This window comes from Triticum urartu, chromosome 6A (assembly GCF_056163025.1).
Source record: "Triticum urartu cultivar PI428250 chromosome 6A, HENAU_Tu73, whole genome shotgun sequence".
In the NCBI taxonomy this organism is placed as follows: domain Eukaryota; kingdom Viridiplantae; phylum Streptophyta; class Magnoliopsida; order Poales; family Poaceae; genus Triticum; species Triticum urartu.
Window position 1 is genome coordinate 96004356 of NC_141878.1, and position 72089 is coordinate 96076444.

A 72089-nucleotide genomic window follows, 5' to 3' on the forward strand; every position below is an offset into this window, starting at 1 on the left:
CGTGACGTCCGAGATCTCATCCGGGACTCCGAACAACTTTCAAGTTACCGCATACTAATATCTCTACAACCCTAGCATCACCGAACCTTAAGTGTGTAGACCCTACGGGTTCGGGAACCATGCAGACATGACCGAGACAACTCTCTGGCCAATAACCAACAGCGGGATCTGGATACCCATGTTGGCTCCCACATATTCCACGATGATCTCATCGGATGAACCACGATGTCAAGGATTCAATCAATCCCGTATTCAATTCCCTTTGTCAATCGGTACGTTACTTGCCCGAGATTCGATCGTCGGTATCCCAATACCTCGTTCAATCTCGTTACCGGCAAGTCACTTTACTCGTGCCGTAATGCATGATCCCGTGACCAACTACTTAGTCACACTGAGCTCATTATGATGATGCATTATCGAGTGGGCCCAGAGATACCTCTCCGTCATACGGAGTGACAAATCCCAGTCTCGATTCATGCCAACCCAACAGACACTTTCGGAGATACCTGTAGTGCACCTTTATAGTCACCCAGTTACGTTGTGACGTTTGGTACACCCAAAGCACTCCTATGATATCCGGGAGTTGCACAATCTCATGGTCTAAGGAAATGATACTTGACATTCAGAAAAGCTCTAGCAGACGAACTACACGATCTTGTGCTATGCTTAGGATTAGGTCTTGTCCATCACATCATTCTCCTAATGATGTGATCTCGTTATCAATGACATCCAATGTCCATGGTCAGGAAACCGTAACCATCTATTGATCAACAAGATAGTCAACTAGAGGCTTACTAGGGACATGTTGTGGTCTATGTATTCACACATGTATTACGATTTCCGGGTAACAAAATTATAGCATGAACAATAGACAATTATCATGAACAAGGAAATATAATAATAACCATTTTATTATTGCCTCTAGGGCATATTTCCAACATTCACTACATCCATCTCCCTCCCCCCTCTCTCCTCGGCGTAGAACCCTAGCGGCGGATCTCCAGAGACGGCTAAATCGCAGACCAAAAAGGCACACAACACACGAAGAGCTAAATTATACTCGGAAGCAAGACCCACCGCCTTGAGATTGCCATGCCTGAAAAGGCAAAGCGCGGAAGTGGTGACACAGCTGGAGTTGACCGCCAAATTGACACCGCCGGTGAGCACGGTGGCGCCAATCTTTGTGGCATTCCGACAAGCACCCTGCCCACGCTGCCAAGTGCGTACTTCTCCTCCTCCTCGACATTCACCATAGCTCGGACAACCCCGACCTCCCTCCCCACCGTTGCATTCTCCCGCTCAACACCTCCTACCACATGACCGCTTCCGTCGTGGTCTTCCATCTCCAGTGTTGTTGGCGGGCTGCAGAAGAGATCGGGTTTCGGGCCTCCGCCATCACCGCCATCGCCTTGGAGAGAGGGCGGGGTGCATCAGCGGCGGCGTTGGGATGTACCACGGTGAAGCACGACGCGGTGGTGGAGATAGGGAGGGGGGAGATGGGCGATGGCGGCGGCCGTAGCGGCCGTGGTGGACGGAGTGGTTTGGGCTTGCGAGAGGGAGCGAGGAGGTGGAGAACGTGTGGGTTCTTTGGGCGAGGGGTCGGGGGAGATTGGATCGTGGGACGGGTGTTCGTGGGGTCATGGTTGTTTTATTTTTCCTTTTTTTTGCTCGCTGCTTTTTCTGACATGGGGTGGAAAGGAGCGATCGAGGCGGGGGAGCGAACGAGGTCGAACCATCACGACGTTCGATCCCCTTTTAATAATAGAGATTATACATATAATAAAATAACTTATCTAAAAAATATTCAATTAATTCTTAGAAATATGCACGTATTTTAAAAAAATCCTATAAATAAAATAGTATTTCTGATTATAAAAATGTTTGTGTAATTTAGAATAATATAAATCTCTACTATTAAAGGGCAATCTACCGTCGCCGTGATGGTTCGACCGCAATCCCCACCCTCGACTGCATCCCGTCGCTAACTCGGCCCATGAACGAGATCCATCGCCAACTCAGCCCACGATCACGCACCAGCCGAAGAAAAACAATTAGGACTCAATCCACGAACGACGTCCACTCCATGCATTGACCAAAAAACAAACCACGTCCATGTCAAACCAAAAACAAAACGCCCGAGCCAAACCAAACCAAAAAAACAAGTGCGAGAGCTGCATCGAGCCCTGAACGCACGTCGCCACAAACGCCAGTTACTCCTCTCGCTGGACCCATAGTCGCCATCCGGCCACATCCGCCGGAACCAGTCCGGCCACATCGTTCTCACGGCAGGAACCAGTCCGGACACATCATACTCACGGCAGGTGTGTTAGGTGTGCGAGCTGCAGCCTTTGCTGTCACCGGACCAGCAACCTCTGCTCCCGTCTCATCCGCAGCCTCTGCTGCCGCCGCCAGAACCAGCACCTTTGCTCCCGTCTTATGGTGTTGCTCGCCAGGGCCGCCGGCACCAGCCACCTCCGCACGCCGGCTGTTGCTGCACCCATCTCCTGACGTCGCAGGTACATCCTCCTGCCACCATCTTCACAGTTCCCTAGGTTAACCATCGTCAGCTGGTTCCTACAAATAAAATGCATAACTCAACCTTAAAGGACTGAACAAAGCATGCAGGATTTTAAGCTATGTACCAGCTACCTGAAAACCATAAATTTCAATGAAGAAGAATAGGCCCATTAAGTTCTGGGAATTAACCTGAAAATCATAAATTTCAATGAAGAATAGGCCCATTAAGTTCTGGGAATTAATATGTTTCATAATCAAGGACGAATAGGCTCAAGTTCTGGTGTCTTTCCAGCAAGTACACCCAATGCAAAGAACTTAATGGGCCTATTCTTCACTGAAATTTATGATTTTCAGGTTAATTCCCAGAACTTAATGGGCCTATTCTTCATTGAATATCGCAGGGTGATATCTTCAAGTACTCCCTCCGTTTTTATTTACTCCGCATATTAGAGTTGACTGAAGTCAAACTTCGTAAAGTTTGACCAAGTTTATAGAAAATAATATAAACATTTACCATAACAAATTTATACTATGTGAAAGTACATTCAATAATAAATCTAATGATGTTGATTTGTTATCGTATATGTTAATATTTTTGTTTATAAAATTGGTCAAAGTTTACAAAGCTTGACTTTGACCAAAGCTAATACGTGAACTAAATAAAAACGGAGGGAGTACCATTTGGCTTGGGTGCCAATTATTTTTGTATTATTTTGTGCATACTTATGTCCAAAAGTTCGGAGAACAAAATAATCTTAGGACTCAAGCATGAAGTCTGAAAAAAAGGCTCACTTGGCATACATTTCATAAAGCTCCACTTTACATATAAAACACCTAACAGTGAGAAAGAAGGACATCTCTAACAAATTATGAATAGTAACATGTATGGTTCAAAAGTTGTTCACCTCTTGAGGGGATGGGATTGTCTTTTGACTACACCATAAAGATTATATTGGTTCACCTCGCTTGCAGCATGTTTTAATTTTCTTCAGATACTTTGTCGGCATGACAAAACAAAGATCTGCACAAACAACATGAGATCGAGTGAGTTAATTTTAGCCCAAATATATTGGTATTACGGCTCAAATCGAAACAAATAGTAATATGAAAGGTAAAAGAATAAGGTTCACATATCCACCTTACTGAAGGTCATCAGATCATTGCTTACCAGGACTATCCTTACAGCCAATCACAGCTAGCAGCTATAAACATCCGGACACTGCAGCCCATTAAGTACTTTTGAATCTTGTTAATTAGGCTGCTCCTCCCCAGTCCTTCCTAATCTCAAAGTAGTACCTCATGTCCAGGTACACCTTGTCATCATCATCAACAAACTGCAAACAAAATTCAGACATATACATAGTCTGGCATAAGATAGATTCACCAGAACATTAACTACACATGATCTCGTACAATTTTTTTCATGTTTTGTGGGTGGCCATATTAACTTTAATTTAGAAGAATAGGAACCCATATACCACTTGAGGTGGTATCTTCTTAAGCCTTTTAGGCGTAAGGCACCTGCTGAGGGCTGAATGTCCTGAGAATCGCCTTCTAGATGAAGCGAAAAAGAGGAACATGTTCTAATCATTTTCTAATGCAAAAGAATCAGATATGTCACAGGACAAAGGGCATCTGTATGATAAAGGGAAAAGAGTTATGTGTATGCCACTCACATGTGTCGACATAAGGTCTTCAATAAGCTTTCAGAACTTAGCCTACCTTCATTTTATCAGTTGCTGATTATGGGAGGAGACCAAGATCACAACCCACCAATACACCCCGGCCACCATCTGGTTTCTTCATACGCGAACAAACGGACACCACTAACTACAGTGTTTCGTCTTCCGATGATGATGACAATGTGCGCACACATGTGGCTATGATGGTTCCCATAGCCGGCAATCTCACAGCCTTTCAGCCAGTACAGCATGTGCAAACGTCAATCGGTATCGACCTTACACATGAAATTTTGTCCAGCTTGCATTTATACATTTGTTAACCTAAGTGGTCCACAAAATGGTTCTTCAGGAAATCACTCTCGTGAAGCCACTTACTATGATCACCGTGTATCACTTCAAGAAACACAAAGCAGCATTGAGCATAATATTGGTTCAGATATAGATATAGCGGTTCGACACAACACCTCACACACTGGTCCTGAACACATTGCTTCAAATGCAATCATTACATCGAACAAAAAACAGAAAAGGCAAGAACAATATATAGCACGGCGGGATAGATTAACACCTGAAGAGAAGGAGAAAATCAATGCATGCCGCAGAGCAGCTAGGAAGAAGAAAACAGACGAGGAGAGGAATGCCCGTCAAAGAGAAGCCAGGCAACGGATGACACCAGAGGAGAAGCAACAAAGCAACACCCTTAGAAGGGCGGACTACCAAAATATGATGGTCGAGGACAAGCAAGAGAGGAACAGCTGCAGAAGGGCATCCTACCAAAATATGTCGGTCGAGAAGAAGCAAGAGACAAACGCCGCCGAAGAGCACGTGCGCAGAACATACCACCCAAGGAGAAACAGAAGATGCTAGCTCAACGCAACGCAATACTCGCGGCTAGGCGCAACATCCCTTGCGCTGAATCCATCGCAATGCCGCGCCCAGATGCAGCTACCTTAGCTACGCCCAACCTGATGTCGACCACTCATGCCAGAGGCCCCGCCGCTTCAGCTCCTTCCCCCCAGTTAGCGAGTAAGGCTGGTTACAACTTCGAATCCGACGGTAATCCTCCCATCTTTACTCTACTTGTTATGTCCATGTGCGTTGGACCAGTATTTACCGGCTCCTCAACCATGCAGGCGAGTACCTTAGTCGTACCCTGGACGATAATGAGGCCCCCGGTGAACTCATAAATGCCTCACGGCAAACCAATGATCAGCGAATACACGACAACCAAAATCAAGCCCATGAGCAGAGCCAGGAGACCAGAGCACAACGTAGGGCTCGCGAGCGAGCTCACAAACGAGGTATGGCGGTAAAGAACATTCAAGGGAGTGCCGCAAAACAAAGAGCGCACAAGAAAAGCATAGCAGAAGGTGAGAGGTCAGCGTTGCTAGATCGTCGTAATGCAAGATTTGCAGCTAAGCGGAGGTCTCCACACCCAAGTACCTTACATGTGAACAGAGCAGCAACAAGCTCAGAAACACCGCCCACAGGAGCTGCTTCACCGGCTTCGTCCCCTTCAACGAGCACGCCGTCTTACACCATCGGGACCGATGGTAACCCTCTCATCTTTTACTCCCCTCCCAGTGACCACTCAGACTAAACCATTACTTACCGGCTCAACAATGTTGCAGCTCAAATGGACGCCTTCCTTAATGGCATTATGGACGATAATGGACTTTCTGGTGACCTCATGGATGATGAGTACTACCTATTTGCCAGTCAAGGTACTCCCAAGCGCCTTTCGCTGCTCATCCCTCTATACTATTGATTTATGTTGTGTATCCTATCGTGACATGTTATGTCTTGACAATGCTTGCAGGATCCGACGCTGATAGCACTGACATCGATGAGCCTGTAGACTCCTCCAACACGGGATCTATCGAGCTTGATCCTTTCGACTATGTGTACTCGTACATCCCAGACAGCACGCACATCCTGAAGCACGCGGCAAACTGCGACCATTGCAAGGCCAAGAAGTTCCAGTACGAGACTGACGGCTTCTGCTGTCAGAACGGGGAGATTAAGCTGGCTGAACCGGAGCCTATCCCGGAGCTGATGAGGTTATGGTCTAGCGCAGATGGAGACCTCGGCATTTCTGGGAGAGCATTCGGTTCTTCAACGGGCACTTCTCCTTCACTACCCTTGGCGTCAACCTAGACAACAACTACACAAACATGAAGTCAGGGGTGTACACGTTCCGGGCACATGGCACTATATACCACAAGGTGCACTCGTTCGGTCCAACATCTCGTCCTGAACATCTGCAATTGTACTTCTACGATGACGACCCCAACTTAAGCCATCGCAAGGAGGCCACCAAGCAATTGGACCAGCACGTTGTCAGCAAGTTAGTGGACATGCTCAGGGAAACCCCCTACTCCGAACAGTTTAAGAGTTTGGGTGCCCACAAGGAAAACCTCGAGGAGTACCGGATAGACCTCAACATTGACCAGAAGCTAGACCAATGGAGATATAACAGACCGGTGTCATCTGAGGTGGCTGCGATTTGGGTCGAGGGAAGCGATCTAGCAAACAGGTTCAACCACAACATTACACTCTATGGGGACAACAACGAGAAGCATAGTATACATGCCACAGAAGGCTGCTATGACCCGCTGTCGTATCCCCTCTTTTTCCCAAGAGGGGAGCTTGGTTGGCATCCAAATATCCCTAAGCACAATGTCCCTTGGGAACTTGCACAACAACCAAGAGGAGACCGCGATAATGATTCAGGTTCGCCTGTTTGGTATGCTTATATGCAAGAAATAACATTGTCTATCCTTCCCATATGGTACTTAACCTTCTTATTTCACGTCTTTCCACAGAGGGGAACAGCCGGTTGTGTGTCTCTGTTAGGGACTACTACTGTTACCGGCTATAGACGCGCCCTGCGATATTGAACCCCATACTTCACGGAGCACGCCTGTTCCAGCAATGGGGTGTCGACATGTTCATCAAGATTGAGGGTTGTAGGCTCAAGTGGATCAGGGACCACCAGCCGCAGATACGTGCCGATCTATACCAAGGCCTTGTGGATAGCATCGCAGTTGGGGAGATGCGAGCGAGCGCCGTTGGCAAGAGGATCGTGCTCCCAGGGACACATCAGGGGTGCAACCGAGACATGAAGCGGAGGCATATGGACGCCATGGCATTGGTGCAGACGTATGGAAAGCCTGACATCTTTTTGACTATGACATGCAACCCTAGCTGGGAGGAGATACTGAATGAGCTGCTTCCTGGCCAGACTCCCCAGGACCGACCAGATCTTGTCGCACGCGTGTTCAGGGCCAAGCTGGAGACCATGAAAGAGATGTTGTTCAAGAAGCACATCCTTGGTGTTGTGGTAGCGCATGTGTATGTCGTCGAGTTCCAGAAGAGGGGCCTCCCCCATGTGCACTTCCTGTTGATCATGAATTCAAATTATAAACTTGTGGTGCCAGAGCAGTATGACCGCCTCATATCTGCAGAGCTCCCGGACAAGCATAAGTATCCAAAGCTCTATGCCATGGTCGTGAAGCATATGATGCACGGTCCATGCGGTAATCTAAATCCCAAAAATGTGTGCATGCAAGACTTGAAGTGCAAGAGCAAGTACCCACGGCCGTTCAACCAGAACACCTTACAGGGGAAGGATTCATACCCGGTTTATCGACGAGGGGACGATGGTCGTAGTGCTAAGGTCCGCCGTCAACTGCTAGATAACAGATGGGTGGTGCCTTACAACCCTTATTTGTTGCAGATGTTCAACTGCCACATTAATGTTGAGGTGTGCTCGAGCATCAAGGCCGTCAAATACCTTTACAAATACGTATACAAGGGCCATGATCGAGCTTCAATCAGCATCGACCAGCCTGACAGCAATGGGGTTGTAGACGAGATTAAAAGGTACATTGATGCGAGATGGGTTACTCCACCGGAGGCGATGTGGAGGATATTCGGCTTCAACCTTTCTGAGAGTTTCCCATCGGTCCTACAGTTTCCGCTTCATCTCCCTAATATGCATAGTGTCACGTTCAAAGCGCAAGAGGACCTGACCGATGTCGTCGCCTGTGATAATGCATCTAAGACAATGCTGACTGAGTATTTCCTCGCTAATCAGAAGCATGAGTGGGCTCGGGATATCCTGTACAAGGACTTCCCGGGAAGTTTCACATGGCAGAGACAAAAGTACTGGAGGCGGAGAGAAAAGCAGCACCAAGTAGGTCAAATCGTGTCAGCCCATCCAGCCGAGGGGGAGCGGTACTTTTTGCGAGTGCTGCTCAACCACGTACCAGGCAAGACATCATTCGAGGACCTGCGGACCGTGCACGGTGTGCTCTGTGATAGCTTTCGTCAGGCTGCCGAGAGATTGGGCCTCATTGAGGCTGCTGACAACACGCTTGACGAGTGTCTTACAGAGTCAACAGAGTTCGCGATGCCAGCCTCACTCAGGAGGCTCTTTGCAACAATCTTGGTATTCTGCGAGCCAGGTGACATGCGCGGTCTATGGCATAGGCACCTAGAGGCGATGTCTGATGACTACCGCCGATCACACACGTGCTCAAAGGCAGTGGAGGAGATGGTGTTGCTTGACATCAGGGGCATGCTACAGTCCATGGGCAAAGGCATCGCATTGTTCCCTCTTCCGGGCATCGATGAGACCTATGACACTACTGGAGATGAGGCTAGAGAAGTCAACGAGGAGTCCACAATCGAGGTTGATGCGAACGACGCTGCTTTAGCATCCTCGCTGAACCCTGAGCAGAGACTTGCATACGACGAGATACTGTCAACAGTCGATGCCGGTGATGGGGGTGTATTCTTTGTCGATGGACCGGGAGGTACCGGGAAGACCTTCCTATACAAGGCACTGCTTGCAAAGGTTCGAGGCGAGGGCAAGATCGCGGTGGCTACAGCGACATCTGGAGTCGCAGCTTCCATCATGCCTGGAGGAAGGACAGCCCACTCAAGGTTCAAGATCCCACTCACCATTGAAGATGGGGCGTCGTGCAACTTCACCAAGCAAAGTGGGACAGCCAAGCTCATGCGCATGGCTTCACTCATCCTATGGGATGAGGCCACGATGACGAAGCGGCAAGCGGTTGAGGCACTGGACAATAGCATGAGGGACATCATGGGATGACGGGACCGACCTTTAGGGGGGAAAATTGTCATGTTTGGTGGGGACTTCAGGCAGGTGCTTCCGGTCGTCAGGAAGGGGTCACGGGGTCAGATAACCGATTCAACTCTGCGGAGTTCATACCTTTGGAAGGGCATGCGCCAGCTAAGGCTCGTCACCAACATGAGGGCACATAACAACTCGTGGTTCACAGATTACTTGCTAAGGGTAGGCAATGGCACCAAGGAAACCGACGAGGAAGGCAACATAAGGCTCCCTGAAGATATTTGCATGCCGCCAACAGGAGATGGCGTTGACCTAGAGAAGCTAATCGACCATGTATTTCCAGCTCTAGACGACAACATGGCTGATCCAAATTACATGACATCTCGAGCAATCCTCTCCACCAAGAACGACAACGTTGATAAGATAAACACGTGCATGATAGAGCGCTTCCAGGGCGAAGAGAAGATCTACCACAATTTTGATAGTGCAGAGGATGATCCACACGGCTACTATGCCCTCGAGTTCCTCAACAACCTGACTCCCAATGGCCTGCCTCCTCATGCGCTCAAACTAAAGATAAATTGCCCAGTTATACTGTTGAGAAATATTGATCCAGCTAATGGGTTGTGTAACGGCACAAGGCTTGTGGTCCAGGGTTTCCAGAGGAACGCCATCTATTGGGGAACGTTGCAAAAAACAAAAATTTTCCTATGGTTTCACCAAGATCCATCTATGAGTTCATCTAGCAACGAGTGATCGGATTGCATCTACATACCTTTGCAGATCACGCGCGGAAGCGTTCAAAGAATGAGGATGAGGAAGTCGTACTCGACGTGATCCAAATCACCGGAGATCCTAGCACCGAACGGACGGCACCTCCGCGTTCAACACACGTACGGTCAGCATAACGTCTCCTCCTTCTTGATCCAGCAAGGGGGAAGGAGAGGTTGAGGAAGATGGCTCCAGCAGCAGCACGACGGCGTGGTGGTGATGGAGCTGCAGTACTCCGGCAGGGCTTCGCCAAGCTCTATGGAGGAGGAGGATGTGTTGGAGAGGGAGAGGGAGGCACCAAAGGCAAAGGTAAGAAGTCCTCCTTCCCCCCCACTATATATAGGAGGGCCTAGGGGGGGGCGCCGGCCCTAGGAGATGCAATCTCCTAGGGGGGCGGCGGCCAAGGGGTGGGGGGCTTGCCCCCCAAGCAAGGGGGCGCCCCCCCTTTAGGGTTTCCCCCACCCTAGGCGCATGGGCCCTAGGGGAAGTGGCGCCCCAGCCCACTTTGGGCTGGATCCCTTCCCACTTCAGCCCATGGGGCCCTCCGGGATAGGTGGACCCACCCGGTGGACCCCCGGGACCCTTCCGGTGGTCCCGGTACAATACCGGTGACCCCGAAACTTGTCCCGATGGCCGAAATAGCACTTCCTATACATAATTCTTTACCTCCGGACCATTCCGGAACTCCTCGTGACGTCCGGGATCTCATCCGGGACTCCGAACAACATTCGGGTTACTGCATATACATATCCCTACAACCCTAGCGTCACCGAACCTTAAATGTGTAGACCCTACGGGTTCGGGAGACATGTAGACATGACCGAGATCGCTCTCCGGTCAATAACCAACAGCGGGATCTGGATACCCATGTTGGCTCCCACATGCTCCTCGATGATCTCATCGGATGAACCACGATGTCGAGGATTCAAGCAACCCCGTATACAATTCCCTTCGTCAATCGGTATGTTACTTGCCCGAGATTCGATCGTCGGTATCCTAATACCTCGTTCAATCTCGTTACCGGCAAGTCACTTTACTCGTACCGTAATGCATGATCCCGTGACCAGACACTTGGTCACTTTGAGCTCATTATGATGATGCATTACCGAGTGGGCCCAGTGATACCTCTCTGTCATACGGAATGACAAATCCCAGTCTTGATCCGTGTCAACCCAACAGACACTTTCGGAGATACCCGTAGTATACCTTTATAGTCACCCAGTTATGTTGTGACGTTTGGTACACCCAAAGCACTCCTACGGTATCCGGGAGTTACACGATCTCATGGTCTAAGGAAAAGATACTTGACATTGGAAAACTCTAGCAAACGAACTATACGATCTTGTGCTATGTTTAGGATTGGGTCTTGTCTATCACATCATTCTCCTAATGATGTGATCTCGTTATCAATGACATCCAATGTCCATAGTCAGGAAACCATGACTATCTGTTGATCAACGAGCTAGTCAACTAGAGGCTTACTAGGGACATGTTGGTGTCTATTATTCACACATGTATTACGATTTCCGGATAACACAATTATAGCATGAATAAAGACAATTATCATGAACAAGGAAATATAATAATAATGCTTTTATTATTGCCTCTAGGGCATATTTTCAACAGTCTCCCACTTGCACTAGAGTCAATAATCTAGTTACATTGTGATGAATCGAACACCCATGGAATTCTGGTGTTGATCATGTTTTGCTCTAGGGAGAGGTTTAGTCAACGGATCTGCTACATTCAGGTCCGTATGTACTTTACAAATATCTATGTCTCCATTTTGAACATTTTCACGAATGGAGTTGAAGCGACGCTTGATGTGCCTGGTCTTCTTGTGAAACCTGGGCTCCTTGGCAAGTGCAATAGCTCCAGTGTTGTCACAGAAGAGTTTGATTGGCCCCGACGCATTGGGTATGACTCCTAGGTCGGTGATGAACTCCTTCACCCAAATTGCTTCATGCGCTGCCTCCGAGGCTGCCATGTACTCCGCTTCACATGTAGATCCCGCCACGACGCTCTGCTTGCAACTGCACCAGCTTACTGCCCCACCATTCAAAATATACACGTATCCGGTTTGTGACTTGGAGTCATCCAGATCTGTGTCGAAGCTAGCGTCGACATAACCTTTTACGACGAGCTCTTCGTCACCTCCATAAACGAGAAACATTTCCTTAGTCCTTTTCAGGTACTTCAGGATATTCTTGACCGCTGTCCAGTGTTCCTTGCCGGGATTACTTTGGTACCTACCTACCAAACTTACGGCAAGGTTTACATCAGGTCTGGTACACAGCATGGCATACATAATAGAACCTATGGCTGAGGCATAGGGGATGACACTCATCTCTTCCATATCTTCTGCCGTGGTCGGACATTGAGCTGAGCTCAATTTCACACCTTGCAACACAGGCAAGAACCCCTTCTTAGACTGGTCCATATTGAACTTCTTCAATATCTTATCAAGGTATGTGCTTTGTGAAAGACCTATGAGGCGTCTTGATCTATCTCTATAGATCTTGATGCCTAATATATAAGAAGCTTCTCCAAGGTCCTTCATTGAAAAACTCTTATTCAAGTAGGCCTTAATGCTGTCCAAAAGTTCTATATCATTTCCCATCAAAAGTATGTCATCTACATATAATATGAGAAATGTTACAGAGCTCCCACTCACTTTCTTGTAAACGCAGGCTTCTCCATAAGTCTGCGTAAACCCAAACGCTTTGATCATCTCATCAAAGCGAATGTTCCAACTCCGAGATGCTTGCACCAGCCCATAAATCGAGCGTTGGAGCTTGCATACCTTGTCAGCATACTTAGGATCGACAAAACCCTCCGGCTGCATCATATACAATTCTTCCTTAAGGAAACCATTAAGGAATGCCGTTTTGACGTCCATTTGCCATATTTCACAATCATAGAATGCGGCAATTGCTAACATGATTCGGACGGACTTCATCTTCGCTACTGGTGAGAAAGTCTCATCGTAGTCAACCCCTTGAACTTGTCGATAACCCTTAGCGACAAGCCGAGCTTTATAGATGGTCACATTACCATCCGCGTATGTCTTCTTCTTAAAGATCCATTTATTTTCTATGGCTCGCCGCTCTACGGGCAAGTCAGTCAAAGTCCATACTTCGTTTTCATACATGGATCCTATCTCGGATTTCATGGCTTCCAGCCATTTGTCGGAATCCGGGCCCGCCATCGCTTCTTCATAGTTCGAAGGTTCACCGTTGTCTAACAACATGATTTCCAAGACAGGGTTGCCGTACCAATCTGGTGCGGAACGTGTCCTTGTGGACCTTCGAATTTCAGTAGGAGCTTGATCAGAAGTATCTTGATCATCATCATTAACTTCCTCTCTAGTCGGTGCAGGCACCTCAGGAACATTTTCTTGAGTTGCGCCATTTTCCGGTTCAAGAGGTAATACTTCATCAAGTTCTACTTTCCTCCCACTTACTTCTTTCAAGAGAAACTCCTTCTCTAGAAAGGATCCATTCTTGGCAACAAAGATCTTGCCTTCGGATCTGAGGTAGAAGGTATACCCAATAGTTTCTTTAGGGTATCCTATGAAGACGCATTTTTCCGACTTGGGTTCGAGCTTTTCAGGTTGAAGTTTCTTGACATAAGCATCACATCCCCAAACTTTTAGAAACGACAGCTTAGGTTTCTTCCCAAACCATAATTCATACGGTGTCGTCTCAACGGATTTTGACGGAGCCCTATTTAAAGTGAATGCGGCAGTCTCTAAAGCATAGCCCCAAAAAGATAGCGGTAAATCGGTAAGAGACATCATAGATCGCACCATATCTAATAGAGTGCGATTACGACGTTCGGACACACCATTACACTGAGGTGTTCCAGGCGGCGTGAGTTGTGAAACTATTCCACATTTTCTTAAGTGTGTGCCAAACTCGTGACTCAAGTATTCTCCTCCACGATCTGATCGCAGGAACTTGATTTTCCTGTCAAGTTGATTCTCAACCTCACTCTGAAATTCCTTGAACTTTTCAAAGGTCTCAGACTTGTGTTTCATTAAGTAGACATACCCATATCTACTCAAGTCATCAGTGAGGGTGAGAACATAACGATAGCCACCGCGAGCCTCAACACTCATTGGACCGCACACATCAGTATGTATGATTTCCAATAAGTTGGTTGCTCGCTCCATTGTTCCGGAGAACGGAGTCTTGGTCATTTTACCCATGAGGCATGGTTCGCACGTGTCAAATGATTCATAATCAAGAGACTCTAAAAGTCCATCAGCATGGAGCTTCTTCATGCGTTTGACACCTATGTGACCAAGGCGGCAGTGCCACAAGTATGTGGGACTATCATTATCAATCTTCCATCTTTTGGTACTCACACTATGAACATGTGTAGCATTACGCTCGAGATTCATTAAGAATAAACCATTCACCATCGGAGCATGACCATAAAACATATCTCTCATATAAATAGAACAACCATTATTCTCGGATTTAAATGAGTAGCCATCTCGAATTAAACGAGATCCTGATACAAGGTTCATGCTCAAAGCTGGCACTAAATAACAATTATTAAGGTTTAAAACTAATCCCGAAGGTAAATGTAGAGGTAGCGTGCCGACGGCGATCACATTGACCTTGGAACCATTCCCGACGCGCATCGTCACCTCGTCCTTCGCCAGTCTCCGCTTATTCCGCAGCTCCTGTTTTGAGTTACAAATGTGAGCAACCGCACCGGTATCAAATACCCAGGAGCTACTACGAGTACTGGTAAGATACACATCAATTACATGTATATCACATATACCTTTCGCGATGCCGGCCTTCTTGTCCGCTAAGTATTTGGGGTAGTTCCGCTTCCAGTGACCACTTCCCTTGCAATAAAAGCACTCAGTCTCGGGCTTGGGTCCATTCTTTGGCTTCTTCCCGGCAGCTTGCTTGCCGGGCGCGGCAACTCCCTTGCCGTCCTTCTTGAAAGTTTTCTTTCCCTTGCCCTTCTTGAACTTAGTGGTTTTATTCACCATCAACACTTGATGTTCCTTTTTGACTTCTACCTCTGCTGATTTCAGCATTGCAAATACTTCAGGAATGGTCTTTTCCATCCCCTGCATATTGAAGTTCATCAGAAAGCTCTTATAGCTCGGTGGAAGTGACTGAAGGATTCTGTCAATGACCGCGTCATCCGGAAGATTAACTCCCAGCTGAGTCAAGCGGTTATGCAACCCAGACATAGTGAGTATGTGCTCACCTACAGAACTGTTTTCCTCCATCTTACAGCTGAAGAACTTGTCGGAGACTTGATATCTCTCGACCCAGGCATGAGCTTGGAAAACCATTTTCAGCTCTTCGAACATCTCATATGCTCCGTGTCTCTCAAAACGCTTTTGGAGCCCCGGCTCTAAGCTGTAAAGCATGCCGCACTGAACGAGGGAGTAGTCATCGGTACGTGCCTGCCAAGCGTTCATAACGTCTTGTTCTGCAGGGAGAACAGGTGCGTCACCTAGCGGTGCTTGTAGGACATAATCTTTCTTGGCAGCTATGAGGATGATCCTCAGGTTCCGGACCCAGTCCGTGTAGTTGCTGCCATCGTCTTTCAACTTGGTTTTCTCTAGGAACGCGTTGAAGTTGAGGACTACGTTGGCCATTTGATCTACAAGACATATTGTAAAAAATTTAGACTAAGTTCATGATAATTAAGTTCATCTAATCAAATTATTCAATGAACTCCCACTTAGATAGACATCCCTCCAGTAATCTAAGTATAACATGATCCGAGTTAACTAGGCCGTGTCCGATCATCACGTGAGACGGACTAGTCAACATCGGTGAACATCTTCATGTTGATCGTATCTTCTATACGACTCATGCTCGACCTTTCGGTCTTCTGTGTTCCGAGGCCATGTATGCACATGCTAGGCTCGTCAAGTCAACCTAAGTGTTTGCATGTGTAAATCTGTCTTACACCCGTTGTATGTGAACGTTGGAATCTAACACCCGATCATCACGTGGTGCTTCGAAACAACGAACTGTCGCAACGGTGCACAGTTAGGGGGAACACTTTCTTGAAATTATCATGAGGGATCATCTTATTTACTACCGTCGTTCTAAGTAAACAAGATGCAGAAACATGATAAACATCACATGCAATCAAATAATAATAGTGACATGATATGGCCAATATCACATAGCTCCTTTGATCTCCATCTTGGGGCTCCATGATCATCTTGTCACCGGCATGACACCATGATCTCCATCATCATGATCTCCATCATCGTCTCTCCATGAAGTTGCTCACCAATTATTACTTCTACTACTATGGCTAACACGTTTAGCAATAAAGTAAAGTAATTTACATGGCGTTTCTCAATGACACGCAGGTCATACAAAAATATAAAGACAACTCCTATGGCTCCTGCCGGTTGTCATACTCATCGACATGCAAGTCGTGATTCCTATTACAATAGCATGAACATCTCATACATCACATATATATCATTCATCATTCATCACAACTTTGGCCATATCACATCACAGAACACTTGCTGCAAAAACAAGTTAGACGTCCTCTAATTGTTGTTGCAAGTTTTACGTGGCTGCAATAGGGTTCTAGCAAGAACGTTTTCTTACCTACGTTAAAGCCACAACATGATTTTTCAACTTCTATTTACCCTTCATAAGGACCCTTTTCATCGAATCCGCTCCAAGTAAAGTGGGAGAGACAGACACCCGCCAGCCACCTTATGCAACTTGTGCATGTTAATCGGTGGAACCGGTCTCACGTAAGCGTACGTGTAAGGTTGGTCCGGGCCGCTTCATCCCACAATACCGTTGAAGCAAGATAAGACTAGTAGCGGCAAGAAAGTTGACAACATCTACGCCCACAACAAATTGTGTTCTACTCGTGCAAAAGAACTACGCATAGACCTAGCTCATGATGCCACTATTGGGGAACGTTGCAAAAAACAAAAAATTTCCTACGGTTTCACCAAGATCCATCTATGAGTTCATCTAGCAACGAGTGATCGGATTGCATCTACATACCTTTGTAGATCACGCGCGGAAGCGTTCAAAGAACGGGGATGAGGAAGTCGTACTCGACGTGATCCAAATCACCGGAGATCCTAGCGTCGAACGGACGGCACCTCCGCGTTCAACACACGTACGGTCAGCGTAACGTCTCCTCCTTCTTGATCCAGCAAGGGGGAAGGAGAGGTTGAGGAAGATGGCTCCAGAAGCAGCACGACGGCGTGGTGGTGATGGAGCTGCAGTACTCCGGCAGGGCTTCGCCAAGCTCTATGGAGGAGGAGGATGTGTTGGAGAGGGAGAGGGAGGCACCAAAGGCAAAGGTAAGAAGTCCTCCTTCCCCCCACTATATATAGGAGGGCCTAGGGGGGGGCGCCGGCCCTAGGAGATGCAATCTCCTAGGGGGGCGGCGGCCAAGGGGTGGGGGGCTTGCCCCCCAAGCAAGGGGGCGCCCCCCCCTTTAGGGTTTCCCCCACCCTAGGCGCATGGGCCCTAGGGGAAGTGGCGCCCCAGCCCACTTTGGGCTGGATCCCTTCCCACTTCAGCCCATGGGGCCCTCCGGGATAGGTGGCCCCACCCGGTGGACCCCCGGGACCCTTCCGGTGGTCCCGGTACAATACCGGTGACCCCGAAACTTGTCCCGATGGCCGAAATAGCACTTCCTATACATAATTCTTTACCTCCGGACCATTCCGGAACTCCTCGTGACGTCCGGGATCTCATCCGGGACTCCGAACAACATTCGGGTTACTGCATATACATATCCCTACAACCCTAGCGTCACCGAACCTTAAATGTGTAGACCCTACGGGTTCGGGAGACATGTAGACATGACCGAGATCGCTCTCCGGTCAATAACCAACAGCGGGATCTGGATACCCATGTTGGCTCCCACATGCTCCTCGATGATCTCATCGGATGAACCACGATGTCGAGGATTCAAGCAACCCCGTATACAATTCCCTTCGTCAATCGGTATGTTACTTGCCCGAGATTCGATCGTCGGTATCCTAATACCTCGTTCAATCTCGTTACCGGCAAGTCACTTTACTCGTACCGTAATGCATGATCCCGTGACCAGACACTTGGTCACTTTGAGCTCATTATGATGATGCATTACCGAGTGGGCCCAGTGATACCTCTCCGTCATACGGAATGACAAATCCCAGTCTTGATCCGTGTCAACCCAACAGACACTTTCGGAGATACCCGTAGTATACCTTTATAGTCACCCAGTTACGTTGTGACGTTTGGTACACCCAAAGCACTCCTACGGTATCCGGGAGTTACACGATCTCATGGTCTAAGGAAAAGATACTTGACATTGGAAAACTCTAGCAAACGAACTATACGATCTTGTGCTATGTTTAGGATTGGGTCTTGTCCATCACATCATTCTCCTAATGATGTGATCTCGTTATCAATGACATCCAATGTCCATAGTCAGGAAACCATGACTATCTGTTGATCAACGAGCTAGTCAACTAGAGGCTTACTAGGGACATGTTGGTGTCTATTATTCACACATGTATTACGATTTCCGGATAACACAATTATAGCATGAATAAAGACAATTATCATGAACAAGGAAATATAATAATAATGCTTTTATTATTGCCTCTAGGGCATATTTCCAACACCATCGACGCAGAAATCGTGCTCGGACAACATGCTGGTAGGAGGGTGTTCCTTCCTCGAATACCTCTCTGCCCATCCGATGATCATATATTCCCTTTCAAGTTCAAGAGGAAGCAGTTCCCTATTAGGCTCAGTTTTGCCATGACAATCAACAAGGCGCAAGGGCAAACCATCCCCATTGTCGGGGTGTACCTACCGGACCCGATTTTCTCTCACGGTCAGCTCTACGTCGCATTGTCTAGAGCCACCGCGAAGAGGAACATTAAGATTGTTGCCATCAAGGACAATGACAATGGTAAGGGCAAGGGCAAGGACGAAAGCAAGAATTTGAAGAAGCGAAAAAGATCTGAGCCTTTATTAACGACCATGAAGAACATAGTCTACAAGGAAGTCCTTAGCACATGAAGTCGCCAGATCACATTATAGCAAGTCAAGGTAAAGTATGTTCAATTCTGCATTACAACCACATAACTATTGTACATATTAATGCACACTGACATGAGTTTGTTGCTGCGCAGTACTCGAGGGAGCATATCAGTCTTCAGAAACCATGAGTATTCCTTTCGCGACATTTGCCCGCCCAATACATGGTCAAAGATGCACCTGTTTAAGTTGGAAATAACATGAGACAGCATGAAGTTTCCAACATATACAGGACGAAGATGCTTGGACAGTGACTTGGTAAAGAAGAACAAAAATACTAAGGTTTCGTATTTCTTCCTAAGGCATATGCTTTTTAATATGGTAAAAACATGAGGCATGTAATATCATATACCAATAAAAATAGTGACTTCAACTTCAGTTGCATAGAATCTCTTGTTAGAAATACATGGATAAGGAACTATGTATCTGATAATTTATGAACAACCCAAATTTGGGCCGAGTTTGCCATCAGTGAGCTCCTGATATCTCTACTATCTCTACTATTAAAGGATGAGTCTTTCAAGACAATAGATACTTCTATATGAACAAAAAGAATATAATCTATTCATCTACTTTTTCAGTAGCTCTGTGATAGATTTAGCACGCAGGTGTCCTTAAATTCTAACACTTTCTTAAACATCAATTCCAGGCCTGAAAATTCATTACAGAATGTGTTCAAAGTGCCATGTACAGGATTAGAAACATCAACCCTTAAGCTATTCGGATAGAGCGTTGCCGTGACTGGTGAATGAGTCATATTAGACCCTGAATACAAGCACCGCTCGGAATGGAAGCTTTGGCCAATACCACTATAGCGTGTTGTACTGAGCTCATTTGCCAAATGAAGCGACTGAAACCATCTTATGATTGGAAGGTAATGTTCTGCCGGTGTCAGATATAGAACAATTTTTTTGAGTTGACTCGAGGGTAGCCGCACTTGCACAAATGTCCTTTTGCTGATCATCGGTTTTTCCTGATTAAATTGTGATCACCGAGGAAATCATCTGCTACGTCAACCAGACCATTGCCATCTGAAAGCTTACCGAGGAACGCTGTCGTTCCATCAGTTGTCTCAGCTTCCCTTTCCATGTTATCTCCCTGGCCATGCTGCTGCCTTTGCCTGATTTAGGCGTACGTGATTTGCTTGATCCGATCGATGCTCACGCCATGCCTTTTTAAATAGGAACGCTAAAATGGTTTAAAGAAAAACTATTAGAAGACACTTCCCTGTTCTACTAAAACCAAGATTTACTAATTCTGTCCCTAGAAAAAAACTATACCTTTGTTACGCTAACAAATTTCAGGTGGTTAGCCCTTTAAACGAGTTTATGGGAAACAGAATTGGCAAAAACTCCATATCCAATACAAACAACCCTTATCCTAACAAATTTCAGGTTGTTAGCCATATATATATACTATTAAAGGGGAATCTGCCGTCGTCGTTGAATCTGCCTTGTCATTTTATATGTTCTCAATCAAAAGAAAATTTCCAAGTGGTTACCGACCGTTAAGTGTCAGAATTGTGTCACTGGAGATTGTTAACTATCAATGTTTAACAGTGAGGAGGGTGGACATTGGGGAGTTGACCCTGATGGCGTACAGGGTCCTAAATAGATGCTTTATCATTTTTGAGAAACAAGGTGCTTTATTCATGTAATGGCTTCTGACAGATTGTTCTGCCATTGGTAGTGTCCGCAGCTCCAAGTCATGCAGTTTTATTGTATAATCCTGAACCTGAAGTCATGGAACATGTATCTTTACTGCTGTTTCTTGATTTGATCATGAGAATTGGTAATTGTACAACCTCTGCTGTATTTGTTTGACTTGCCTTGGTTGGTTAACCAGTGAGCTATGGAAATACCCGGTTGTTAAATCTTAAAATTATCATATGATGAATCCATTACATGGTGTTCTATCTGCCCGGAGATATCTGCCAATGAGTGCTTGTTGTTCAAGAGGTGATCTTTACTGATAATTTTTTTTACATTGTTTGTCATCTGGGAATTCTTCATTTAGTAATATGAAATGGCTAATGAATTTGCTAGGGAATCATATGTCCTGTTTCTCGAGCTTAAATGAATAGTTGTGTTTGTTTAATCTGAAAATGTTCAGGTTTTGTTAAATAAATAAATATAATGCAGTAGATTGATCAAACTCGTGCAAACATATATATGAAACAAAGGCATTTGATAAAAGGTGCATCAATTATTTGAAGCCTTCACTTGACAATTGATTTTCTTTCAAAGTCTGTTTTCTCTAGTTTCACCTTCACTTGATATTCATGTGTACCTTTGGTGAAGACAATTTGGATGACCAGACCTCCACAAGCTAGAATAACCTAAAATGTTTTAGAAAAACGTATGAGCCGCCAACTTATATCCCAGTATGCACAATCTTTATGTAGGTATTTGTACCAACATGGTCATAGGCCACATCTTACACTCATGTTCGTGAATTACAGTAATGTTTTCACATCGTATCTATATATAAATTTGTTGTTCCGTGGCAATGCACGGGTATATAAGAGAGACTCAATCTACCTCGAGATTTTTGCTTACCTCCAAGATCGAACTTCACCGGCGTTGACAATCCAACAAAGCTGCCAGAACGCGGAGGGAGAGAGGGGAGCCGACCGTGACAAGGTAAGATACGTGGTGCACCACTGAATCCACTCCTTCTCGATCTCCGCCCATCCGGGCGAGCAAGGCTTGCTGCAGGGTCTCCTCGCGCTGCACGGCGCACGCCAGTCGTCGAGCGTTGCCACCAGAAGATTCCAATCGGCATGTCACCGTCGCAGCAGGGGACGCGAGGCAGGGGGCGCCGGGTGGGGGACGCAGGGCAGGGGGCGCCGCGCGGTCGATGCCGCCGCCCAGACTGCGGGCGCGTCCACGAGAGCGCTGCCCCCGGATCTCGTCGGAAAGCAGTGAGTGATGGGGGCGACTGTGGGAGGCTAGCGACGGCGCAGCCAGGCGGTAGGAATGGTTCAGAGGCGGGGGGATGGGAAGTTGGGCCGGGATGGGTGCCTCGCACCGTCGCACGGTGTGCGGATGCGCCATGACACGCCGGTGGCTGCACAGGGGAGTTGGGTGGGTGGCTAAGGGAAAATGGGTGAGCGGTGAGGAGAAAGTGAGACTCATCAAGTCACAGCTGTACAGTTGTTTTTTGTGGCAAGGCTCTATATTTTATAAGTATATATTAATGGTGTATATATATTATAGCATATACTGTACCACCCGAGGTATTTAGACAGTTTGACAGGGCTATCAAATTTTTTAGATGTCTGTCTTTTTAATCTTTTATTTTGCATGTTGCATATGAATCATTATACTATTCCTGGGGAAAATATGGCAGTACTATATTTAATTCATATATTTGTATATATATTTCACTTTGCAGAATGTGTCACTGATAGATATGAATATTGTTAACCATGAAAAAGAACCTATCACCTGCAAAAGAAAAATAAAAAAAACCTATCAACAAGAACGATGAGCAGATAGAAATAGCAAATTCGCGTCATAACAAACCAAGAAGAGCAAATACAAAAATTACAGCACAAGGACTTACTTTCACTTTTATAAATGTAGACAAAGTTTCAATATTATTAAATGAAACATTTATAATATATATTTTTGCTGATATTCGCCAGAAAATAATAGGTGGGTTATTGGTATGAAGTTTCTTCAGCAATTTATTGAATGGAGGTGGGCTTTCCTAGCAAGCAAGTTGTCTACAAAGAATCCTAACACAGAATGTATACAAAGAAAGCTCGGCGCATGTAGTACAGATAGTAGACATTGGTTATGTCTATTACGCATGATTGTGTATTTCAATTTGTAAGTGTAGTTATCACGTACTTGGTTTGTATCTACTATGTACATAAGTGTTTCATCACGTTTGTTTGTGTCTATGGTGTTTTAAGGGATGTGCTAATTTCACGGATGATTTAGTTATTATCTACATTTAAAAACAAGTTTGTCCATGTTCATAGATTTTGAATTACCTTTGACATTGTTCGTTTGTCGAAATATATTCTATAAAAACCATTCATTTAAAGTATCCAAGTTCATGTTATCGCTTTGTGGAGTCACTACTGGAATTATGTACTTTGCCATCTGCCAGCTCTTTGCCGTCAGCTAGCGGACGACAAAGAAGCTCTTTGCCATCAGTTACCAAAAAGTAGACGGCAAAGAACTGGCTGATGGCAAAGACCCAATTTGCCATCAGCCAGTTCTTTGCCGTCCGCTAGCGGACGGCAAAGAATCTTTGCCGTCGGCTAGCGGACGGCAAACAGGGAGGGGGCCCCACTGACAAGCTGCTTAAAAAAACCTAACAGCCCCTCCCCTCTTTGCCGTCCGCTAGCAAACGGCAAAGAGAAAATAAGCGGACGGCAAAGGGGGGCGGACGGCAAAGAGGGAGGGGCCCCACTAACGTTAACGGCCGCGCCCCACCCCGTCCCCTCTCTCTCTTTCTCTTCTTCACACGCGCGCCGCCGCCCCCAGCACTCGCCGCTGCCCCGTCGCCCCACCACCCCGCACGCCGCCCCACCGCCCCCCCGCCCCGTCGCCACTGTCGCCCGGCGCCCCACCGGCCCCCGCCCCGTCGCCCCCGCCGCCCTGTCGTCTGGGCGCCGCCGCGCCCCGCCCCTCCCCCCCCCGCGCGCCCCACCGCCCCGACCGGGCCCGGCCCCGTAGCCACTGCCGCCCGGCGCCGCGGCCCCAGGCCGCCCCGCCCCCCTCCTCCACCCCAGGTGAGCTCTGCCTCCTTTTTTTTCCTTTTTTCAGTTTTTTTAGTTTTAGGTTTATGTTTAGTTTAGATTTAGTTTTAGTTTTAGTTTTAGGTTTAGTTTTAGGTTTATAGTTTTAGTTTAGTTTTAGGTTTAGATTTAGTTTTTTTTCCTTTTTTCTGTTTTTTTAGTTTTAGGTTTAGGTTTAGTTTAGTTTTAGGAAAGAAGAAGAGAAAGCCCCACCCCGCCCCCTCTCTCTTTCTCTTCTTCACACGCGCACCGCCGCCCCCAGCACTCGCCGCCGCCCCGTCGCCCCACCACCCCGCGCGCCGCCCCACCGCCCCCCCGCCCCGTCGCCACTGCCGCCCGGCGCACCACCGGCCCCCCGCCCCGTCGCCCCCGCCGCCCCCGCCGCCCTGCCGTCTGGGCGCCGCCGCGCCCCGGCGCCTCGACCCCCCCGCGCCCCACTGCCCCGGCCGGGCCCGGCCCCGTCGCCACTGCCGCCCGGCGCTGCCGCCCCAGGCCGCCTCGCCCCCCTCCTCCACCCCAGGTGAGCTTTGCCTCCTTTTTTCCCTTTTTCAGTTTTTTTAGTTTTAGGTTTATGTTTAGTTTAGATTTAGTTTTAGTTTTAGGTTTAGTTTTAGGTTTATAGGTTTAGTTTTAGTTTAGTTTTAGGTTTAGATTTAGTTTTTTTTTTCCTTTTTTCTGTTTTTTTAGTTTTAGGTTTAGGTTTAGTTTAGTTTTAGGAAAGAAGAAGAAGAGAAAAAGAGGAGAGGAGGAGAAGAAGAAGAGGAAAAAGGAAAGGAAGAAGAAGAAGAGGAGGAGGAGAAGAAAAAAGAAGAAGAGGAAGAAGAAGAAGAAAAAAGAGGAGAGGAGGAGGAGGAGAAGAAGAAGAAGAAGAAGAAGAAGAAGAAGAAGAAGGAAAAAAGGGAAGAAAAGGAAGAAGAGGAATAAGAAGAAAAGGAAAAAAGAGGAAAAAAACCCGACCCGACACGGTACTCCGACCCCGACCCGGCACCCCGACACGACACCCCAACCCCGAGACCCCGACCCCGACACCCCGACCCCGACCCCGACCCCGACACGCCGACCCCTAGCCTGACCCGACACCCCGACCCCGACACCGACATGGCACCCCGACCCCGACCCGGCACCCCGAGACCCGACACCCCGACCCTGAGAACCCGACCCCGACCCCGACTCCGACACCCCGACCCCGAGCCTGACCCGACAGCCCGACCCCGACACCGACACGGCACCCCGACCCCGACCCGACACCCCGACCCCGACCCTGACACCCCGATCGACCCCGAGCCTGACCCGACACCCCGACCCCGACACCACACCCCGACCCTGAAACAGCACCCCGACCCCGACACGGCACTACCCCGACACCGACACGACATCCCGACCCCCCGACCCCGAAACAGCACCCCGACCCCAACACGGCACCCCGACACCGACACGACATCCCGACCCCCCGACCCCGAAACAGCACCCCGACCCCAACACGGCACCCCGACACCGACACGACACCCCGACCCCCGACACCTCTCAAAAAGGTGTTCTTTGGCCTTGCAGAGGCCGACGGGGTCATATATTTGTGAATTATTAGTTAGGTCATATATTTTTCGATTTTGTTATGAAAAACATCATATCTAATTGTGTTGATCGGGTAGTTTTAAATGTGCAGTTGTTTCATCGCTGCGAGGTTTGGTGTTCGACGACCTCGCCGTGAGTTTGACGAGCTCTGCCCCTTCGTTCGTGGGTGAGCACAAATGACATGTCCTCCTCCCCCATTAATTATTTGATCTACTCCGATGAAACTTGATAGCTAGCTATATATGTGTCTTGAATCATCAGTATGCGTAACCAATATGTGTCTCCCGTTTGAAAGCGTCATAGTTATAAATATGCATGCATTTGCATATTTATAACCTTGATTCTTTCGAATTGTCCAACGCTATCCATGGACAGCCCGAGTATGTGTAGATTGGGTTCGTTTTCCCATATGCTTTACTCCGGATCCGACGCATAAATTTCGTCAGTGCCTCCCCTGTTGTTCTCCGGGTACACATCCTCTCTGTTTATTGCAGAGACGTGTATCAGGAGAACAGCGGGGAGGTGCTGCCGAAATTTTGCGTCGGATCCGGAGCATGGCATGGAAAAATGAACCCAATCTACACATACACGGGTGGGATTAGGACCTATCATTACATATTAGAGTGTAGGTTGCATGGACGTAATAAAATTGACAAAGTAGATCAACTCATGAATATATACATGGTGAATTACATATATAATTGTTGCGTGTCCAGTAGCTCTGAAAGTCAAGATGAGTGACCGTGCGTGGATGTATACCGGTCACACTGGTCAGAACAAATGGAGCGCTGAATGGTTCACAAAAACCAAGGGGTTTGTGCAAGCCGCATTTGCAAATGGCCAGAAGAAAACCTGGTGCCCCTGTTTCCGGTGCGGCAATTGGGAAAAGAAGACAGAGGCTGAAATGGGCAAACACCTGCAGAAGAGTGGTTTTACGCCCGATTATACAGTGTGGACATTTCATGGTGAGTCTGCCCAACGTGACCGAGGTGAGGTGGATCGTCGTCGCACCGACGAGCATGGTACCGGGATGGAAAATATGGTGCAAGACTATGATGATGCTCGGGATCCGGACGAGGAGATGGAGGAATCTGCAAAGGCCTTCAATGAAATGTTGGAGTCTTCAAAACGTCCGCTCCACGAGCACACTGAGCTTTGTCAGTTGGATGCCATCTCACAAGTAATGGCTCTGAAGGCTCAGTTCAACTTGGGCAGAGAATGCTATGACGCAATTATGACAGTATTTGGACGCTTTCTACCCAAAGGCCATGTAATGCCTACAAACCTGTACCAGTCGGACAAAATCCTCCGTGCACTGAAGATGCCCTATGAGAAGATACATGCCTGTGAGAAAGGATGTGCCTTATTTAGGCTTGACTATGCGGACTTGAACTATTGTCCCATTTGCAAGTCTTCCAGGTATATTGTGGTAGACAACGGTATGGGTGAGAAGACACAGACGAAAATCCCCATTAGTGTTCTTCGGTATATGCCAATCGTACCAAGACTTCAACGTCTTTTCATGGTAGAAGAGACAGAGGAGACTAGAAGTCCGGTCAGACCGCTCCGCCGATGCCAATGATTGCTCCTGGGAGCACGGTGAGTTTAATTTGAATGGACATTACTTGCTAGTCTTAACATTTGAGTGTCATAATGCTAACAAGACATTGGAAATGATCTTTGGTGCAGCTTAACTCCAGAAACGCATCGCACGATCCTTCTCCAGCTACCGGCGCGAGCCAGCCCGCTCCTACACCTCCGTGATCACGGTAAGTTTCTCTAGTGTTTTGCTTAACAAATGCATAAAGACCTAAACTTAGCTTTATTTCCTCCAATATGCTTACCATAATGACCTAGAGTTAGCTTCTTTTCCTCTAAAATGACTTAATAAGCTTACTGACCTCATAAACCATCCATTTTACCTAAGTTAGCTCTAAAATGATATGTACTTAGCTTACTTATGTCAAAAATTGCATAATTAACTTAGTTAGCTCATAAACGATTCATTTTACCTAAGTTAGCTCTAAAATGACTCATTTTACCTTAGTTAGCTTATAAGTGATCCAATTTATCCAAGTTAGCTCTAAAATGACCCATTTTACGTAGATTAGCTCCTAAATGATCCATTTTACCTACGTTAGCTTTAAAATGACCCATTTCACCTAGGTTAGCTCCAAAATGACACATTTCACCTAGGTTAGCTCCAAAATGACCCATCTTACCTAGGTTAGCTTATAAATGATCCAGTTTATCCAAGTTAGCTCTAAAATGACCCAATTTACCTAGAGTAGCTCCTAAATGATCCATTTCACCTAAGTTAGCTAAAAACGATCCATTTCACCTAAATTAGCTCTTAAATAATCCATTTCACCTAAGTTAGCTCAAAAACGATCAATTTCACCTTAGTTAGCTAAAAAAAACATGGCATTTCACCTTAGTTAGCTCATAAACGACCCATAACAACTAAGTTAGCTCATAAATGATCCATTTCATCTAAGTTAGCTAAAAAACGATCCATTTCACCTTAGTTAGCTCAAAAACGATCCATTTCACCTTAGTTAGCTCATAAACGATCCATTTCAACTAAGTTAGCTCATAAATGATCCATTTCACCTAAGTTAGCTCATAAATGATCCATTTCACCTAAGTTAGCTCAAAAACGATCCATTTCACCTTAGTTAGCTCAAAAACGATCCATTTCACCTTAGTTAGCTCAAAAACGATCCATTTCACCTTAGTTAGCTCAAAAACGATCCATTTCACCTTAGTTAGCTCAAAAACGATGCCCTTCACCTTAGTTAGCTCATAAACGACCCATTTCAACTAAGTTAGCTCATAAATGATCCATTTCAACTAAGTTAGCTCATAAACAACCCATTTAAACTTAGTTAGCTCATATATGATTCATTTCACCTAAGTTAGCTCATAAATGACATATACTTCTTGTTCTAGTCTTCTTCTTGTTCTATTCACCTATTTCTAACTTTCTTATTTACCATTTTGCAGATTTCACTCACTTCATGGAAGCTAGCTTCCTATGATGGAGTGCTTGCTTTTTCTTTGCTAAAACTTTGCATTGTATCTAGCTTGCTATGATAGAACTTGCTATGTTGATGAAACTTTGCTATGTAATATGTATATGGAACAATGTGTATGGATGGAACTTGATGGAACTTGCTGTGTTGATGAAACTTTGCTATGTAATATGTATATGGAATTATGTGCTGGATATGTGATATGTTTGCAGTTAAATATATCTATATATGTCATATATATTTGCTGTGAAAATTGTTGGATTAAAAAAACCAGAAAAAAGAGACAATATGCAGGCTCTTTGCCGTCTGCCACCGACGGCAAAGGGCTCTTTGCCATCAGCAGCCGACGGCAAAGAGGCCACGTGGCAGGCAACTGTGCTTCCTGGGAGGCTGACCAATTTGGTCAGTTTGCCTACAGTGACTGACAGCAAAGGCTTTGCCGTCGGCGGCGGACGACAAAGAGTAAAAACTTTGCCTACAGTGGCGGACGGCAAAGGCCTGCCGTGTAGTGACGTCGGCTGACATCATTCGGCGGACGGCAAAGGCCTTCCAAAGTTTGCCGTCAGCGGCGGACGGCAAAGGCCTGCCGTTAACCACCTAACGGAGTAACAGCGCATTTATTGCCGTCTGCACTCTTTGCCGTCCGCTGCTGATGGCAAAGGCCCCTTTGCCGTCAACCGCCCGAAGCAGATGGCAAAGTAGCTCTTTGCCGAACCTTACTTTGCCGTCCCCTTTTGCCGTCCGCGGCAGACGGCAAAGACCTTTGCCGTCAGCCATCCATGCCTTTGCCATCTGCCGTGGCAGATGGCAAAGTAGCTGATTCCTGTAGTGAGTAATCTTTTCACATGATACTTCGTATTCTGTGTGTCCGTGGCAACGCACGGGCATTCAACTAGTATTTTCTAAATTACAGTTCATAAATATTATTTTGGTTACACAAACGTTCGAATAATTACATGCACAATTTTATGTTTAATAAGTATATTGTTTAAGAATGTTTTAATAATATCGAAATATTCATAAATATGCAAAAAAAATCACTACCGACTATATTTGAATTATATAAAATTACAAATATATGACACAATGAAAGTTATACACATGTGAATATTAATAAAAATTATATTAATAATTTTGTGTAATTTAAGCATAAGCCAAGAGTGTATACTAATTCTTTTGAAAATTTACTAAACAAATAACTATTTTTATAATTGTTTTTGCATTTACTAAACAATTTAAATTTTTTATTTGCTAAAAGCATTAAATTTAATTCACATGTAGATAACCGAATCTTTTTCAAAATTACATGATTTTTTAATATTTAATTTTATTTGTAAGTATAATATTTGAAATGTGTTTTACTATTGTGATTATAATTTAGAAACTTCTTACAAATTTCTAAAAAAAAACTAACATGCGTAAAATGGGCTGCACTGACTGTTGCCCATTAAAACCCACGAACGTGTTTTTACCTAACAGTAGGGACTGTTATCCCTAGCATCCTCTACAAAACGAATGGCCTATTGGCTTGCACTATGTGCTCGCTAGCGCGTGGTCGCCTGTTCGACTCCCAGCGCCCACCATTTCTTAATGGCACAATTTTCCCATTGTATTGTAGGTAGGACCCATGGGTCATAGAGAGATTTTTCCCATTGTATTGTAGGTGGGACCCATGGGTCATAGAGAGATATGATATCCATGCCATCTTATTCAGCGAGTCCCACGTCATGCTGGCGTGCTAACCAAAGTGCCACGTCATCGTATTTTATGTCTACTAATGGGATTAGCACTGTATTCGCACACTCGTGCCAAGTTTTATGATCAGTTTGGTGTATTTTTCAAGTTCAGATACTAAATAGAACATCGTTGACAAGTTTAAGCACCACATGTGTATTTACCTCATTGAAAAATTGGGGTAGATGGAGGTGATGGTGTTGATGTATATGGTGATGGTGATGATCATCACAATGATGAATAGAGTGTTGGTAATGATGATGACCATCTTATTCAGCGAGTCCCACGTCATGCTGGCGTGCTAACCAAAGTGCCACGTCATCATATTTTATGTCTACTAATGGGATTAGCACTGTATTCGCACACTCGTGCCAAGTTTTATGATCAGTTTGGTGTATTTTTCAAGTTCAGATACTAAAGTGAACATCATTGACAAGTTTAAGCACCACATGTGTATTTACCTCATTGAAAAATTGGGGTAGATGGAGGTGATGGCGTTGATGTATATGGTGATGGTGATGATCATCACAATGATGAATAGAGTGTTGGTAATGATGATGGCTTCGAATTCCCCTACTCAGAGGGATGGAATTCGTTTGCGGAAGGTGAAAAGTGCTCTCCTCGTATGTAATTAGGGTTTTCGGGGTAATATAGAATCAGGGGTCCCGGGAGGTAGCCGAGAGGTGCCCTATGGGCCCCACACACCCTATTGGCATGGCCCAAGGGCTGGCCATGTGGTGGGGCCGCATGGGCCCCACAGGGATCTCCCCAAGTGGGCTCAGCCCCTGGCTCTTTTCCCGCATGAAAACTTCTCTAGTATTTTTTTGTCTAAAAAAACTTCTCTAGTATTTTTTTGGTCTTCAAAATAAATAAATTCTTCATTGTTCCTGTTTTGGTGCTTTTCTATAGCTTTTCCGACATCTCCCCTCCTCCGGTACAATATGCAATATAAGAGGAAAAAAGGTATATGATTGGTGTGATAATGCAGAAATCATCTATAAAAATGAGCAAATTATACTAAAGAAATATGATGCAAAATGGATGTACCAGGCCCCATTGCTTGTCCTTGGATTCGAAGGCCGTCGTGGACATGGAGGATTAGAAGAGAAATAGAGAGAAGGAGCTCGCTGATCGGGTTCGACCTCATCATCAGAGGCCTTCAACGTTGTGCAATTAATGGCGTCCGCAACCTGGTTGATTGCAGACTTTAGCCAACCTTTCCTTCAAATCGGGTTGACCTCGTTCTCCGGCATGCTTGGCTGCAAGAGGCGAAGCTGTAGAGGCGCCATCATCCCAAGTGACATATTCCCTAGTGACGGTGAAGTTGCAGCTGAGCGGAAGTGGATGAAAAGATTGAACCATGAAATGATCCAAGAGTCCAACACATATACTATCCATGCATGACAACACAAAAAAATTACTTAAATGTTAAAAAAAATGATGTTAGCCTTTTGAGCATGAGCATGGCAAAGCAAATGTTTTCATAGGGCAGTTTATATCGAGGGTGACAATTTCAGTTAGCAAGCACAGCAAAACCTGACAAAAAACTGAACATGGCGGATTTTCCACTCTTGCTAAAAGAAATTGCTATCCTCAAGATAACATAATTTGCCATAAAAAATATTCGTTCCGACATAATAAAAAAAATCTGACATTCATTGGTTATCAAAATCCAAAAATTAATGGAAAAACATAACTGACATGCATGACTTGTTGATGTGGCATGATTGCATGGATAGATTAGTGAAAAAGAAAATTATGGCTAACATGCATGATTTGTTGATGTGACATTGCTACATGGATAGAAAAAAAAATAGATAGTAGGTTTAGGAATAGAGGATTCCATGTTTATATCCACATTCCGTGGCCGTACCAGCTTACGATATGTCCACACCTTTTTTTCCTTTCTAGAAACAAGCATTTGGTCAACTTAAAAAAATAAACAAGTAGCGGTGACCACTGACCACCGCACCGGAGACCATCTTAGCTCACCTCAGGTTACAATACTGGTCAGTCCATTTGACCAACTAGTGACTACGCTGAGTCGCTGGCGCAGCGAACAAAAGTAGGCTGTGAATCTTGAATTGGCGCAGCAAATCACCACATGCCAACGATAAATCTCGTGCAAATCCACACAAAAAAAAGTTGATAAATCCGTGGGCAAAAAAGTACTTTTCCATTGCAAACTTTCCCGGTCCCTTCCTCTGCTTCGGAGCACCCAATCAGCCCAAGAACAGTCAAAACACCCCGTCTTGGGCTCTGGGCGACCGGCGAAATGCGTATATACAGTGCCTCCTCCAGCCCCGGGGACAGGGAACCACACGGCACAGTGCAGGCTGGGTTCGTCGAGCACACCAGCAACGCAACCAGTAGCTGCCAGGAAATGAACGCGACAGCAGAAGCTCGTAGTGGAGAAGGAGCACGCCACGGCGGAGAGCAACGAAAAGATGACAAACCGGTGAAGAAGGTGTCGTTGCTCGGCATGCTCAGGTACGCCGACAGTCTCGACGTGCTGCTCATGGTGGTCGGCTCGCTGGGGGCGGTGGGCAACGGCGTGGCGGGGTCCCTCATGCTGGTCTTCTATGGAGACGTCATCAACTCCTTCGGCGAGAGCACCACCAGCACCGTCCTCCCCGCTGTCACCAAGGTGTGCCACGCCGCCACAGCTTACGGTGATCAGATCACTGAACTTGAAGAGTGGCTAGACGAGTTAACAGAGTGTTCTCTTGATTTCCAGGTTGTTCTCAACTTCATATATTTGGGCATCGGGACAGCAGTTGCTTCCTTTCTTCGTAAGTGGAATTCCTATTCTATTCTTGGGATGCGTGTTTCCTGTCAGAGAAACTTTAGATGTCAAGTAATAGTACACATGAAAAAGATAGTAATACATTCAGTAGATACCACTTTAAAGTAAACTTAACCGCAGAGGATTGTTTTTCTTTTTCGGAAAGGAAGTTTAACCCCAGCCTCTGCATCATTGCTAACAACTATACTTAACTGCAGAGGATAATTAACAAGGTTATTAATATCACATGGAAACCAGCTTCTCCGTGAAAATTCCATCAGAAGAGTACTCTATAAACTAGTAAATTTTCAATATCAAACTCAACTGCAGTTCGAAGATACAAAATTCACAAGCAGTGAGCAATGAAACGAAACAATGATGTGCAATCATATATCGCCGTGTTTGCATTAGATGTTTAGTTAGCTGTGGGGTGAGCTTTGTTGTTTCCACCTCCTTCTCGGCGTCATCTTCTTGATACAACCTTTTCAAAAAAAAAAAAACTTCTTAATACAAAATGGCACACCCTTTGGTGCGTGATCAAGGAAAAAAAACAGTGTCGAACTGGGAGACACAAATTTGTTCTCGCTTGGGTGAGGAATGTAATCATCAATTCGTCATCAGTTATCATGTATTCATTCCATGAGAAGTACCAATTGCATTCCAAATAATTGAATATGTTTACTTAAATTCATGCTGACGGCAGAGATGCTAGTGCAAAATGCTCACCCTTCATTTTCTTCCAGAGATGTCATGCTGGACAATGTCAGGAGAAAGGCAGTCAGCCCGCATCCGTTCTTTGTACCTGAAATCAGTTCTGAGGCAAGATATTGCATTCTTCGACACAGAAGTGACAACTGGCGAAGCAGTTTCAAGAATGTCTAGCGATACGGTCATAATTCAAGATGCTCTTGGTGAGAAGGTAATACTTCCTCTGTCGTACTAAATAAAGAAACATAATATTTTTCATCACATTGGAAGTGTGCGCAAATCTGCAGGCGCAAGTCAATGGGGAAAGTTGTATTTTTATTGATACTAAATTGTGTTACTAACCTAAGTGTATTTCATACTTCATACTGTACATTCTATGCAGCCCACCTAGTGCTGGGAGTGCTGACATTCCTGCATTCTGATTTACAGGCAGGGAAGCTTATACAAACCGTATCTGCCTTCTTTGGGGGTTTTATCGTAGCATTCACAAAAGGCTGGCTCCTCACTCTTGTCATGCTAACATCACTACCATTAGTTGCTATCGCTGGTGCAGTGTCTGCACAGCTGCTAACTGGGGTTTCTAGCAAGCGACTAACATCGTATAGTGATGCTGCAGACACAGTTGAACAGACAATTGGATCTATACGAACAGTGAGTTCAGAGTATATCAGTTATTCAAAATTATATCAATTATTTCAGTCAATACAAATTATAGCAAACATTAATATAGCAACTCTCATGTAAACAGGTTGTGTCCTTCAATGGCGAGAAGAAAGCTATAGAACTGTATAATAAATTCAATAAAAATGCATACAAGACTGCTGTTGAGGAAGGCCTCGTCAATGGTTTTGGCATGGGCTCTGTCTTCTGCATCATATTGAGCAGCTATGGTCTAGGCTTCTGGTATGGTGGAAAGCTAATCCTTGACAAAGGATACACTGGAGGGAAGATCATCACTGTTTTGTTTGCTGTATTAACTGGCGCAAAGTGAGTTTCTGAAACCTTAACATTGCAAATACCCTGAAATCATAATATAACCTCAATTTATGGAAGGACAACTTGAATGAATGGAAATATAAAATATTACATAGTAAAATTTAAAATTCTAAATAACCTTTTTCTTACACATGACTAGTGAATACATATATTTCTCTAAATTCTAGAATTAACTTTCCATGGAAGTTTGATGTTCCTTTCAAGGTGTGTTCAGAGATTACCTTTTTATGGTTAACACTTTCTTTTTACTTATTTATGTTTAGTGGTAAATAATGTCAATTGGTATGATCTCAAGGCTAATAATTTTGTTATAAATACAAATAGACCACGAGATTCAAGGTGCCTCCTTCCCTTTCAGGGTAAAAGAAATCGAACAATAATCCTAAAAAATATCTACCATAAATTCAAAAGAAAAATAGATGAGCTACATTTCTACTTTTTGGGATCATATTATATATTAAAAATCTCTTTCTAAAATAATCAACCCAGTCGACCACACAAAACACTATTTTGAACCAGGTGTAAATTGCAATTATTGCACCCACACAGCAGGGTCCCATGTATCCTAAGAAAGCTATAACGGCAATTGCTAGATATTGTCGAAGCTACTTGAAATTGCAACCATTATGTTTTAAGTATTCAATTAACGTTACCCGTGTTGGTGAGAACTAAAACATTCTGTCATCTGTCAAACAATAAATATTACAAGCTTATATATTGAATATAGCACTATCAGTAGATGGATTACTAATTGATTTACATTTTCAGTAGATGGATATAATTCTTAACCAGCTTGCAACCCCTATGCAGTACGCTAATTATTCTATTTACATTGCTCTATCTTCTTATGTTACCTCAGCAGAGCATACCTACACGAAGTACTGGTAGTTACTAAACTGTACTTCATAAAATAGAAAAGGTGACCATTAAATATGTTATTTCAATGTCCTAGACCTGGCACTTAAATTTCTGTAACAGTTCGTTAGGTAGTGCAACACCATCAATTTCTGCAATTGCAGAAGGTCAATCTGCAGCATATAGACTGTTCGAAACAATTGAGAGGAAACCCGAAATAGATTCAGATGATACAAGTGGCATGGTCTTGGAAAATATCAAGGGCAATGTTGAGCTAAAGGATGTGTACTTTCGCTACCCTGCAAGACCCGGGCAGTTAATATTAGATGGAATATCATTACAGGTAGCCAGTGGAACAACAATGGCCATAGTTGGAGAGAGTGGAAGTGGCAAGTCAACTGTTATCAGCCTAGTTGAAAGATTCTATGATCCACAGGCTGGCGAAGTTTTGATAGATGGATTCAACATCAAGAATCTGAGTCTTGATTGGATAAGAGGGAAGATCGGTCTTGTTAGCCAAGAACCATTGTTGTTTATGACCTCCATTAAAGATAACATAATATATGGTAAAGAAGATGCAACACTTGAAGAGATCAAGAGATCAGCCGAGCTTGCAAATGCCGCAAACTTCATCAACAAGTTACCAAATGTATGTAAATAATGACTGAATGCTTCAAATGACTTCTTGAAATTTAAGCTAACAACATTTTAATTTCATACCAGGGCTACGACACATTGGTTGGCCAACGTGGCACTCTACTTTCTGGAGGACAAAAGCAAAGAATTGCAATTGCGAGAGCAATCCTTAAAGATCCAAAAATCCTTTTGCTAGATGAAGCAACAAGTGCATTGGATGTGGAATCTGAGAGGATAGTTCAGGAGGCAATCAATAGGATATTGGTAGAAAGAACCACACTTGTCGTTGCACATCGTTTGAGCACTGTAAGGAATGTTGACTGCATCACAGTCGTTCATCAAGGGAAAATAGTTGAACAAGGTTAGAATCTCTTGATTATGCATTAATTTTCCCATTCTAGGATATATTTATTGTCACCCTATGATGATTCATTCACCCCACAAAAATATCCAATATGTACAGGCCCTCATCATGCATTGGTAAAGGATCCCAATGGAGCTTACTCCCAGCTTATTAGGCTACAAGAAACTCGTGGTGATGAAAGACGTAAAGTACAGGATTCTGGAGTGCCCAATTCCTTATCAAAAAGCACTAGTTTGTCAGTTAGACGGTCAATGACTAATGCTTCTTCTGGCAATAGCAACAGACACTCCTTCAAGAACCCCTCAGGACTATCACTTGAGTTGCATGAGGATGCAATCACAGGTGAACAGAACAAAGAGGGCCTTCCCGATGGGAAGACCCTTCAGAAAGCAGCAGTTGGACGACTTTTTTATCTTAACAAGCCAGAGGTACCATTTCTTCTGCTCGGCACTATAGCAGCATCGGTGCATGGAGTCATTTTGCCATTGTATGGCCTACTAATATCTGGCGGTCTAAAATCATTCTACGAGCCACCAGATAAGCTGCGAAAAGATTCTAGCTTTTGGGCATTGATATTTGTAGTTCTGGGGTTTGCATCTTTCATTGCAATCACAACAGAATATCTTTTGTTTGCAATTGCTGGTGGCAAGCTTATAGAGCGTGTTCGTACTCTGTCATTTCAAAATATTGTGCATCAGGAAGTTGCTTGGTTTGATAATCCCTCAAATTCCAGGTACCATATTCAAATGATCTCAGTTACTTTATCTTCTTGTGCATAAATCTACACAGATACTAAGATTCTGCTTTATCACTTACAGTGGTGCACTTGGTACACGACTCTCAGTTGACGCATTAAATGTTCGGCGCTTAGTAGGAGATAACCTGGGCCTTATAGTGCAGTCTACAGCTTCACTAATAGCTGGCTTTGTCATAGCTTTTACGGCAGACTGGAGGCTTGCACTGATTATCACTTGTGTCATTCCTTTATTGGGTGCACAGGGTTATGCTCAAGCGAAGTTCTTGAAGGGGTTTGGTGAAGAAGCTAAGGTGAGACATAACTCTAAAAGTTATTTGATGTTTGTTTCAGGATTGAATACCATAGAATCAATCATTACAATAATGTGATCATACTATTATTGTGCAGGAGATGTATGAAGATGCAAGTCAAGTTGCAACTGACGCTGTTGGTAGTATCAGAACTATAGCATCTTTCTGTGCAGAGAAAAGAGTGGTTACAACATATAACAAGAAATGTGAAGCTTTAAGGAAACAGGGCATTCGAAATGGAATCGTTGGAGGGCTTGGTTTTGGTTTCGCATTCTTGGTGTTGTATTTGACATTTGCTCTATGTTTCTATGTTGGTGCACAGTTTGTACGTCAGGGAAAATCTACTTTCGCAGATGTTTTCAAAGTAAGAATTACTAAATCATTTCAAGTAACTATTTGCATATGAGAACTAACAATCATTGGATGTTTTTCAGGTTTTCCTTGTCTTAGTTTTGGCAACTCTTGGGGTTTCGCAGGCAAGTGCATTGGCATCTAATGCAACAAAAGCAAAGGATTCAGCCATTTCGGTTTTCAGTATTCTAGATCGGAAGTCAAAAATCGATACAAGTAGCGATGAGGGCATGATGCTGGAAAATGTCACAGGCGACATTGATTTCAGTAATGTCAGTTTCAAGTACCCATCACGCCCTGATGTCCAAATATTCAGTGACTTTACATTGCACATTCCTTCCAGAAAGGCATGATTCGCAATCTTTTCTAGTCTTGTTCATTATTGTCGCACCAAGTGTTTTCATTCGGATAACTAACTTTAGGTGCCACCTCTTGGCATAAAACCAAGAATGATACTTAAGAACAGGTGATGCATGGTCTAGTTACGATGTTCTCATATATAAGAAGCTTTCAGCTGATTAATTTCACATATGATGATTGGCAACCACAAAAACTGATATGTTGAAACCTTTTCCTTCCTTTTCCAGACCATAGCACTAGTTGGAGAGAGTGGTAGTGGCAAGTCCACAATAATTTCTTTACTGGAGCGTTTCTACGATCCTGATTCTGGTAGAATCTCAGTAGATGGAGTCGAAATTAAGAGCTTGAGAATTAGCTGGTTAAGGGATCAGATGGGGCTTGTAGGCCAGGAGCCAGTGCTTTTCAACGACACAATCCGTGCAAACATAACATATGGGAAACACGGGGAGGTGACAGAGGAAGAGGTTACAGGTGTGGCCAAGGCAGCAAATGCTCATGAGTTTATATCAAGCTTGCCACAGGGATACGACACTCTGGTTGGCGAGAAAGGAGTGCAACTATCTGGTGGACAGAAGCAGCGGGTAGCCATCGCAAGGGCCATTATAAAGGACCCGAAGATACTACTGCTTGACGAGGCGACCAGCGCCCTCGACGCGGAATCGGAGCGCATCGTTCAAGATGCATTGGATCGAGTCATGGTGAGCAGGACCACCATAGTGGTGGCGCACCGCCTCTCCACAATCAAAGGGGCTGATGCAATTGCGGTCCTCAAGGAAGGCAAAATTGCAGAAAAGGGAAATCATGAGGCCCTGGTGCGGATCAAGGATGGAGTCTATGCTTCGCTAGTAGATCTTCGCTCAAATTCTAAGTAGAACTGTGTGTATTTGTCATTCATTATTTTCCTTTTGATTCTTACGACATCTGTTTGTTCCTAGTACAATTATTTTGCCAGGCAATACAGTGATTTGTGATTTGAGCAGTGGATACAAGAAGTTACCCGTATGCAAGCCGACATCAATAAATAATTGCTTTTAAATAGTACTACCAACTAAAAACTGCAGCAATGTTGGTAGTCTATAGAAGAAACGCCTAGAGACAGAGGGAAACAGGATATCGAGCTCTGCCCCTTAAAAAAAATCTAGATCTGAGCCTCTACAGCTCTATTTCACAAAAACTGCAGGTTCTACGCAAAGGATTCGCACGCAGCAGTAGGGATAGTCGTCTTGCGGCATACCAAATCACTACGAACACACAAGGTTACTTGGAAAGAGCGACATTGGCTAAACTGATAAACGCGCCTGCCTTTGGGATGCGCGCGTTCTGAAACGGGAAGACCCAGAATCCATGCAAATTTTGGAGCATCGAATACCTCTGGGCCGGCCGGCGACCGCGCTGCTGCCGTCGGCCGCGCCGCCATCTTCACCGTCGAGTTCCTTTTTTCCCGAGGGCATCTCTCTTTTCTGGTTTGTGCTGCTGGGGTGGGCTGGGCTAGGGCCGAAATGGACTTGCATAACTTAGGGCATCTCTCTGGTCCTAAACCGGTTAAAGGAGTAAAAATATTAGTCCCCGGCCCCGTCAAGGAGTAAAAACACTCGGCCTCGAGCCGGCCGAGCTCCCCTCGAGTCGTCGCTGAAACCATACCTGGCCAAACGGCCGGCCCGGCCCGGCACGGCTCGGCCCATTGTAATCGTGCCTGGCCCGGCATGGCCTGTCAGGGCATGATTAATATACGGGCCATGCCGTGCTGGCCCGCGTGCTGTGCCTCAGGCCCAGTCACGGCCTAGTTAGTAAACGGGCCGGCACGTTGGCTCATTTAGCACAGTGGGCCGCATATTTTCAGCCTATTATTTGACGCACTGAGTGTTTTTTAGTCTATTTTTACATATTGAACTATATATAGATGTATAAAAAAATAAAAAATAAAAATCGGGCCGTGCCGTGTCGGCCCGCGTGCCCAGCCTCCAGACCCAGGCATGGCCCAAAGCATGCCGCGTGCCGGGCCCGGCCCGTTTAGCCCGTGCCGTGCCTGGCCCAAGGCGAGCCGTGTCGGCGTGCTCACGGTCCGGCCCAAAAACCCCGGCCCATTTGGCCAGCTATAGCTGAAACAACCTTCGGCTTCGCTTCAACAGCGTCTGCTGGTGTTAGTTGGTGCCTAGAGGTCAGCCACGTTGGTCAGTTGCAGTGTCTGCTTCACCGACACCAGGCACGCCGCGTTTTCGCATGTTGTAGTGCTCAAGGTCCTGCATCACCCATGGCAAAACGATTATACGAAGCATCTCTTCGGTACAAAACAAGGCTATGGACGATGATATCGAATCACCATGTTGTAGTGCCCAAGGTCCCTCGGTTTTTGAGAACCAATGTATCAATCCAGTAGGAGGCTACGCTCGAGTCCCTCGTACCTACACAAAAACAATAGCTCAATGCAACCAACGTGCTTAGGGGTTGTCAATCCCTTCACGATCACTTATGAAAGTGAGATCTGATAGAGATGATAAATAATATTTTTGGTATTTTTGGTATAAAGATGCAAAGTAAAAAGTAAAAGCAAAGCAATAATAAAGTGATGTAGATTGATATGATGAGAAAGAGACCCAGGGGCCATAGGTTTCACTAGTGGCTTCTCTCAAGAGCATAAGTATTCTACGGTGGGTGAACAAATTACTGTTGAGCAATTGACAGAATTGAGCATAGTTATGAGAATATCTAGGTATGATCATGTATATAGGCATCACGTCCGAGACAAGTAGACCGAAACGATTCTTCATCTACTACTATTACTCCACTCATCGACTGCTATCCAGCATGCATCTAGAGTATTAAGTTAAAAACAGAGTAACGCTTTAAGCAAGATGACATGATGTAGAGGGATAGTTCCATGCAATATGATAAAACCCCATCTTGTTATCCTCGATGGCAACAATACAATACGTGGTAAATTCAGGTAACGGACTCCCCTCCCCTCCCCTCGTCTCCCCTCCCGCGACACTCCCGTGAGCGCCGGGGGGGGGGGGGAATCCCTAGCGCCGTCGCGGGCAACCCCCCTCCTCGCTCCTTCCTCCCCTCGCCGCCGCCTCACGTACTGGCGGGCAAAGCCCGGCCAGTGCTGGCGGCGGCGGGGCGCTCTCCTTCCCCCGCTCGATCTGGTGGGCGCGGGCCTCCGGGACGGGTGGTGGCGCGGCGTTTGCTCGGGGCGCGGCGGCAGCAGCCAGTGGCGGACTCGCGGGTTGTGGGCGGCGGTGTGAAGGGGCTGCAACAGTGGTGGTGCGCGGTGGGTTCCAGTGGCGTCTCGGCCAGATCTGGGCCCAGCCGGCACGGGCGGCGCGAGCTACGGGCGTCCGCCCCTGCCGTGGCCGCGGCTGGTGGTGGTGGAGGCGCAGCGGCGGTGGTAGGTGGGGTGTTGGTCGGGCTCCAGGCGTTCCGCCGGCTGGACGACGGCGGCAACGCGGATGGGCTCCCCGGTGAGTATTCTTGGCGATTGGCGGTGGTCCGTGGGGATCCTCCTTGCCGGTGGTCGGATCTGCGTCGGTGGCTTTGCGCGGGTCTGCGTCGGCCGCGGCGGTGGGGCGGCATAGGGGTGTGTCCGGTGGGGAGGTTGGCTGGAGGGATGGGCGGCGCCGACGTGCTTGGGCCACCCGTCACTGGCACAGGGGTGTGCCGGTCCGGATGCGTCCGCTCCCCCACCTCCCCCTTTCCCTGTCCGTGTGTGCGGGTCGTCGCAGCTCCGACGACGTTTAAGGCGGGGCGTATGCTACGGTTCGTCGGTCGGGGGAGTCCCTGTGGCTCAAAATTGATCTCTTTGGATGGTCTTGGGGGTGTCTGGATGCTGGGCGGCGGCCCTGGCGGCAGGAGGCATGATGTTCGTGGGCAGAACTTGCGCCTCAGGTGCGGGCGAGCGGCCATGGCCACGCGGGTGGGTGGTCGCTGGTGGTTGGCGGTGCTAGGATGCGTCGGAGGGGTGGGCGTGCCGGGTTACATCACTTGCCCAATCTTGTATTGGCCGACGGCGGCGGCGTCCGTGGACACCGTATCCTTCATGAAGGCTTCGTCGCGGTGCCCTTACTCCTTCGAGTTGCTCCAGGTGAAAACTCGACCTTTGGGATCGGATGGTGGCGGCTATCAGTGGTCGTTCCCTTCTAGGAGGCACCATCTTGGAGTCCTTGTCCCGTCGTTTTCCGTCTCACCTCTCCTCGGAGGCTTGGAGGTTTCCGTTGGCTCCAAGCGGTTCTTCCTCGTGCATGTGTAGTGGCTTGGTAGTCGTTGGGGTGGTGTGGCGGTGCTCGGCACCTTTGTATCTTGCCTTGGGTGTGTGTGTCGTGTGCGGTGGTGGCGTGAGTTTGTATCGTGTTGCTTGTGGATCGTGCTTTATATATAAAGCGGGGCGAAAGCCTTTTTCGGCAATACAATACGTGCCTTGCTGCCCCTTCTGTCACTGGGAAAGGACACCGCAAGATTGAACCCAAAGCTAAGCACTTCTCTCATGGCAAGAAAAACCAATCTAGCAGGCCAAACCAAACTGATAATTCGAAGAGACTTGCCAAGATAACCAATCATACATAAAAGAATTCAGAGAAGATTCAAATATTATTCATAGATAGACTGGATCATAAACCCACAATTCATCGGTCTCAACAAACACACCGCAAAAAGAAGATTACATCGAATAGATCTCCACGAGAAAGGGGGAGACCATTTTATTGAGATCCAAAAAGAGAGAAGAAGCCATCTAGCTACTAGTTATGGACCCATAGGTCTGAAGTAAACTACTCACACTTCATCAGAGGGGCTTGGATGATGATGTAGAAGCCCTCCATGATCGATTGCCCCTCCGGCGGAGCTCCGGAACAGGCCCCAAGATGGGATCTCGTGGATGCAGAAAGTTGCGGCGGTGGAATTAGGTTTTTGGCTCCGTCCCCGATCGTTTGGGGTACGTGGATATATATAGGAGGAAGAAGTACGTCGGTGGAGCTTTGAGGGGCCCACGAGGCAGGGGGCGCGTCCTAGGGGGGGCGCCCTCCATCCTCGTGACCACCTCGTGGCTTTCTTGACGGAGGGTCCAAGTCTACTGGATCTTATCTGATGAGAAAATCACGTTTCCGAAGGTTTCATTCCGTTTGGACTCCGCTTGATATTCCTTTTCTTCGAAACCCTAAAACAGGCAAAAAATAACAATTCTGGGTTGGGCCTCCGGTTAATAGGTTAGTCCCAAAAATAATATAAAAGTGGAAAATAAAGTCCAATAATGTCTAAAACAGTAGATAATATAGCATGGAGCAATCAAAAATTATAGATACGTTGAAGACGTATCAAGTATCTTTAAAGAAATTCTCTCTTGATTCACTTAAATTATTTTGAGAGAATGAAATATTATGCTCATGATCTTCACTTATATTTGTTTGAGCTTATGAAAAGCAACACATGAAAATTAGTCCCAAGGTGATAGATATCCAAGAAGGATACAGAAAAGAAAAATGTCATGAAGATCATTGGATAAAATAAACTTGATTCTTAGTAATAGTTTTGAGATATGATGATGTGATATGTGAGTTACGTTGATGAGTAATTATGCTCTAGTAGGAATATTGGTGTTAAGGTTTGTGATTCCCGAAGCATGCACATATAGTCTCTCGGTATGCTATGATGTTGGAGCATGATTTATTTTTGATTGTCTTCCTTATGAGTGGCGGTCGGGGATGAGCGATGGTCTTTTCCTACCAATCTATCCCCCTAGGGGCATGCGTAGTAGTACTTTGCTTCGAGGGCTAATAAACTTTTGCAATAAGTATATGAGTTCTTTATGACTAATGTGAGTCCATGGATTATACACACTCTTACCTTTTCGCAATTTGCTAGCATCTACGGTACCGTGCATTGCCCTTTCTCACATTGAGACATGGCGCAAACTTCGCAGGTGCATCCAAACCCCGTGATATGATACGCTCTATCACACATAAGCCTCATTATATCTTCCTCAAAATAGCCATCATATCTACCTATTATGGCTTTTCCATGGCCATTCCGAGACATATTGCCATGCAAATTCCACCGCTTTCGTTTGATGACTTGATCATTTATTGTCATATTGCTTTGCATGATCATATAGCTGACAAAGTGTTTGTGGCTCAGCCACCGTTCATCATTTTTCATACATGTTACACTAGATCATTGCACATCTTGGTACATGCCAGAGGCATTCATATAGAGTCATACTTTGTCATAGGTATCGAGTTGTAATTTTTATTTCTTTTGAGTTATAAGTAAATAGAAGTGTGATGATCATCATTAATCATTTTTAGAGCAGTGCCCCAGTGAGGAAAGGATGATCGAGACTATGATTCCCCCACAAGTCGGGATGAGACTCCGAACAATGAGAGAGAGAAAAAGAAAAAAAGAAAAAAATAAGAAAAGAAGAAAAGAAAAAAAGAAAAAAAGAAATAAAGAGAGAAGGGGCATTGCTAGTATCCTTTACCACACTTGTGCTTCAAAGTAGCACCATGTTTTTCATATGGGGAGTCTCCTATGTTGTCACTTTCATATACTAGTGGGAATTTTTCATTATAGGATTAGATGCACACACACTTAGTTTTCATATTGAGCTTTCATACACTTATAGCTCTTAGTGCATTCGTTGCATGGCAATCCCTACTTCTCACATTGATATCGATTGATGGGCATCTCCATAGCCCGTTGGTTAGCCGCATCGATGTGAGATTTTCTTACTTTTTTGTCTTCTCTATATTTACCCCTATCATCATACTATATTCCACCCATAGTGCTATATCCATGGCTTGCGCTCATGTATTGCGTAAGAGTTGAAAAAGGTGAAGCGCGTTAAAAAGTACGAACCAATTGCTCGACTTGTCATCGAGGTTGTGCATGATAAATACTTTGTGTTAAGAAGACAGAGAATGACAAGACTATATGATTTTGTAGGGATAACTTATTTTAGCATTGATATTTTGAAATACATGGTTTCTTGTTGATATGCTTGAGTATCTAAATCATCATGTCAAAACTAGACTATTGCATTGAACCACATAAAAGTCCAATTGTCCATGCTATAAAGAAAAGAATGTGATATGACATGTTAAACAACACTCCACATCAAAAATTCTGTTTTTATCACTTACCTACTCAAGGACGAGTAGGAGTTAAGCTTGGGGATGCTGATACGTCTCCAACGTATCTATAATTTTTGATTGTTCCATGCTGATATATTATCAATCTTGGATGTTTTATAATCATTTTATATCATTTTTGGTACTAACCTATTGACATAGTGCCAAGTGCCAGTTCCTATTTTTTCCGTGTTTTTTTTACATCGCAGAAAATCAATATCAAAGGGAGTCCAAATGCCACAAAACTTTATGGAGATTTTTTATGGACCAGAAGGAACATGTTGGGCCCTGGTAGCACCTGGGGGAGTCTCGAGGAGGGGACAACCCACCAGGCGCGCCAAGAGGCCCAGGCGCGCCCTGATGGGTTGTGCCCACCTCGGGTGCCCCTCAGACCACATCTTTGCTCTATAAATACCCAAATATTCCCAAAACCATAGGGGAGTCGACGAAATATTCATCTAGCCACCGCAGAGTCCAGAACCACCGGATCTAATCTAGACACCATCTCAAATGGGGTTCACCACCTCCATTGGTGCCTCTCCGATGATGCGTGAGTAGTTCTTTGTAGACCTTCGGGTATGTAGTTAGTAGCTATATGGCTTCATCTCTCTCTTGATTCTCAATACAATGGTCTCTTGGAGATCCATATGATGTAACTCTTTTTGCGGTGTGTTTGTTGGGATCTGATGAACTTTGAGTTTATGATCAGTCATATCTTTTTATATCCATGAAAGTTATTTGAGTTTCTTTGATCTCTTATAGCCTCGTATTTCTTCTCCGATATTTGGGTTTTGTTTGGCCAACTTGATCTGTTTATCTTGCAATGGGAAGAGGTGCCCGGTAGTGCATTCGATCTTACGGTGCTTGATCCTAGTGACAGAAAGGGAATGGACATGTATGTATCGTTGCTACTAAGGATAAAAAGATGGGATCTATATCTACGCAATAGATAAACGGATATTATCTACATCATGTCATCATTCTTATTGCATTACTCCATTTTCCCATGAACTTAATACACTAGATGCATGCTGGATAGCGGTTGATGTGTGGAGTAATAGTAGTAGATGCAGGCAGGAGTCGGTCTACTAATCTTGGACGTGATGCCTATGTAATGATCATTGCTTGGATATCATCATAATTATTTGAGGTTCTATCAATTTCCCAACAGTAATTTGTTTACCCACCGTTTGCTATTTTTCTCGAGAGAAGCCATTAGTGAAACCTATGGCCCCCGGGTCTTCTTCCTCATATATTTGCTTGCGATCTACTTTTCCTTTGCATTTTTATTCAGATCTATTAAACCAAAAATACAAAAATACTTTGTTGCAATTTATTTATTTGCGATCTATTATTTCAATCTAGTACAATTTTCTGGCATCATTACCCGAAAGGGATTGACACCCCCTTTAACGCGTCAGGTTGCGAGGTGTTTTTATTTGTGTGCAGGTGTTGTTTACGTTGTGTTGCTTGGTTATGCTTGAGTATCTAAATTATTATGTCAAAACTAGACTATTGCTTTGAATCACATAAAAGTCCAAATGTCCATGCTATAAAGAAAAGAATATGATATGACTTGATGAACATCACTCCACATCAAAAATTCTGTTTTTATCACTTACCTACTCGAGGATGAGTAGGAATTAAGCTTGGGGATGCTGATACGTCTCCAACGTACCTATAATTTTTGATGTTCCATGCAGTTTTATTATCAATCTTGGATGTTTTATAATCATTTTATAGTCATTTTATATCATTTTTTGGTACTAACATATTGACATAGTGCCCAGTGCCAGTTCTTGTTTTTCCATGTTTTTTACATCGCATGAAATCAATATCAAACGCAGTCCAAATGGTACGAAACTTTACGATGATTTTTTATGGGCCAAAAGGAAGCAGATGGGCCCTGGTTGCACCTGGGGGGTGCCCCGAGGGGGGCACAACCCACCAGGGCACGCCAGGAGGCCCTGGCGCCCCCCGGTGGGTTGTGCCCACCTCGGGTGCCCCCCGGACAGCCTCTTTGCTCTATAAATACCCCAAAAATCCCAGAGCCCTAGGGGAGTCGACGAAATATTCATCCAGCCACCACAGAGTCCAGAATCACCAGATCTAATCTAAACACCATCACGGAGGGGTTCACCACTTCCATTGGTGCCTCTCCGATGATGCGTGAGTAGTTCTTTGTAGACCTTCGGGTCCGTAGTTAGTAGCTAGATGGCTTCATCTCTCTCTCTCTCTCTTGATCCTCAATACAATGATCTCTTGGAGATCCATATGATGTAACTCTTTTGCGGTGTGTTTGTTGGGATCGATGAACTTCGAGTTTATGATCAGATCTATGTTTTTATATCCATGAAAGTATTTGAGTTTTTTGATCTCTTTTATGCGTGATCTCTATAGCCTCATATTTCTTCTCTGATATTTGGGTTTTGTCTGGCCAACTCGATCTATTTATCTTTCAATGGGAAGAGGTGCCTGGTAGTGGGTTCGATCTTACGGTGCTTGATCCTAGTGACAGAAAGGGAACCGACACGTATGTATCATTGCTACTAAGGATAAAAAGATGGGATCTATATCTATGCAATAGATAAATGGATCTTGTCTACATCATGTCATCGTTCTTATTGCATTACTCCATTTTTCCATGAACTTAATACACTAGATGCTTGCTAGATAGCGGTCGATGTGTGGAGTAATAGTAGTAGATGCAGGCAGGAGTCGGTCTGCTAACCTTGGGCGTGATGCCTATGTAATGATCATTGCCTGGATATCATCATAATTATTTGATGTTTTATCAATTGCCCAACAGTAATTTGTCTACCCACCGTTTGCTATTTTTCTCGAGAGAAGCCACTAGTGAAACCTACGGCCCCCGGGTCTTCTTCCTCATATATTTGCTTGTGATCTACTTTTCCTTTGCATTTTTATTCAGATCTATTAAACCAAAAATACAAAAAAAATACTTTTCTGCACTTTATTTATTTGTGATCTATTATTTCAATCTACTACAATTTTCTGGCATCGTTATCCGAAAGGGATTGACACCCCCTTTAACACGTCGGGTTGCAAGGTGTTGTTATTTGTGTGTAGGTGATGTTTACATTGTGTTGCTTGGTTCTCCTACTGGTTCGATAACCTTGGTTTCTTCACCGAGGGAATTACCTACCTCCGTTGTGCTGCATCATCCCTTCCTCTTTGGGGAAATACCGACGTAGTCCTAGCAGATAAGAGCTTTTTGTTGGGGAACATAGTAATTTCAAAAAAATTCCTACGTACACGCAAGATCATGGTGATGCATAGCAACGAGAGGGGAGAGTGTTGTCTACATACCCTCGTAGACCGTTCACGGAAGCGTTATATCAATGCGGTTGATGTAGTCGTACGTCTTCATGTCCGACCGATCCAAGTACCGAAAGCACGACACCTCCGAGTTCTGGACACGTTCGGCTCGGTGACGTCCTCGCCTTCTTGATCCAGCAAGAGGGGCGAAGTAGTAGATGAGTTCCGGCAGCACGACGGCGTGGTGACGGTGTTGGTGAAGAACAATCTCCGCAGGGCTTCGCCTAAGCACTACGAAAACTATGACGAAGGATAAACTAGAGGGGACGGGGTTGCCGGCACACGTCTTGGTGTTTCTTGATGTCTCTTTGGTGCTAGCCCTACCCCTCTATTTATATGTTGAGCCCTAGGGTCGAAACTTGGAGTAAAAGCCTCCTCAAAGTCGGTTTCACCCGAAAGGCAAGAGTCCTTCTCGGACTCCAGGGCTAGACGCCAGGGTTCCCGGCGTCTACCCCTTAGACGCCAGGGTTCCTGGCGTCTAGCCTCTGGTCTCCGCAAAACTTCCTTTTGCACTTTCCAAAAGCCTCATGGGCTTTCCCCTTTGGACCAGATAAAGTGTTCTCGTGCCCAAATATTTCGGGAAACATCCGGAACCCCTTTCGGTGAATTCCGGAACCCTTCCGGAGATCAAACACTACTATCCCATATATCAAACTTTATCTCCGGACCATTCCGGAGTTCCTCGTCATGTCCGTGATCTCATCTCGGACTCCGAACAACATTCGGTCATCAACATACATAACTCATATAGTACTATATCGTCAACGAAGTTAAGCGTGCGGACCCTACGGGTTCGAGAACTATGTAGACATGACCGAGACACCTCTCTGGTCAATAACCAATAGCGGGATCTGGATGCCCATATTGGCTCCTACATATTCTAGGAAGATCTTTATCGGTCAGACCGCATAACAACATACGTTGTTCCCTTTGTCATCGGTATGTTACTTGACCGAGATTCGATCGTCGGTATCTCAATACCTAGTTCAATCTCGTTACCGGCAAGTCTCTTTACTCGTTCCATAATACATCATCCCGCAACTAACTTATTAGTTGCAATGCTTGCAAGGCTTGAGTGATGTGTATTACCGAGAGGGCCCAGAGATACCTCTCCGACAATCGGAGTGACAAATCCTAATCTCGAAATACGCCAACCCAACAAGTACCTTCGGAGACACCTGTAGAGCACCTTTATAATCACCCAGTTACGTTGTGATGTTTCATAGCACACAAAGTGTTCCTCCGGTAAACGGGAGTTGCATAATCTCATAGTCATAGGAACATGTATAAGTTATGAAGAAAGCAATAGCAACAAACTAAACGATCAAGTGCTAGGCTAACGGAATGGGTCAAGTCAATCACATCATTCTCCTAATGATGTGATCCCGTTAATCAAATGACAACTCATGTCTATGGTTAGGAAACATAACCATCTTTGATCAACGAGCTAGTCAAGTAGAGGCATACTAGTGACACTCTGTTTTGTCTATGTATTCACACATGTATTATGTTTCTGGTTAATACAATTCTAGCATGAATAATAAACATTTATCATGATATAAGGAAATAAATAATAACTTTATTATTGCCTCTAGGGCATATTTCCTCCAGTCTCCCACTTGCACTAGAGTCAATAATCTAGTTCACATCGCCATGTGATTTAACATCAATAGTTCACATCACCATGTGATTAACACCCATAGTTCACATCGACATGTGACCAACACCCAAAGGGTTTACTAGAGTCAATAATCTAGTTCACATCGCTATGTGATTAACACCCAAAGAGTACTGAGGTGTGATCATGTTTTGCTTGTGAGAGAAGTTTAGTCAACGGGTCTGCCACATTCAGATCCGTAAGTATTTTGCAAATTTCTATGTCAACAATGCTCTGCATGGAGCTACTCTAGCTAATTGCTCCCACTTTCAATATGTATCCAGATTGAGACTTAGAGTCATCTGGATCAGTGTCAAAACTTGCATCGACGTAACCCTTTACGACGAACCTTTTGTCACCTCCATAATCGAGAAACATATCCTTATTCCACTAAGGATAATTTTGACCAATGTCCAGTGATCTACTCCTAGATCACTATTGTACTCCTTTGCCAAACTCAGGGCAGGGTATACAATAGGTCTGGTACACAGCATGGCATACTTTATAGAACCTATGGCTAAGACATAGGGAATGACTTTCATTCTCTCTCTATCTTCTGTCGTGGTCGGGTTTTGAGTCTTACTCAACTTCACACCTTTGTAACACAGGCAAGAACTCCTTCTTTGACTGTTCCATTTTGAACTACTTTAAAATCTTGTCAAGGTATGTACTCATTGAAAAACTTATCAAGCGTCTTGATCTATCTCTATAGATCTTGATGCTCAATATGTAAGCAGCTTCACTGAGGTCTTTCTTTGAAAAACTCCTTTCAAACATTCCTTTATGCTCTGTAGAATAATTCTACATTATCTCCGATCAACAATATGTCTTTCACATATACTTATCAGAAATGCTGTAGTGCTCCCACTCACTTTCTTGTAAATACAGGCTTCACCGCAAGTCTGTATAAAACTATATGCTTTGATCAACTTATCAAAGCGTATATTCCAACTCCGAGATGCTTGCACCAGTCCATAGATGGATCGCTGGAGCTTGCATATTTTGTTAGTACCTTTAGGATTGACAAAACCTTCTGGTTGCATCATATACAACTCTTCTTTAATAAATCCATTAAGGAATGCAGTTTTGTTTATCCATTTGCCAGATTTCATAAAATGCGGCAATTGCTAACATGATTCGGACAGACTTAAGCATAGATACGAGTGAGAAACTCTCATCGTAGTCAACACCTTGAACTTGTCGGAAACCTTTTTGCGACAATTCTAGCTTTGTAGATAGTAACACTACTATCAAAGTCCATCTTCCTCTTGAAGATCCATTTAATCTCAATGGCTCTCCGATCATTGGGCAAGTCAATCAAAGTCCATACTTTGTTCTCATACATGGATCTCATCTCAGATTTCATGGCCTCAAGCCATTTCACGGAATCTGGGCTCATCATCGCTTCCTCATAGTTCGTAGGCTCGTCATGGTCAAGTAACATGACTTCCAGAACAGGGTTATCGTACCACTCTAGTGCGGATCTCACTCTGGTTTACCTACGAGGTTCGGTAGTAACTTGATCTGAAGTTACATGATCATCATCATTAGCTTCCTCACTAATCGGTGTAGTAGTCACAGGAACAGATTTCTGTGATGAACTACTTTCCAATAAGGGAGCAGGTACAGTTACCTCATCAAGTTCTACTTTCCTCCCACTCACTTCTTTCGAGAGAAACTCCTTCTCTAGAAAGGATCCATTCTCAGCAATGAATATCTTACCTTCGGATCTGTGATAGAAGGTGTACCCAACATTTTCTTTTGGGTATCCTATGAAGATTTACTTCTCCGATTTGGGTTCGAGCTTATCATGTTGAAACTTTTTCACATAAGCATCGCAGTCCCAAACTTTAAGAAACGCCAGCTTAGGTTTCTCGCGAAACCACAGTTCATACGGTGTCGTCTCAACGGATTTAGATGGTGCCCTATTTAACGTGAATGTAGCTGTCTCTAATGCATAACCCCAAAATGATAGTGGTAATCGGTAAGAGACATCATAGATCGCATCACATCTAATAAAGCACGGTTACGACGTTCGGACACACCATTACACTGTGGTGTTCCAGGTGGCGTGAGTAGTGAAACTATTTCACATTGTTTTAACTGAAGGACAAACTCGTAACTCAAATATTTTACTTCTGCGATCATATCGTAGAAACTTTTATTTTGTTACGATGATTCTCCACTTCACTCTGAAATTCTTTGAACTTTTCAAATGTTTCAAACTTGTGTTTCATCAAGTAGATATACTCATATATGCTCAAATCATCTATGAAGATCAGAAAATAATGATACCTGCCGCGAGCTTCAATATTCATCGGACCACATACATCAGTATGCATGATTTCCAACAAATCTGTTGCTTGCTACATTGTTCCGGAGAACGGAGTCTTAGTCATCTTGCCCATGAGGCATGGTTCGCAAGCATCAACTGATTCATAATCAAGTGATTCCAAAAGCCCATCAACATGGATTTTCTTCATGCGCTTTACACCAATATGACCTAAACGTCAGTGCCACAAATAAGTTGCACTATCATTATTAACTTTGCATCTTTTGTCTTCAATATTATAAAAATGTGTATCACCACGATCGAGATCCAACAAACCATTTTCATTGGGTGTATGACCATAGAAGGTTTTATTCATGTAAATAGAACAACAATTATTCTCTAACTTACATGAATAACCGTATTGCAATAAACATGATCCAATCATATTCATGCTCAACGCAAACACTAAATAACATTTATTTTAGGTTTAACACTAATCCTGAAAGTATAGGGAGTGTGCGATGATGATCATATCAATCTTGGAACCATTTCCAATACACATCGTCACTTCACCCTTAACTAGTATCTGTTTATTCTGCAACTCCCGTTTCGAGTTACTGTTCTTAGCAACTGAACTAGTATCAAATACTGAGGGGTTGCCATAAACACTAGTAAAGTACACATTAATAACATGTATATCAAATATACCTATGTTTACTTTGCCATCCTTCTTATCCGCCAATTACTTGGGGTAGTTCCGCTTCTAGTGACCAGTCCCTTTGCAGTAGAAACACTTAGTCTCAGGCTTAGGACCAGACTTGGGCTTCTTTACTTGAGAAGCAACTTGCTTGCCGTTCTTCTTGAAGTTCCCCTTCTTCCCTTTGCCCTTTTCTTGAAATAGTGGTCTTGTCTACCATCAACACTTGATATTTTACTTGATTTCTACCTTCGTTGATTTCAGCATTACAAAGAGCTTGGGAATCGTTTCTGTTATTCCTTGCATATCATAGTTCATCACGAAGTTCTACTAACTTGGTGATGGTGACTAGAGAATTCTGTCAATCACTATCTTATCTGGAAGATTAACTCCCACTTGATTCAAGCGATTGTAGTACCCAGACAATCTGAGCACATGCTCACTGCTTGAGCTATTCTCCTCCATCTTTTAGCTATAGAACTTGTTGGAGACTTCATATCTCTCAACTCGGGTATTTGCTTGAAATATTAACTTCAACTCCTGGAACATCTCATATGGTCCATGACGTTCAAAACGTCTTTGAAGTCCCGATTCTAAGCCGTTTAAGCATGGTGTACTAAACTATCAAGTAGTCATCATATTGAGCTAGCCAAACGTTCATAACGTCTGTATCTGCTCCTGCAATAGGTCTGTCACCTAGCGGTGCATTAAGGACATAATTCTTCTGTGCAGCAATGAGGATAATCCTCAGATTACGGATCCAATCCGCATCATTGCTACTAACATCTTTCAACTTAATTTTCTCTAGGAACATATCAAAAATAAAATAGGGGAGCTAAACGCGAGCTATTAATCTACAACATAGATATGCTAATACTACCAGGACTAAGTTCATGATAAATTTAAGTTCAATTAATCATATTACTTAAGAACTCCCACTTAGAAAGATATCCCTCTAATCCTCTAAGTGATCACGTGATCCAAATCAACTAAACCATGTCCGATCATCACATGAGATGGAGTAGTATCAATGGTGAACATCAATATGTTGATCATATCTACTATATGATTCACGCTCGACCTTCCGGTCTCCGTGTTCCAAGGCCATATCTGTTATATGCTAGGCTCGTCAAGTTAAACCTGAGTATTCCGTGTGTGCAACTATTTTGCACCCGTTGTATTTGAACGTAGAGCCTATCACACCCGATCATCACGTGGTGTCTCAGCACGAAGAACTTTCGCAACGGTGCATACTTAGAGAGAACACTTAACTTTGATAATTTAGTGAGGGATCATCTTATAATGCTATCGTCAATCAAAGCAAGATAAGATGCATAAAAGATAAACATCAGATGCAATCAATATAAGTGATATGATATGGCCATCATCATCTTGTGCTTGTGATCTCCATCTCCGAAGCACCTTCATGATCACCATTTTCACCGGCGCGACACCTTGATCACCATCGTAGCATCGTTGTCGTCTCGCCAATTTTATGCTTCCACGACTATCGCTACCGCTTAGTGATAAAGTAAAGCATTACATCGCGATTGCATTGCATACAATAAAATGACAACCATATGGCTCCTGCCAGTTGTCGATAACTCGGTTACAAAACATGATCATCTCATACAATAAAATTTAGCATCATGTCTTGACCATATCACATCACAAATGCCCTGCAAAAACAAGTTAGACGTCCTCTACTTTGTTGTTGCAAGTTTTACGTGGCTGCTACGGGCTTAGCAAGAACCGTTCTTACCTACGCATCAAAACCACAATGATAGTTTGTCAAGTTGGTGCTGTTTTAACCTTCGCAAGGACCGGGAGTAGCCACACTTGGTTCAACTAAAGTTGGAGAGACTGACACCCGCCAGCCACCTGTGTGCAAAGCACGTCGATAGAACCAGTCTCGCGTAAGCGTACGCGTAATGTCGGTCCGGGCCGCTTCATCCAACAATACCGCCGAACCAAAGTATGACATGCTGGTAAGCAGTATGACTTATATCGCCCACAACTCACTTGTGTTCTACTCGTGCACAACATCAACGCATAAAACCTGGCTCGGATGCCACTGTTGGGGAACGTAGTAATTTCAAAAAAATTCCTATGTACACGCAAGATCATGGTGATGCATAGCAACGAGAGGGGAGAGTGTTGTCTACATACCCTCGTAGACCGTTCGCGGAAGCGTTATATCAACGCGGTTGATGTAGTCGTACGTCTTCACGTCCGACCGATCCAAGTACTGAAAGCATGGCACCTCCGAGTTCTGCACACGTTCGGCTCGGTGATGTCCTCCCCTTCTTGATCCAGCAAGAGGGTCAAAGTAGTAGATTAGTTCCGGTAGCACGACGGCGTGGTGACGGTGCTGGTGAAGAACAATCTCCGCAGGGCTTCGCCTAAGCACTACGAAAACTATGACGGAGGATAAAGTAGAGGGGACAGGGTTGCCGGCACACGGCTTGGTGTTTCTTGATGTCTCTTTGGTGCTAGCCCTACCCCTCTATTTATATGTTGAGCCCTGGGGTCGAAACTTGGAGTAAAATCCTCCTCAAAGTCGGTTTCACCCGAAAGGCAAGAGTCCTTCTCGAACTCCAGGGCTAGACGCCAGGGTTCCCGGCGTCTACCCCCTAGACGCCAGGGTTCCTGGCGTCTAGCCTCTGGTCTCCGCAAAACTTCCTTTTGCACTTTCCAAAAGCCTTGTGGGCTTTCCCCTTTGGCCCAGATAAAGTGTTCTCGTGCCCAAACATTTCGGGAAACATCCGGAACCCCTTCCGGTGAATTCAGGAACCCTTCCGGAGATCAAACACTACTATCCCATATATCAAACTTTATCTCCGGACCGTTCCAGAGTTCCTCGTCATGTCCATGATCTCATCTCGGACTCTGAACAACATTCGTACATCAACATACATAACTCATATAGTACTATATCGTCAACGAACGTTAAGCGTGCGGACCCTACGGGTTCGAGAACTATGTAGACATGACCGAGACACCTCTCTGGTCAATAACCAATAGCGGGACCTGGATGCCCATATTGGCTCCTACATATTCTACGAAGATCTTTATCGGTCAGACCGCATAACAACATACGTTGTTCCCTTTGTCATCGGTATGTTACTTGACCGAGATTCGATCGTCGGTATCTCAATACCTAGTTCAATCTCGTTACCGGCAAGTCTCTTTACTCATTCCGTAATACATCATCTCGCAACTAACTTATCAGTTGCAATGCTTGCAAGGCTTGAGTGATGTGTATTACCGAGAGGGCCCAGAGATACCTCTCCGATAATCAGAGTGACAAATCCTAATCTCGAAATACGCCAACCCAACAAGTACCTTCGGTGACACCTGTAGAGCACCTTTATAATCACCCAGTTACATTGTGACGTTTGGTAGCACACAAAGTGTTCCTCTGGTAAACGGGAGTTGCATAATCTCATAGTCATAGGAACATGTATAAGTTATGAAGAAAGCAATAGCAACAAACTAAACGATCAAGTGCTAGGCTAACGGAATGGGTCAAGTCAATCACATCATTCTCCTAATGATGTGATCCCATTAATCAAATGACAACTCATGTCTATGGTTAGGAAGCATAACCATCTTTGATCAACGAGCTAGTCAAGTAGAGGCATACTAGTGACACTCTGTTTTGTCTATGTATTCACACATGTATTATGTTTCCGGTTAATACAATTCTAGCATGAATAATAAACATTTATCATGATATAAGGAAATAAATAATAACTTTATTATTGCCTCTAGGGCATATTTCCTTCACTTTTCTGGCACTATAGTCAGAGAGCGACCAGTCACCCACAAGTACCAATCTATAGTTCCGGTAACAAGATTGAAGACAAGAGATGAACTATGTTTTGAGAGGAGATGGTGCTGTTGAAGATGTTGATGGAGATTTCCCTCCCCAAGATGGGAGAGTTGTTGGTGATGATGATGACGATGATTTCCCCCTCCGGGAGGGAAGTTTCCCCGGCGGAATCGCTCCGCCGGAGGGCAAAAGTGCTCCTGCCCAAGTTCCACCTCGAGGCGGAGGCGCTTCGTCCCGAAAGTCCTCCAGTTATTTTTCTAGGTCAAAATGACTTATATACCAGAAGATGGGCACCAGAGGTGGGCCAACGAGGCCAGAACCCACCAAGGCGCGCCTAGGGGGCCTGGAGCACCCAGGTGGGTTGTGCCCACCTGGTGGCCCCCCTCTGGTGTTTATTGGCTCCAGTATTTCTCAAATAATCCATAAAAAATCTCTGTAAAGTTTCAGCTCTTTTGGAGTTGTGCAGAATAGATGGCCTGACGTAGCTTTTCCAGGTCCAGATTTCCAGCTGCCAGAATTCTCCCTCTTGGTGTGTTCCTTGCAAATTATGAGAGAAAAGGCATTAGAATTACTCCAAAAAGCATTATTATGGATAAAAACATTATGAATAACAGTAAGAAAACATGATGCAAAATGGACGTATCAAGGTGGCATTGTTTCTTGGAAGTCTTGCAAGCAGACCATCTTAACGAGGTCAACAATGGAAGCAGAACTCACGACACTAGATACAGCTACGGTCGAAGCAGATTGGCTTCGTCGGCTCTTGAATGACTTGCCGGTTGTTGAGAAACCAGTACTGGGTATCCTTATGAATTGCGACAATCAAACTGTGATCACGAAAGAGGGCAGCTCAAAGGATAACATCAAGTCATCAAGACACGTTCAGAGAAGGTTAAAGCCTGCCAGAAAAATGAAAAACTCCGAAGTTATTGCATTGGATTATATTTCTAAAAATCTGGCAGATCCTTTTACTAAGGGTCTATCATGTAATGTGATAGATAATGTATTGAAGGAGATAGGTATGAGACCGACAATATGAGTTGTTCAAAGTGGTAACCTAGTCTATGTGATCAGAGATCCCGTGAATTATATGTGGAAGACAAGCTGTTGGTCAACTGAGAGGAGAGTATCTTTACTATTAACAATATACCACTCCATGAAGATGCAATGCTCTCCTAATCGGCATGGCAGGTTGATGTATATCTTAATGTGTTCTAAGTGGCTCATTGAAGCAGAGATGTTGTCCTGCAGAACATCTTTTGAAGAACACACCTATATGAGTCTGATTGTTAAAAGTCGCAATCTATGAGAGTAGGGTGCTCTCTAGTAAACTCATGAAAGGTCTCAGACTATGACGCATAAGCTCCACCCGCGGGGAAGACCCACGGTAGCCAAGTATTGGTCAAGGCTTTGTGTGAAGCTAGATTTGCAGAACTTGCAGTTGAAGGCCTAGTCCGCTGTTCAAGTTGCTTACTAGTGTAGCATAGAGTTCTAGGTGGAAGTTCAACTTAACAGTCTCCACTACAGTACCAGTATATAAAATAGTGTTTTGGAACTAAAGGCAAATTCTATGTGCCTCTAGGATCTGGTGGGGGATTGCTGGAATTTATTCTATTTCTGGGCCAGCCCAATAGCAATTTTAGAAATCCCTAATAAATCCTAGAGGCCCACTCAGCCCATTTGTGCAAGGCAAGAGGTGGAAAAAGTTTAGTCCCACATTGCTAGTTTAGTGGGAGTTGGACCTCTTTATAAGGAAGGATGTCTCCCCACATGTATGAGCATGAGAACAAGAGGGACATTCACGCGCGCTCCTCCTCCACCGCATGCCTCGCCACGCCATGCCACGCCTTGTCAAGACGCACCGAGGGTTGCGGGACTGATCCGAGCCAATGTCTAAATTTTTGCCACACACTACGGGTATATGAAAGGTCACTCAGGAGATGAAACATTTTTGCTGTAGTGGAGATTGAATCCGAACGACGCACCTCTTCGCCTGCTGCATGTTCGCTTTGTCTTCCTCTGTTGCTTCACCTCCCGTCGCAGCCTGTTCGCCTCTTTCTCCTGTGCCTATATAAGAGAGGTCGCTCCTCTCCAGAGAGGTGCATCAGAAAGACCATCTCTCTCTCGCCACCAAGTTCCTGAGCACTGCGCTGCTGCTACATTCTTCCCCATCCCGGCTTGCGGCGTGCACCGCAGGTCGGGACAGTAGGCCTCCGAAACCGCACCTCTTTGAGTCCTATACGGGAGAAGGGTGATAAGGTTTTTGGGGAGCGCTCTACGCGACTACTGACTTCTTCGTCACGGACGCCCAGGACTCCGACGACTACTTCCCCGACGACGAATTCTTCCTCGACGTCGACAACCTTCTCAACGACATGGCTAGTGAGGGCACCGACTCCAAGTCCAGTGCTTCTACTGCTGCTGCTGTCCCATACGTGTTCTTTCTCTTTCTGTTAGAGGTCCTGCCACAGTTCCTTGTTCTAGCACCTATCCTAGATATGTTAGGTTCTACTACATATATGCAACATGCTCGACTGCCTACTCTAGATATGTTTAGTTATAGTTCATGTTTGCAGATGCTATTCACCTTCTCTATGTCAGATTGCATGACTTTCTTTATCTCTGCTATACTAGGCATGCTTTATTTAGTATTTCCGTTAATAAAATTATTCGGTAAATTGCTCATATTTCCAACATGATGTGATGGACAAGACCCATCCATTAGCTTAGCATAATGATCGTTCAGTTTATTGCTATTGCTTTCTTAATGTCAAATACATATTCCTTCGACTATGAGATTATGCAACTCCCGAATACCGAAGGAATACCTTGTGTGCTATCAAACATCACAACATAACTAGGTGATCATAAAGATGCTCTACAGGTATCTTCGAAGGTGTTTGTTGAGTTGGCATAGATCGAGATTAGGATTTGTCACTCCGAGTATCGGAGAGGTATCTCTAGGCCCTCTCGGTAATACACATCATAAGCTTGCAAGCAAATGACTAAGGAGTTAGTCATAAGGTGATGCATTACGGAACGAGTAAAGAGACTTGCTGAAAGTGCGTTATATTGACTAGAGGGGGGTGAATAGGCAATTTTTACAAATTCGTCACTAAGGAAATTCAAGGTGAGGAATCTCCTAAGTCACGAACAACTAGCAGCAAAATAAGTACTCAGGTGCAAGAGTGACAGAGCAGTAACACAGTCATCACGATGAAATTAAAACAAGCACAGAGTACAAGTAGCGTGTAAACAGGATAAGCAGGCTGAAGACAAAGTGACTGAAGAATTATGATTGAGGAAATTGAGAAAGTCTTCATTCAAAGTCTTCAAACGGTAATGATTAGGTTCATCAATACATGAATGAGGAAATGAAAGGGTTGAGGAAATAGAACCAGTAGCTTGGTGAATATGATGATTTGGTAGACCAGTTCCAACTGTTGTGACAGTTGTACGTCTGGTTGGAGCGGCTGGGTATTTAAACCTGAGGACACACAGTCCCGGACACACAATCCTCACTGTATTCTCCTTGAGCTAAGATCACACAAACTTCGCCCAATCACTAGTGGTAAGTCTTCAAGTGACTTCCACACCTTTATAGACTCGGTCGCTTGGCGATCCAGAATTTCCTCTTGGATGCTCTAGACCATGATGCCTAACCATCTGGAGGATGCACAGTCCTCAAAGTTAACAAGCATCGGTTCCACACAGGAACAATCTCTTCAGTGATGCTCAATCACTTTGGGTTTTTAGGTGTTTGGGTTTGGGTTTTCCTCACTGATGATTTTCGCTGAAAGTCCTCAGAGGATGGGATCCTCTCAATGACAAGTGTCAGTTTCTCTCGGAGCAGCCAACCAACTAGTGGTTGTAGGGGGCGGCTATTTATGGCCTAGGGAGCAGCCCGATATGATAAGACATAAATGCCCTTCAATGATATGACCGTTTAGGTGGGTAGATATTTTGGGACAGCTGGCGCGTAACACATCAACGATCAGAAATTTGAGTATCAAATTCCTCAGGGCTATCATGTTCCTCACTTGTAGGCAATCTTCACTGGCGAATTCCTAACTCCTCAGTCAGAACAAATTCCTCAGAGACTAGAAGATCTTCGTCTCTATCACTGAAGAAATTGACTGAACTGTATGAGATTTCCAATGGCTTCACTCGAAAGAATTGGGTAGGTGTAGGATTTTGAGATGAGCATCACTTGGAAACTTTTCCTTTGTTTTACCTCGACCCCCTTTACAGTATGGCGTTTCCTATGACTCAAGAAAGAGAAAACGAAACTACGAAAACAAAAGTCTTCACACTTCATAATTCTCGCATGAATATCAAGTCTTCAAGGTCACACCAATTTCCTCACTTTCAAAGTCTTCAAGAAAACCAAAGTCTTCAGCCGAAGAAATTCATTTTTAGGGGTCGACTTTCATCGTAAATATCAAACTCCTCATACACTTATAGACATGTGTACACTCACAAACACATTAGTCCCTTAACCTATAAGTCTTCAATACACCAAAATCACTAAGGGGCACTAGATGCACTTCAAGAAGAATGGCAAACAAGTTGCCACTCCCATGAAGAAACCGAAAGCTAGATCCAAGCTTGAAACTGAGTGCTTCTACTGCAAAGGAAATGGTCACTGGAAGCGGAACTGCCCCAAATACTTGGCGGATAAGAAGGATGGCAAAATGAACAAAGGTATATTTGATATAGATGTTATTGATGTGTACCTTACTAGTATTCATAGTAGCCCCTGGGTATTTGATACTGGTTCAGCTGGTAAGATTAGTAACTCAAAACAGGAGTTGCAGAATAAATAGAGACTAGTTAAGGGTGATGTGACAATATGTGTTGGAATTGTTTCCAAGGTTGATTTGATCATGATCGCACACTCCCTCTACCTTAGGGATTAGTGTTGAACCTAAATAAATGTTATTTGGTGTTTGCGTTGAGCATGAATATGATTTGATCATGTTTATTACAATACGGTTATTCATTTCAGTCGGAGAATAATTGTTGTTCTGTTTACATGAATAAAACCTTTTATGGTCATACACCCAATGTAAATGGTTTATTGAATCTCGATCGTAGCTAGTGATACACATATTCATAATATTGATGCCAAAAGATACAAAGTTGATAATGATAGTGCAACATACTTGTGGCACTGCCGTTTATGTCATATTGGTATAAAGCGCATGAAGAAACTCCATGCAGATGGACTTTTGGAATCACTTGATTATGAATTATTTGATACTTGCGAACCATGCCTCATGGGCAAGATGACTAAGACTCCGTTCTCTGGAACAATGGAGCGAGCTAATGACTTATTGGAAATAATACACAATGATGTATGCGGTCCGATGAGTGTTGAAGCACGCGGTGGGTATCATTATTTTCTGACCTTCATAGATGATTTGAGTAGGTATGGGTATATCTACTTGATGAAACACAAGTCTGAAACATTTCGAAAAGTTCAATGATTTTCAGAGTGAAGTGGAGAATCAACGTAACAAGACAATAAAGTTTCTACGATCTGATCGCAGAGGCGAATATTTGAGTTACGAGTTTGGCCTTCATTTAAAACAATGTGGAATTATTTCATAACTCACGCCACCTGGAACACCACATCGTAATGGTGTGTCCGAACATTGTAACGTACTTTATTAGATATGGTATGTTCTATGATGTCTCTTACCGATTTGCCACTATCGTTTTGGGGTTATGCATTAGAGACAACTGCATTCATGTTAAATAAGGCACCATCTAAATCCGTTGAGACGATGTCGTATGAACTATGGTTTGGCTGGAAACCTAAGCTGTCGTTTCTTAAAAGTTTGGGGATACGACGCTTATGTCAAAAGGCTTCATCCTGATAAGCTCGAACCCAAAGCGGCAAAGTGCGTCTTCATAGGATGCCCGAAAGAAACTATTGGGTGTACCTTCTACCATAGATTCGAAGGCAAAATCTTTGTTGCTAAGAATGAGTCCTTTCTAGAGAAGGAGTTTCTCTCGAAAGAAGTGAGTGGGAGGAAAGTAGAACTTGATGAGGTGCTACCTCTTGAGCATGCATTGGTTTTCCCTTGAAGAGGAAAGGGTGATGCAGCAAAGTAGCGTAAGTATTTCCCTCAGTTTTTGAGAACCAAGGTATCAATCCAGTAGGAGACAACACATAAGTCACCTAGTACCCGCACAAACAATCAAGAACCTTGCAACCAACGTGATAAAGGGGTTGTCAATCCCTTCACGGTCACTCGCAAAAGTGAGATAGTAAGATAAATTGATATGTCCATTTTTCATCATGCTTTTATATCAATATTTATTGCATTATGGGCTGTTATTACACATTATGTCACAATACTTATGCCTTTTCTCTCTTTTTTTACAAGGTTTACATGAAGAGGGAGAATGCCAGCAGCTGGAATTCTGGACTGGAAAAGGAGCAAATATTAGAGACCTATTTTGCACAACTCCAAAAGCCCTGAAACTCCACAGAAGTCAGTTTTGGAATATATTAAAAATATTGGGCGAAGAAAGCACCAGAGGGGAGCCAGACACCGTCCACGAGGGTGGGGGCATGCCCTACCCCCCTGGGCGCGCCCCTGGCCTCGTAGGCCACCTTGTATCCGATCTTTGTCTCAAAACCTCAGATTGGTACCTGTGGGTTGCTATAGTAGTGTTGATTACTCCTTGTAGTTGATGCTAGTTGGTTTACTTGGTGGAATATTATATGTTCAGATCCTTTATGCATATTAACACCCCTCTGATTATGAACATGAATATTATTTGTTAGTAGTTACGTTTGTTCCTGAGGACATGTCGAAGTCTTGCTATAAGTAGTCATGTGAATTTGGTATTCGTTCGATATTTTGATGAGATGTATGTTGTTTTTCCTCTAGTGGTGTTATGTGAACGTCGACTACATGACACTTCACCATTGTTTGGGCCTAGGGGAAGCCATTGGGAAGTAATAAGTAGATCATGGGTTGCTAGAGTGACAGAAGCTTAAACCCTACTATATGTGTTGCTTCGTAAGGGGCTGATTTGGATCCATATGTTTCATGCTATGGTTAGGTTTACCTTAATTCTTCTTTCGTAGTTGCGGATGCTTGCGAAGGGGGTTAATCATAAGTGGGATGCTTGTCCAAGGAAGGGCAGTACCCAAGCACTGGTCCACCCACATATCAAATTATCAAAGTAACGAACGTGAATCATACGAGCATGATGAAAACTAGCTTGACGATAATTCCCATGTGTCCTCGGGAGCGCTTTTGTAGCGACCCGACCTCAGACGGTCAAGTCTCTGTGCTTAAGTGTCATCCCTGGATCAGTATGGTGACACACACAGTACTCGAGGATTTATAACAGAGGTAAAACACATGTATAATATAACGTAAATACTATTACCTCAATCCAAATAGCGGAAGTAACAACAAGGTTGTGGATTCCCATCAACACCAACGGCAAAGTTGAGTGTAGAAATTGTAACCCTAACGTATCACTTACTCGTCATAAGAATCCTGCAACATGAGACGTTGCAGCCACAAAGGGTCAGTACATTGAATGTACTTGCAAATTCACACCATTGGATAATGATGAATAATAGCTATCACTACATGCATATTTGGCTGGTGAAAAGCTCTAAGTTTAATTTTTTTGCATAAAGCCAATTTTTCCCTACATCAAAGGAATAAATTTTATTTAACTACCAAGTTGGTTGAAAATTATTGAGAAGGTATATCCCCAACTCAATCCCAATTAAAAGTTAACAACCCAACAAATTAATTAAGTAAAGTGATGAGATCAAATCAATAATTCAAGTACCAGATACTCAAGATGTCCATAACCGGGGACACGGCTAACCATGATTAGTTTGTACACTCTGCAGAGGTTTGCGCACTTTTCCCCACAAGACTCGATCTCCTCCGTTGGATTTCTCGCACTACATGGTGTTTGAGAAACGGATGACCGAGACACAGTCTTTCAGAAGAGGTCCCCTTAACCGATAGATAGGCTGGTACACCTACAACCCCCTACATCTGCTAGCCCATCATGGAAAGGTTTCCCACAACTTAATCAACTATGCCAGAGCCCATAATGGCTTGTGGCTGCACACGGAAGTTTCTAGCATGAATAATCTTATGATCCCTTTGAGCCTGGGTGGCAAACCATAGGATGATCACACGGTAACCCCGGGATCTCCTAGGACAACACTGGTAAATCCCCAGGTGTCCGGGCAAGTCCACTGGTATATCCCCAGGGTGCCCCAACCAATCCACCCAGATGTGTATTAAAGTAGCCACCTTAAGTTAAACCTTAGTTAACAATAATCTCTCACATCTTTCATGAATTCTCTCAAACCATTCCACGTCTACGAGCATAGCATAGCAGTATAAGCATAACGTAGAAGTAACTCCCAAGGTTTGAATGCAGGGCAATAAGTTCCTACCTCATCAACTACTTCCCAATACCCACATGTTATCAAATCCTACTCATGCAATGTTTGAAGGGTTGAAACTAATGCATAAAAACTGGGTAATGAAAGGTATGATCAAAGTGTAAACTTGCCTTGTACTATTGATGAAGATGATTCGCACTCATATCTCCTGACAGTTCTACTCGTCACACTTCGATCAATCTAGCGTAAGCAAGCAATAGTAACCATACATAAGCAATCACTCAAAAGATCGGGAAGAACGAAGAAGACAATTCGGAAAAGATCAAAACCAAGCAAATAACTCTTGCAACATAAAACAATTTCTAACAATACCAAAATTATGTGAATTTGGCCTTATCAGAAAGTTTAGGTCAAGAGCTTCGATTTGCAAAAAGAATCAACTCAAACAGAGTTATAAAACTCGAGTTATGAACAAAAGAAATTCAAATTCAAATCTGATCTAATTCAAATTTTAAAATTTCAAAAATATATTTAAGTTGGTTATCTGGATAGATGAGATCATAACGAAGAAGTGGGCATTGGTTTCGTTGGATTTCGATAAACGAGTCAAAAGTAGTGAGAGTTTGAAGATTAGGGACTAATCTGTAAATAAAATATTCACGGATGGGTCCCCAGCTGAAATTAAAAGGAAAAAGAAAAATCCTATCGAACGAATGTTCGCTACCGAACATAAACCAATGAACTCGTTCGCTCCAGAGGCTAAACCAGCGAGCGTTCACTAATAAAAAGAAACGTTAAAAAAATTGATCTAGTCCATTGGATCCAAATCTGACGGTGAGGGAGGGGTTGGGAGGTACCGCGGCGGTGGAGGTCGACGTTGCCGGAGAAGGAGGCCGCGACGGCTTGGGCATCGAGGGGACAGCTGCTCCGGTGGTCCTCCGGCGTGGCAGAGGGGTCACGGAGAAGCGGCGCGACGTGGGGACTCCGAAGGTGGTGGCGGCGTCGGGCGTAGGCGGCGGTGGAGCGCGGTGCAACGACGGCGGATCTCGTCGGAGCTCGGACTCCGGCGAGGTTTGTGCGAGCCTACGGCGGTGGCGAGCTGTGGCAAGCGGGGCGAGGAGAGAGAGGGGCCTCGGGGTAACGCTATTTAAGGAGGAGGGGAGGCAAGGGCGGCGAGGAGAGACCGGGCGGAGCACGGCGGTGGCCGGCGTCGTACATGGCTCGGTCTCCTGCGAGAGGTCGGTGACGACACGACTGGGCTGGGCCTGGCTGGCTAGCTGGGCCGGCCCAGTTGGAGGAAGGGTTTTTTAAGACATTTTTTACAGACAACAAAATATAGAAAAAACGATACAATAAAAATATAATATAGGCATATTATATATGAAAATTTTCAGAAAAAGATTTTCTACGACTTAAACATTTTTCTATAGTCAAATAAAATCCACAAAAATTTAAATAAAGCAAAGAGTGCTACTAATGCAATAAAACCCAATAAAAATCATTTAAAAAATACCAAAATGATTTCAAATTTATTTCTCTCCAATTTTATGATGTAGGGAATCATTTTACCCTATTTTCCATTTATTTTATTTTTGGATAAAAATAATTTGAATAAAACCCAAATAACTCCAAATTGAAAAGTAATTTCAAAAGGACTTTAAATTTGATCCTTTTAAACTTCCAACTCATATTTCATATGTTTTGAAGAAGTCATTTTATCTTCTCTCATGAAAATCATTGAGTTGCTTAAAGTTTCTGAATTTGAAATATTTCCAAATGGAATTCAAATCTTTTCAAAACCCTTTTCATTTATTTAAATGGAAGAAGTCATGTCATCTTCTCTCTAGGGTTTTGTATTTGAAAAGAATTTGAATTCACGGAGATCATAAATGCAAAATGAAAGTTTGGGAAAGTCCTTTTATTCCCTCTCATTTAATTTTCAAAAAAAGTTTCAAGTTTCACTCAATTTCACACAAGCAACCACACCACAATCAAACAATCAATCAAAACTATTTATTTATTATAACATTCCAAAATTTAGAATTTTGGGATGTTACAGCTTTCCTTTATATAAGAGTTTGTCCAGGCTTGTCCTTTGCTACAAAAAGGATTGGTCCACCTTGCTACACCTTGTTTACTTTTATTACTTGTTACCCGTTACGAATTACCTTATCACAAAACTATCTGTTACCGATAATTTCAGTGCTTGCAGAGAATACCTTACTGAAAACCGCTTGTCATTTCCTTCTCCTCCTCATTGGGTTCAACACTCTTACTTATCGAAAGGACTACGATAGATCCCCTATACTTGTCGGTCATCAAGACTCTTTTCTGGCGTCGTTGCCGGGGAGTAAAGTGCCTTTGGTAAGGAAAAAAATATATAGTGTGCTGAAACTTATTGTCACTTGTTACTATGGAAAACAATCCTTTGAGGGGCTTGTTCGGGGTATCTTCACCCCGACCAGTAGAGCAAAGAGTTGCTCCTCAACTTGTTGAACATACTAAAAATGTTTACTTTTAAATTCCTTGAGGTATGATAGAGAAACTGCTAGCTAGTCCTTTTACAGGAGATGGAACATTACATCCCGATATGCACCTAATATATGTGGATGAAGTTTGTGGATTATTTAAGCTTGCAGGTATGCCCGAGGATGTTATCAAGAAGAAGGTCTTCCCTTTATCTTTGAAGGGAAAGGTATTGACATGGTTTATGCTATGTGATGATATTGGATCATGGAACTACAACCGATTGAAATTGGAATTTCATCAGAAGTTTTATCTATGCATCTGGTTCATCGTGATCGTAATTATATATATATATATATATATATATATATATAATTTTTGGCCTCGCAAAGGAGAAAGCATCGCCAAGCTTGGGGGAGGCTTAAGTCAATGTTATATTCATGCCCCAATCATGAGCTCTCAAGAGAAATTATTATTCAAAAAATTTATGCTCGGTTTTCTCTCAATAATCGCTCCATGCTTGATAGTTCTTGCACTGGTTCTTTTATGATGAAGACTATTGAATTCAAATGGGATTTATTAGAAAGAATTAAATGCAACTCTAAAGATTGGGAACTCGACGAAGTTAAGGAGTCAGGTATAACACCTAAGTTTGATTGTGTTAAATCTTTTATGGATACCGATGCTTTTCGTGAATTTAGCACTAAATATGGACTTGAATCTAAGATAGTAGCTTCTTTCTGTGAATCATTTGCTACTCATCTTTATCTCCCTAAGGATAAGTGGTTTAAATATAATCCTCCCATTGAAGTAAAAATAGTTGAACCTATTAAAGTTGAAGAAAATACTATCACTTATAATGTTGATCCTATTGTTCCTACCGCCTTATATTGAGAAACCACCTTTCCCTGTTAGAATAAAGGATCATGCTAAAGCTTCAACTGTGGTTCGTAAGAGTAATGCTAGAATACCTACACCCCCTGAGCAAATTAAAGTTGAACCTAGTGTTGATATGGTTAAAGATCTCTTGGTCAATAATATTGATGGGCATGTTATTTACTTCTGTGATGAAGTTGCTAGAATTGCTAAACCTGATACTAAATACAAACATAGACCTGTTGTTGGCATGCCTGTTGTTTCTATTAAAATAGGAGATCACCTTTATCATGGCTTATGTGATATGGGTGCTAGTGCCAGTGCAATACCTTATACTTTATATAAAGAAATTATGCAAGATATTGCACCTGCTGAGATAGAAGATATTGATGTTACTATTAAGCTTGCCAATAGAGATACAATTTCACCAGTTGGAATTGTTAGAGATGTTGAAGTCTTGTGTGGGAAAATTAATTATCCTACTAATTTTCTTGTTCTTGCTTCCCCACAAGATGACTTTTGCCCCATTATATTTGGTAGACCCTTCTTGAATAATGTTAATGCTAAGATAGACTGCAAAAAGGATGTTGTTTTTGTTGGTTTAGGGGATATGTATCATGACTTTAATTTTGCTAAATTCCATAGACAACCCCATGATAAAGAATTGCCTAGTAAATATGAAATTATTGGTCTTGATTCTATTGCCGTGACTCCTAATGATCCTTTAGAACAATATTTGCTAGACCATGAAAATGATATGTTTATGAATGAAAGAAGGGAAATAGATGAAGTATTCTTTAAACAGGGACCCATTTTGAAACACAACTTGCCTGTTGAAATTCTAGGGGATCCTCCTCCACCCAAGGGTGATCCCGTGTTAGAGCTTAAACCATTACCCGATTCTCTTAAATACGATCATCTTGATGAAAAGAAGATATATCCTGTTATTATTAGTGCTAACCTTTCAGAGTAGGAAGAAGAGAGATTATTGAAAACTCTGAAGAAGCACCACGCTGCTATTGGATATACTCTTGATGATCTTAAGGGCATTAGTCCCACTCTATGCCAGGACAAAATAAAATTGGAGAAAGACGCTAAGCCAGTTGTTGATCACCAATGACGGTTAAATCCTAAGATGAAAGAAGTGGTAAGAAATGAAATACTAAAGCTTTTGGAGGTAGGCATAATATATCCCGTTGCTGATAGTCAGTGGGTAAGTCATGTCCATTGTGTCCCTAAAAAGGGAGGCATTATTCTTGTTCCTAATGATAAAGATGAATTGATCCCACAAAGAATTGTTACTGGTTATAGAATGGTAATTGATTTCCGCAAATTAAATAAAGCTACTAGAAAGGATCATTACCCATTACCTTTTATTGATCAAATGCTAGAAAGATTATCCAAACATACACATTTTTGCTTTCTAGATGGTTATTCAGGTTTCTCTCAAATACCTGTGTCGTAAGAGGATCAGGAAAAGACCACTTTTACTTGCCCTTTCGGTACCTTTGCTTATAGACATATGCCTTTTGGTTTATGTAATGCACCTGCTATCTTTCAAAGATGTATGACTGCTATATTCTCTGACTTTTGTGAAAAGATTGTTGAGGTTTTCATGGATGATTTCTCCGTGTATGGAACTTCTTTTGATGATTGCTAAGCAACCTTGAGCGAGTTTTCCAGAGATGTGAAGAAACCAATCTTCTCTTGAATTGGGAGAAGTGCCAATTTATGGTTAATGAAGGTATTGTCTTCAGTCATAAAGTTTCTAAAAGAGGCATTGAAGTTCATAAAGCTAAAGTTGATGCTATTGAAAAGATGTCGTGTCCTAAGGACATTAAAGGTATAAGAAGTTTCCTTGGTCATGCCAGTTTTATAGGAGGTTCATTAAAGACTTATCAAAAATTTCTAGGCCTCTGACTAATCTCTTACAAAAAGATGTTCCTTTTGTCTTGGATGATGATTGTGTAGAAGCATTTGAAATACTTAAGAAAGCCTTGATTTCTGCACCTATTGTCCAGCCACCTGATTGGAATTTACCCTTTCAAATTATGTGTGATGCCAGTGATTATGTTGTAGGTGTTGTCCTAGGACAAAGAGTTGATAAGAAATTAAATGTTATCCAATATGCTAGTAAAACTCTAGACAGTGCCCAGAGAAATTATGCTACTACTGAAAATGATTTTTTGGCAGTTGTATTTGCTTGTGATAAGTTCAGACCTTATATTGTTGATTCTAAAGTAACTGTTCACACTGATCATCCTACTATTAAATATCTTATGGAAAAGAAAGATGATAAACCTAGACTTATTAGATGGGTTCTCTTGCTACAAGAATTTGATTTGCATATTATTGATAGAAAGGGAGCTGAGAATCCCGTTGCAGACAACTTGTCTAGGTTAGAAAATTTTCTTGATGACCCACTACCTATAGATGATAGCTTTCCTAATGAACACTTAACTGTCATAAATACTTCTCATACTGCTCCATGGTATGCTGATTATGCTAATTACATTGTTGCTAAATTTGTTGAAGGAAATATGCCCTAGAGGCAGTAATAAAGTTATTATTTATTTCCTTATTTCATGATAAATGTTTATTATTCATGCTAGAATTGTATTAACCGGAAACATAATACATGTGTGAATACATAGACAAACAAAGTATCACTAGTATGCCTCTACTTGACTAGCTCGTTGATCAAAGATGGTTATGTTTCCTAACCATGGACATGAGTTGTCATTTGATAAATGGGATCACATCATTAGGAGAATGATGTGATTGACACGACCCGTTCCATTAGCTTAGCACTTGATCGTTTTAGTTTACTTCTATTGCTTTCTTCATGACTTATACATGTTTCTATGACTATGAGATTATGCAACTCCCGATTACCGGAGGAACACTTTGTGTGCTACCAAACGTCACAACGTAACTGGGTGATTATAAAGGTGCTCTATAGGTGTCTCCGCTGGTACTTGTTGAGTTGGCATAGATCGAGATTAGGATTTGTCACTCCGATTGTCGGAGAGGTATCTATGGGCCCTCTCGGTAATGCACATCACTATAAGCCTTGCA

General features: G+C 43.9%; 3 protein-coding genes, 1 long non-coding RNA gene and 1 pseudogene across 6 annotated transcripts; 4 read left to right on the forward strand and 1 right to left on the reverse strand.

Annotated features, from left to right (window-relative positions):
• Nucleotides 1-5397: 5397 nt before the first annotated feature.
• LOC147964197 (uncharacterized) lies at nt 5398-7080 on the forward strand (annotated as a pseudogene).
• Nucleotides 7081-7146: 66 nt separating this feature from the next.
• Nucleotides 7147-9321, forward strand: LOC147964198 (uncharacterized). The gene has a single exon (XM_087529875.1). It carries the CDS (start codon nt 7147-7149, stop codon nt 9319-9321), a length of 2175 nt encoding a protein of 724 aa, XP_087386001.1.
• Nucleotides 9322-9453: 132 nt separating this feature from the next.
• On the forward strand, nt 9454-19130 carry LOC147964199 (uncharacterized). Its single transcript, XM_087529876.1, has 2 exons — nt 9454-9931; nt 18712-19130. The coding sequence occupies exons 1-2, from the start codon at nt 9454-9456 to the stop codon at nt 19128-19130; spliced, it is 897 nt and encodes a 298-aa protein (XP_087386002.1).
• A 13498-nt stretch (nt 19131-32628) lies between these two features.
• On the forward strand, nt 32629-39320 carry LOC125514903 (ABC transporter B family member 11). Of its 2 annotated transcripts, XM_048680276.2 has the most exons (12): nt 32629-32892; nt 32983-33037; nt 33774-33949; nt 34168-34389; nt 34487-34725; nt 35713-36238; nt 36313-36586; nt 36689-37322; nt 37408-37636; nt 37734-38000; nt 38071-38334; nt 38575-39320. In XM_048680276.2, the coding sequence occupies exons 1-12, from the start codon at nt 32629-32631 to the stop codon at nt 39217-39219; spliced, it is 3795 nt and encodes a 1264-aa protein (XP_048536233.2). In that variant the 3' UTR covers nt 39220-39320. The 2 variants fall into 2 exon arrangements, with proteins under 2 accessions (XP_048536233.2, XP_087382908.1); XM_087526782.1 differs by having other exon boundaries at nt 32629-33037.
• LOC125515731 (uncharacterized) lies at nt 32943-33965 on the reverse strand. Of its 2 annotated transcripts, XR_015607446.1 has the most exons (4): nt 33757-33965; nt 33356-33511; nt 33167-33242; nt 32943-33077 (listed from the first exon to the last, which is right to left on the reverse strand). It is a non-coding gene; the product is annotated as an uncharacterized LOC125515731 (long non-coding RNA). The 2 variants fall into 2 exon arrangements; XR_015607445.1 differs by having other exon boundaries at nt 33167-33511.
• Nucleotides 39321-72089: the final 32769 nt, after the last annotated feature.

Bases quoted from the DNA above. Each gene is read 5' to 3' on its own strand.
- LOC147964198 (XM_087529875.1), top strand. From the start codon at position 7,147: ATGTTCATCAAGATTGAGGGTTGTAGGCTCAAGTGGATCAGGGACCAC.
- LOC147964199 (XM_087529876.1), top strand. From the start codon at position 9,454: ATGCGCCAGCTAAGGCTCGTCACCAACATGAGGGCACATAACAACTCG. The intron at 9,932-18,711 runs GTAACGGCACAA...TATTGCCTCTAG, and splicing joins TGATCCAGCTAATGGGTTGT to GGCATATTTCCAACACCATC.
- LOC125514903 (XM_087526782.1), top strand. From the start codon at position 32,629: ATGAACGCGACAGCAGAAGCTCGTAGTGGAGAAGGAGCACGCCACGGC. The intron at 36,587-36,688 runs GTTAGAATCTCT...CAATATGTACAG, and splicing joins AGGGAAAATAGTTGAACAAG to GCCCTCATCATGCATTGGTA. The intron at 38,001-38,070 runs GTAAGAATTACT...GATGTTTTTCAG, and splicing joins CTTTCGCAGATGTTTTCAAA to GTTTTCCTTGTCTTAGTTTT.